Source organism: Chanos chanos, chromosome 2, assembly GCF_902362185.1.
Source record: "Chanos chanos chromosome 2, fChaCha1.1, whole genome shotgun sequence".
Taxonomy (NCBI): domain Eukaryota; kingdom Metazoa; phylum Chordata; class Actinopteri; order Gonorynchiformes; family Chanidae; genus Chanos; species Chanos chanos.
In genome coordinates this window covers 28,447,906-28,518,396 of record NC_044496.1, presented here as the reverse complement: position 1 = coordinate 28,518,396, position 70,491 = coordinate 28,447,906, and the positions used below count along the sequence as shown (strand labels likewise).

The 70,491-nt window shown below is 42.6% G+C and overlaps 7 protein-coding genes across 8 annotated transcripts in view; 3 read left to right on the top strand and 4 right to left on the bottom strand.

The window, feature by feature from the left end:
* Positions 1-2,321, bottom strand: part of abcc5 (ATP-binding cassette, sub-family C (CFTR/MRP), member 5) — a 26,725-nt gene extending 24,404 nt beyond the window's left edge. The window contains exons 1-2 of the mRNA XM_030794286.1: positions 2,295-2,321; positions 624-798 (exon numbers count right to left, since the gene is read on the bottom strand). Coding sequence (XP_030650146.1) covers positions 624-743 — 120 coding nt within the window. The 5' untranslated portion in view covers positions 744-798; positions 2,295-2,321. The remainder of the gene's footprint in view (positions 1-623; positions 799-2,294) is intronic.
* Positions 2,322-3,538: 1,217 nt separating this feature from the next.
* On the bottom strand, positions 3,539-6,436 carry rpl35a (ribosomal protein L35a). Its single transcript, XM_030764792.1, has 5 exons — positions 6,413-6,436; positions 5,732-5,776; positions 5,358-5,510; positions 4,911-5,055; positions 3,539-3,608 (listed from the first exon to the last, which is right to left on the bottom strand). The coding sequence occupies exons 2-5, from the start codon at positions 5,740-5,742 to the stop codon at positions 3,585-3,587; spliced, it is 333 nt and encodes a 110-aa protein (XP_030620652.1). The 5' UTR covers positions 5,743-5,776; positions 6,413-6,436; the 3' UTR covers positions 3,539-3,584.
* Positions 6,437-10,201: 3,765 nt separating this feature from the next.
* drc9 (dynein regulatory complex subunit 9) lies at positions 10,202-14,466 on the top strand. Its single transcript, XM_030766930.1, has 9 exons — positions 10,202-10,330; positions 10,620-10,822; positions 10,981-11,109; positions 11,288-11,369; positions 12,036-12,197; positions 12,364-12,438; positions 13,608-13,739; positions 13,956-14,057; positions 14,356-14,466. The coding sequence occupies exons 1-9, from the start codon at positions 10,202-10,204 to the stop codon at positions 14,464-14,466; spliced, it is 1,125 nt and encodes a 374-aa protein (XP_030622790.1).
* A 2,640-nt stretch (positions 14,467-17,106) lies between these two features.
* lrch3 (leucine-rich repeats and calponin homology (CH) domain containing 3) lies at positions 17,107-41,959 on the bottom strand. Its single transcript, XM_030764802.1, has 19 exons — positions 41,716-41,959; positions 35,775-35,919; positions 34,698-34,824; positions 34,168-34,273; positions 32,841-32,977; positions 30,868-30,977; positions 30,314-30,407; positions 29,770-29,893; positions 29,399-29,541; positions 28,992-29,068; positions 28,781-28,847; positions 26,228-26,380; positions 25,934-25,978; positions 25,702-25,755; positions 23,849-23,876; positions 21,945-22,045; positions 21,361-21,498; positions 21,175-21,252; positions 17,107-17,573 (listed from the first exon to the last, which is right to left on the bottom strand). Exons 1-19 carry the CDS (start codon positions 41,957-41,959, stop codon positions 17,418-17,420), a joined length of 2,127 nt encoding a protein of 708 aa, XP_030620662.1. The 3' UTR covers positions 17,107-17,417.
* Positions 41,960-43,341: 1,382 nt separating this feature from the next.
* gmeb2 (glucocorticoid modulatory element binding protein 2) lies at positions 43,342-50,514 on the top strand. The gene is made up of 9 exons (XM_030766085.1): positions 43,342-43,472; positions 43,683-43,756; positions 44,627-44,751; positions 45,043-45,146; positions 46,541-46,698; positions 46,911-46,970; positions 47,350-47,487; positions 48,263-48,385; positions 49,650-50,514. The coding sequence occupies exons 1-9, from the start codon at positions 43,342-43,344 to the stop codon at positions 50,231-50,233; spliced, it is 1,497 nt and encodes a 498-aa protein (XP_030621945.1). The 3' UTR covers positions 50,234-50,514.
* A 2,823-nt stretch (positions 50,515-53,337) lies between these two features.
* LOC115804718 (cation channel sperm-associated protein 2-like) lies at positions 53,338-56,796 on the top strand. The gene is made up of 9 exons (XM_030765225.1): positions 53,338-53,452; positions 53,815-53,883; positions 54,046-54,218; positions 54,494-54,655; positions 54,789-54,913; positions 55,156-55,334; positions 55,424-55,523; positions 56,102-56,349; positions 56,777-56,796. Exons 1-9 carry the CDS (start codon positions 53,338-53,340, stop codon positions 56,794-56,796), a joined length of 1,191 nt encoding a protein of 396 aa, XP_030621085.1.
* Positions 56,797-58,907: 2,111 nt separating this feature from the next.
* Positions 58,908-70,491, bottom strand: part of LOC115830213 (rho guanine nucleotide exchange factor 26) — a 35,758-nt gene continuing 24,174 nt past the window's right edge. For both annotated transcript variants that reach the window (XM_030794301.1, XM_030794299.1), the window contains 4 exons: positions 67,832-68,041; positions 61,139-61,206; positions 60,625-60,729; positions 58,908-59,852 (listed from right to left, as the gene is read on the bottom strand). In XM_030794301.1, coding sequence (XP_030650161.1) covers positions 59,710-59,852; positions 60,625-60,729; positions 61,139-61,206; positions 67,832-68,041 — 526 coding nt within the window. In that variant the 3' untranslated portion in view covers positions 58,908-59,709. The remainder of the gene's footprint in view (positions 59,853-60,624; positions 60,730-61,138; positions 61,207-67,831; positions 68,042-70,491) is intronic.

Sequence of the window (70,491 nt, the reverse complement as noted above, 5' to 3'; positions counted from 1 at the left end):
AGGTACCGATAAACTGACGCGGTCTGGATACACACTGGTTAAGTTCAGTGCAAATCAAATATTGGTTCTTTTTCAAGACATCCCATGCTAATGAGGCCAGTCAAATGGCCGAGATTTCCACCCCCTCATTGCATTATCAGACACTCTGATATTTGTGTGCACTAAGTACTAAGACTCCCCTGCAGAGAGAGAGTCAGAGAGAGAGAGAGAGAGAGAGAGAGAGAGACTTTTCAGCCAACCTAATCTGTGTTAAATGAAATCCACAAGATCATGAAGGTTGATGACATAAGGGTGAATTTTTATTCGGAATGCAGAACTGAGACATTAAATTAGGAACTCAAGTCCATCATTGCAATAATGGTTAGACCCAACCATTTTGAAACATAACACACTGTGAGGTGTTTCACAGCCCTTCAGAAAAAAAGCAGAACATCAAGCCAGCTCCAAATGTAAAAAATACATAATTGCTTGGTATAGGATTATTTTAGAGCTGACACTTTTCTGAGACAACAAATATACTGTGACAACATGTGAAACAGAGCAAAGCTGCCATTTCCTAATGTCAAATATATCCACATCAACCACAACAATACATGTTCTTAAAGCACAGGAGAAGGACTAACCTGCACTTTTGAACGCTGGTAATGGTCAACGACTGTTTTGGGTAAAGTCTCTCTGGTCGGAACAGCCCTGTAAACAGGGCCAGAGGCCAGGCTGTCCTTTCCCAAATCATGCTCTTTCATCTTCTTCAACCAACATAGGACTTCTGGCTGCTGTTTCTGCTACACGGTAACTGGTCTGCAAAAAAACACCCCACAAAGTTTGAAGAACAAACATTAGCCCTGTGAGAAAGTAATGCCGTCTCCGACATAAACTGTTTCATGCATTAAAAGAACGCAAAATAATACTTTGGATTTGAGCATAGTCAACGGTTTTCGTTATAGACTACATATAGAGAAGGCTGGATAAGACTGAGTTATGTCATTGTTATCCAGAGGCGGACGAGTCTTGACTGAAATATCAGGGTACCACTCAATTCGAAATTCTAATTGATCAACGGAGGCTCTTCGTGCTGAGAAAACGACAACCTCGAACAGCTATGACACGTTATTGGTATATTGCTTATTAGCCGTCGTCACTTCTCTGATTTCTTAACAGTACTTCAGTTACCGTGAGTAACATCCCCAGCGAGAGTTTAGGACATTTAACATGTCCATATACCAATGTAAGGGTTGCGCAAGAGCTGCTCAAATTCAGTCGCCATTCAAAGCAGCGCGATTATTTCGTTGAGATGGAAGTCTGTCAGGCTCTCTCTCCACGCACATCCATTACTGTTGCAGTGACATATTCAGAATCCCTATGCGTCCCCTCGCGCACAAAAAAGGACACACAGTTCCGGAAGTATAAATGGATAAATACCAAATTTTTGCGGCGTTTCAGTCAACCTGTGCCTGTCTGACTAAATGGGCTGGCGAATTTGCGTCATCTGCTGAACCCGAATTAATCTAAATTTCTAAGCAGGCTCAATGTGTTAAAATCCAAACTACTCACTTAAACTACTGCCTAAGGTCTTGATAATTATTCGTCAGTAACGAAAAATAAGGCAAGAAGACAAGTCTGTCTTCAAATAATCTTCTGTCTTCAAATAACGCTGATTCAGTCGTCGAGACGCTTTTGGATTCATTTCTACACCACAGGAATTACAATACAGAATACACCTCTACATCACTAAATTCATAATGCTACATTCAGCCTACATGAAACCTTATGCAACTCTTTCAAACGGAGCATCTCCGCCGCGACGACTGACACGGTCTTTTCCACAGAGAGCCTACATAATTATAGTAGCCTCGTTTGCCTTGAAATGATATTAAACTTAATTTTCAGCTTCAGTCTTTAACAGATTGCCTATGTGTTGGTTATGATGCGTATGTAACGGAAGCATCCTCGTCAGTGACTTATCGGAGGATAATTAGCGACATGTACAAAGAGGAGGATGAGAGACGGGATGCCAGTCTTGTTCAAATATTTAGGCTATGGTTATTGGCAGTGCAGTCATGTTATTGTTTACTGAAACGATGCGCATCAAATCCTTTAGAATGACCTGTTTGTTTAAATGTTTATTTTAAGAGACTCTGTCATGCTGCGCCATTACATTTAGATTAATTATATAATTCAATAATTATTAAATTATTAATTTAATTATTAAGTATTAAATACAAATTGATTCACATACTTCAGTCTGTAGTTCAAAACCTATTTTCAAAGCATCGAGTCTCCCTAGCAACAGTTACCTGTGCGTCCTCGACAGCCAGCGGATCCTGAACGGCAACTGTAAGAAAACAACTCGTATTTAAAGCAGCTCTACCCAGTGATGTTCTTTGGGAAATGTAGTTTATTAAAACACGGAGACCCCGACGCAGACCCAGACCGACTCAAAGAATGGGGCAAGATACTACATTTCCCATGTGACATTGCGGCATGAGCTAGAAGATGCGTCAACCATATTTGTGCGTGTTCAGTTGCGTACAGAATTTGAAACGGTGTATGTTGAACACATTTTTAGTAATATGGGGCGTCATGCAAAAAGTGTATATTTCCTTGCGTTTCGTCAAATAACAAGGGAAATACTGGGAATACACTGTAGCCAAGTCGAGACAGCATAAAGACACTGTTGCTATGTCGATCCTATTTTTAGCTACAGAGGTGTTAGTCTGGGTTAAAATACATTACAACTGTATTTAGATTTAGATGCTTTTGGGTGAGCCGGGTAAGGCTTTCTTGTCTTCTATAATGAAGCTTTATCGTAAACCCTGTTTCAGCTGAATTTTCACTCTTGTTCTTCGAAGTGCACAAGGGTTTGAGGTAATTGAACACACGGTTCTGCTGACGTAACTGTACCACAAGACTGAGCAGTTTTCGAGCGCTCTCTAGTGATCCAAGCGCCTCTCTTCAACGGAAAATGTCTGTGTCGTTTAACATAAACCTACAAAGTGCATTTAACGAGCTTGCTTGTCTTGTTTCATACGCGTATCAAAGCAATGTGATATTGCACACGCTTAAACAGCCAAGTCCATATGTATACGGCGTAAATTTAACGGGCTGGGGAACTAATGCTTCGTGCGAGGATAATTTGATTTTGTATTATACTGGGCAGATATGATCTAAACAAATATATAATATTCAGAGAAATAAAGGTGTGAACTCAAGGCGAGATGTCATTTTCATGCGACTACTTCACACCCCTCAGTGATGTTTTATTTGGAGCATCTCGCATGTTCCCATTCGCCCTTACCATGTCCCAGCAGATCTGCCACTACGCTACAAGAATTATACCTTCATATTCTTGGTCTAATATCGTTTATCACTGTGTTCTTCAAAATAAACAGAGATGAATACCTAGCTCTCATTTACTTCATGAGACCTTAATAGCATTGCTTTAATCTATTCAATATGAAAATTTGCCTACAAGTTTATTAGCTGACAGCAAATGCAGAAAAGGAGCAGCAAAGAAATCACAAACAGGAAGGAGACATGACATTTTTGAAACAGATTTTTTTTTATTTTATGTACACACCACCACATTAGACACGGGATGGGTACAGCATCTGAAAGACAAAAATGGAGAGAAAGCAATAAGAACAATGTTTCTAAAACAATCACCCCTGCCCAAACCCATTCTCTCAAATGTTTCAGTGTTTTTCACTATTAGGCCTAAATGTCACTTCAGAGTTAACACAATGCAAAAAAGAAAGATCATTATCAGATTGACAAAACAGTAAATAGAGAACTTGACACAGCAGTGCCAGATGAAGTGAATTATGAATATTTAGTGGCCTGAGATTTATTTTGCCTCCTTGTCTCTATCACAAATTTAACTGCATGAAAAGTCAAAATACAAGCAGTGGAACAAATGAACTAAACACAAGAAGAAAAACTGAAGTCTAACTTTTCCCCCTGATAGTTAACGCATTTATACACTTTGCATACATTATCCAAAGTGACTTCCAATGACCCCTGACAGGACTGCAGGTCTATGTCTCTTACATTAAAATAGAGAGACAGCACACAAACTACTACTGACTATTTTACCCAGACCCAGGATACATCACTCACAAACATCACTCACTAAACGTGTTGCTATTGATACTCAGTGAGCCAAATTAGTTCTGACAAAGGGCTGTATAAAAAAAGGCTTCTACAACTATTGGATTTCTATTTTTCTTTCTGAAAGGTAATGCAAACCCAAACTACCTCTGTTGGTCAACTGCTGTGTCGACAAATTAAAGTGAGATTATTTAATATCAGGGTTTGTTTTTCCTTGTGAAACCAAAGCCGTTATAAGAGCTGCCTCTACACAAACACTGGGGTGTAAACCATGTGCTTTGGTAGGCAGACACACGACCTCTGTGACCTGAAGATGCACCCAGGTCTGGACCCACCGGGTAAACAGAGTGTGTGTGTGATACACACGGAGTGCATACAGCAGAGCTCAAATACATATATAGTCCACAAACACTCAAACAACTACACCACAACACTATACTATCCAAAACCAGGGGCATTCGACTTAACTCAGAAGCAAGTTCATAAGGTCCCCGGGCCACAGAATAGGTACTTAACACACACAAGCCAACATAGGTGATTTTAATGCTTACGGTACCTGGCTGTGTCAAACTCTTTCACTGTGGCCAACAAACAATAATTATACTGACAGGACGTTTACTGATAAAGTCTTCACACCCCCAGACATGATAAATACGTAAATGCATCTATTTAATCTCTGTGCCAGTTGACCATCCAGACCAGTGCAAGACAGTGAGGAATCCTGTCTGCTCTTATCTGGAGGTCAGTAGTTCTGGATGAGACCACAGCCTGGCTGCAGCATCCAGGAGTATGGAGGTACTCACCACTCGCACCCTGTGGCCAATAGCCTTTGCGGGCAGGTTGCTGCTGAACTTGGCGCGCACCATTCCGCTGCTGCCGTGAGCGCGTGTCACTTTCCCCCAAATGACTCTCGTCTTGTTAGGCTTGCCACCAGGCGTCACTGTGTTCCTTAGCAATACAAAACAGAGACACACAGTAAGACACCAAAGACACTGATCAGTGATCAAAAACACAGCTCCCAGTGGAGGAGTTTTCCATATGACATGAGGTCAGACAAAGTATTACTGGTAGTAACTAGTTTAAGAAGATAGGACACAAGGACAGGTGAATCTGATCCAACTGCTTCATTAAAGTATACTTTACTTATACTGTGTTTGAATTGTTGAGATGGTTCTACTCATGCAGCAGGTAAAGAGACACACAAGTAATTTTCAGTGTTCTAAGAAAATCCTTAAAATTAACCAACTTACTTCTTTGCCTTGTAAACGTAAGCACAGCGTTTGCCCAAGTAGAAGTCGACCTCCTCACGGGTGTACACTCCCTCTACTTTCAGCAGAGCTGTGTGCTCACGCTGGTTCCTCAGGCCGCGTTTGTAGCCGGCAAAGATAGCCTTGCACCACAATCTGCAGCATAGCGGTTAACGTAGATTGTAAAGAGTCACTCAAATTCAAAAGCTTGAACAACAGGGTCGAGCAACTAAGTTTAACTCCACGTGCACGCCCTAACAGAACAAGCACTTACGTTTAACGCCCCAAAACCTTCAAATATTAACACTTTTCAAAACTGGATCAGCACATCAGCTCATATGTACATCTACGGGTACATCACCAAGATGTGGACTCACCTTCCTGGCATTGTGATCGTCTTCTGTCCAGGCTCAGTAAAAAACCTTTAATAAACAAAAAAAGCGTCGTTATAAACTTGACCAAGATGCAATGACACTATCAAAATGGCAAAACGTCGGCAAGTTAGCGATTCTGGTCATTTCGTCCGTGCAGCTCCACCTTGCTCATTAGCCTGGCAATTTAAACGCGACCACTTCCAAACTAACTGAATTACCAACGCTCGAACATCCTGAGATAATAATGCACAAGACTTGTTACTGAAACGGCCAAGACTTCAGTAATGTGGGTATACAGTTTGGCAATGTCCTCCGATCTGCCACTGGGCTATGCTAAGCTGCGATTTATCTGAATGAACAGGACTCTTTTGTCATTTATATCTGAGCTTCCGAAAATATCAGTTCATCTGTCCGCAATGACTGCAGCTGGAAATAAACACGTTGGAATACACGCTTGACTACAGGTGGTATGAACAGCTTCGGGTTTATAGCTAAAAGCTAGCCTGTTAGCTTGAGCTTAACATCCACATTAAATCTTAACAATCTCAAGCCATCTGTATCACAAAACACATTCTTGGTAATGCCTGTGTATCTTATTTCACACTGTAATGTTCATTTTGTCTATAATATTGTACAAAACGTCGGAAAATTGGCATTTTAAAAACCAGTTCTTTCACTACTTGCCTGTCACAAGCGGAAAATGGACGAAAAAGGAAGTTGAAAGGGAATGCTGGGTAATTGACATTAAAGACGTCCGCGAAAACGCCTGATCAAAATTGGGCCACTCTTCGCGTATCGAAGATACACATTTAATGTATGAATTTAGCATGAATTAAATTGAATAATAAAATGCATTGATACGATAGGTATGGCAATTACAATATAACATGAAGATTAACGATTATAGACGCACCTCTCAAAAGCATCTCCGTAAATAAACTAGTGCCGTTAAAAACTTAACGTATTTAAACTGATATACCGGTACTAACTTCATAACGTAACGACATCATGTGACATTAACTATTAAGCTATGTTCTTGTAAAAATCAGATCAGACAGATCGCTTGATGGGACTGTTACTTTATACCTTATACTTTATGCCTTATTTGTTTATTTATTACAACTCACAGCGTGAGCCTGAGGGGAAAAAAAGAAAAGAAATTGTCCTAATTCTCATGACGAACACCATACGCTTCAGTACGAGCGATTTGGTTGTGGGGTGAAGACACGGGGTTGTATGACTCACGGGTATGTCTGAGACTGTTGCGTACTCACCCTACAATCGGTCAGTCTCATTCACGAGGGCCTAACATGAGAACTTGAATAGTTTATGACAATATAAAGGACACTGCGTAACTGGGATAAGAGCAAATTATTTTTGTGTTTTTTCCCCCTCTTCATTGCATGGTGTATGTCACCTCCAGCTTCGACTTTCACCCTTGTACTTGTCAGTCAACCCCCTCTCACTCTCATCACTTCCACCTACACACTTATCTGTCAGCCCTGAGTTCTGGCATCAACCATGTCACTCATGAGTCACAGCTGATGCCTGATACGTTTAAAGTGGATAATGGTGTTGCCATGATATAAACCCATAATACACAACATCTCAATGAAAACAAACACTTTATGCATAATTAAAGAATTATTGCCCCTCAGCTGGATTCCCTGGACACAGGAGTAAAACAGTGTAAGGAAACCATATTGTTCAAAATATCAGCATTGAATTGTCCTTCATGGGCCTGTAATTTGATGCATGTAGGGCCTAAATCTTTTTTAAGTCTGAATTTCTCATTCATTTACTTTCTATTGAACCTCTTGGGCTTAAACTTCAGTAAGAATAAAAGGTACACATTAACCTGTTTAGTGGTTACTGTCAGTATCTGCTAAACAAACATTGATGTCAGATTGGTCTTAAGAAAAGCAGTCAAGCATCATGGTTGGTTATAAACCTGGTGAAAAGTCTTCAGTGAAAATAAAAATTTTGAAGAACATGCTACTTAAAACTCTGAGGCGTATGTGGGGACAATTTAGTGTTTATATAATTTATCAGTGGACTGAAAAAGTGCATTTGGAAAAAGTTTGCAAATGCACCTACCTATCTATCTATCTATCTATCTATCTATCTATCTATCTATCTATCTATCTATCTATCTATCTATCTACCAGTTTGTTTATTTGTTTGTTTAAACACCAGATAGCAGATATGCCAGCTGAAAAAATGTTTTGATATTCTGTGAGGACCACACTGGTACAGATGGATTGCAATAGCGCACATGGATGTGAATCAGTGTGGAACCGTTTGTAGATAAAGCCAATAACAGTGTGTCCCACATACTGGTCTGTGGAACATTTCCTGTCTATGTCTGCAGCTTGAGATTTAGGCCAGAGTATGTGCTTCCACGGTCAAAAGTGAACTGGAGGGTGCAGATTTTCTACTTTAGAAACTGTATGTAACCATGAATTTCTAGATTTCTACAATGGTTTCACATTCATTCCCACTTGATAACTCATAAATGCAGATTCCTGAGATCACACATATAAGTAATAAAGGCATGATTTCCACTACCTATAGCAGAATTACTGCCAACAAGGATTGGAGACTTGACTCAGCTCTGACTTGAACTCAGAGAACTGATATTTGACTTGAACTTTAAATCAGAGCATTGATGCTTGACTTGCACTGTTACTAAGAGAGTCAATGCTTGACTCGCACTGTTACTAAGAGAGTCTATGGTTGACTTGCACTAAGAGAGTAACTGAGAATTGATCTTGAGTTGGATGAAATGAGTTATGAACATCTCTTTATTACATCTCTGTGTGTATCCAGTTGTAATTATATGTGGAGGAGTGTGTGCTGTAAATGACTAATGACAGTTCCTCTTGTCCTTTTTGTGCAGTGATATGACGTGCAGAGAGTCCACTAGAACTTTCCTGTAGGGATAATTGTATTGATTAATTGATTTTACCCATGTCAGTTCTGTGCTGAACCAGTTTTGTCTGTCCCACATCAAAAAGCCCAGTGCAAAGGGCATCTAGATTTTTCTTCAGAAAATCTTTCATTGTACTGGTCTGGCCATTTTGTTCCAGTTCATGGAGCTTTGACCTGCTATTTGTCCCAGTTGTGGACGCTACACAGTACCACACAATATCACTCTCTCCCTTTTCTGATGTAAAGGAGATACACATGATATTTGTTCAGTAAAGAGTGTAAGAGCAAAGCTTGTGCTACCTTGGGATTGTGAAAATTCATTCTTGTGTGTATAAAACTGTTCTTTGTAGACTGTGTATTCAGCAGAAGTGACTGAAAAGCTGCACAGTGGCGTACAGACTACTGAATGCCTTCACTGTCCTCATCTCCAGGCTTCAGCCTCATTAGGCTGAAGGCATCTGTCACCGAGGGTAAACTAAAGGACCCTTAGGTTCGCTACGGAGAAATGGTCATAGATTCTGCCCCATATATCTGCTGAAAACAGTAGCATGAATATTTCTGACGAAGACACCTTAGAAATGTAGCGACACATTAAATATACACATACACATACATGGGAACATCTCGATTTTAGCGGACAGCAAAGGGGTTACTCAGCTATAAAGGCCTGAAATTGATCATTTAGATATAGGCCTATTAGACAACGGATCAGCTATGTAAAGGCAGAGAAAACATGTCGCATATCACATCTACTGAACGCTGGTATTTTTTCATTGTTTGGTTAATTTTAGCTCAGATCGAACCGGGATATCCTTTTTGACGTCTCGATTCAATTTGACTGCAATCTCGATTATCAACTTCTAAAAAGTAACATGATTATCTCCTCCGTTTGGTCCACATTTACTGCGGTAAACAACATTTTGTTCGACTCTAACAACACATTATTCTGAAATCTTCGCTGGGCATTAGAAAAGTTAAAAAAAAAAAAAAAAAAAAACTACAACCGCAGCTTCTTGTTATTTGATTGCCATGGAAAAACGTTACCTGTAACATATTGGGACGGGCTCGTCAGTGCTCCTCCCACGACACCAGTGGGTTAAATTTGGGTTTGATTCTTCCAGTTTCACTTCAGGTGTGGTTTACCGCTTCAGTGACAACATTCAAACCTGCGTTAGCTTCCATCATTTAACTCTCTTCCAGTCTAACCTCAAGTGTGCCTCAGTACTTCGATGACAAGCTAACTTGGGGCTTTTAGCATTGAATACCGCTGGATATATGAACCGAGCACCCGACATAGTTGCGCGCATATGGGCGGTGTCGGCTCCCTCGAAACGTAGCCACTAAACGTGCTACCATGACTACAGATACAGAAACTGTTTACACCATATCACATTTACACAGTATCGGTATTCCATATCTGTCTTCAAGGCAAAACTCTGGGCGGTAAAGTTTGTTCAGTTAATGTAAGGACAATTTTGCTTAAAACCCTAATGTACCCCTGACTCGATTTTAACCAGTGGATTCTTTTAGAGAAACAGCAGGATGTGCGTCCAGATGTCGAATGTGGAGCTACTCAGCGTGTGTACCGTGCTGCAGGAGTGCATAGACCAACTTTCAATTTTGGGACACATTATGCCTAACTCTTACAAAGGGCGTCCCGAGGCAGACATGGTACGTTATAACGTAGTGTCCTTATATCACCTGGACAATGAAACAAACGTACTTAGCTGTGTTACTGGTAAAGAGAAGATAGGTAACGGTAGTTGAACGCTAGCTTTTTACCGTGTTTATGTCACCCGCAACCTGTTTTCATGCCATGCGAACGTATGCGTAACCTACTCACTGTGCTCTTCAGTACTCTGGCATGTCTCGCATGGCTCTGACAGACCGCCTAGCCTGTTGTTCTTTGTGTTGCAGTCTGAGCTGGTTAGTTTCACACTCTCTGCCCATGTTGTGGTAGGTGTTGTCTGTCGATATTAAGGCCGTGATGGAGCAGCAAAGGGCGGCTGAGCTGAATCTGAAGGTGGCGCGTCGGGGCCAGGTGGGAAAGTCACAGCTGACCGAGGCCACTCAGGAACTCCACAGAACTCAGAAAGAACTGAACTGTACTCTAGAGGAGAACCCGATGTCCCCTGACACCTTGGCCAAAGTGGAGCGAGACAGGTGAGGGATAAACCTCTCACAATTACCTCTTCTCAGTATTCACATTCATACTGAACACTGCTAAGTATGATCAAGCATCCAAAGAGCTTTCTGCTGTTTGTAATCAACGCGTTAATAAAAAATACTGTAACTGAGAGAGGTTGCTAACTATCTGGCAGGCAGTTTTTGGCTCAGGTGTTGACTGAGGTACTAGCAGAGCTGCAGGAGAAAGGCATGTTTCACAGCTTGCTGTTGGCCGTGGAGGAGGAAAAGAAAAAGAAAGCCCAGCTTCTGGACATTATACAAAGGTCAAGCCCACCCCCCCAAAAAAAACACACTAGCCAAGCATTTTACATTAATCTGTTTATGTGACGTTGCAGAGTATAAACATCACATTGAAGCACACTGTGTGCTGAAACAGTGTGTGTATACTCACACCAATGCCCCACTCCTGTGTGTGCGTGTGTGTGTGTGTGTGTGTTGTAGGGAAGAGGAAAGTCGCCTTAGGATCAAAGCCCTGCAGAAACAGCTACTGGACATCGGGAAAAAAAAAACAGTCGATCTGCAAGTCAGTAACAACAGCTCACAGACACTCACACACTTGTGTGGCATTTAATAGAGATCTTTTTTTTAATAGATATTCTGATTTTGAAATTTCAGAGTTTCAAAGCTGCCATGTCGAATTCAGGCACATAATCCGGTTTATTTCATCCTCATATCTGTTAGAGCAGACCTCTCACTCCCTCTTTCTTTTTTCATATTCACCGTAAGTTAATGAGTGTAAACATTATCAGTACATTATCAGTGTGGAAACATGATCAGGACTCATCTTTGGAACAAAGCTTGAGCAATACCACATTTTTTGATCCTATACTGATACTAGTTTGGGCATCCTCTAAGCCTACAGACTGTTGATATATGGACCAATATTTTGTACAAAAAAAAAAAGTCACTGTTACAAGTTTATATTTTTGTACATTTTAAGTTTGACCACAAACTTTCAAATTCTTCCAAATGTTTAAAAAAAAACATTAGAAAGTCTTTTAAGCAATGTGAACCACTTAAGAGACAAAGATCAAAATGCACAAATAAATGGAGATAAAACAGTTTCCTCTTTGGTCAGTTGTCAGACACTGGATGGCCCATAAGTTCTTACTCTAAGCCCAAATAACACCCTGTGGAGTGTCACTGGACCCTGCTCCTGATCCATTACCTGCTCCCCTCTCTCTCTCAGAAGCGTGATGAAATGACAGCATTTCTGAAGGACCAGTCACAGGAGGTAAAGCTCCACACAGCCCTGGAGAGGAAGTACGTCCAGAGCAGTGCAGAGGTCTTAGTCTACCAGGGACGCAAACGCAATTCACAGAAAGAGAGAGAGATGGAGGAGGAAATTAAGGTATGACTGTATAAAATGTCTCTTATTATCAAACTCCATTTGCTGTCCTCCTGTACAGGTTTTAAACACCTCGAAACAAGATGGCTCTTGAGAGGTTTCAGATACAGTCATTGGGCCTCAGTGTGCATTCAGATTAGTGATGTTTTTCTTATGCTTCCACCTTCAGCATCTACAAGACGCACTGGAGGAAGAGAGACGTGTTCACGCGGAGATGACGTCTTTTCTTAAGAAGCAGCAGACAGTGAGTGTGAACAGGTTCAACCAAATTCTTGAATGTGTATTGTGTGATTTACTGATGTAGTTCCATTCAAATTACTGGTTTTGCTGGGTCCCAGAATGAGGCCACCACAGACTGCATGATTCAGAGGCAGTCTACATTTATCTCTGGTGCTACTTGGCATATACTCCAAAAAGAAAAAAATGAAGACAAGACAACTTTTTACATATCAAAATACTTTCAAGTTCAGTGCAGGTCAGCTGTAGTACTGTTGCTGTTGCACTTCTGTCAGTGCTCTGATTGGTCGAGTCATTTGGAATGTGGACACTTCCTGTATTGATGGGCAATGAGTCTTGCCTTGTCTCTAGCTTACACCCCAATGTAGTCTTGTCTCTAGCTTACACCCCACTGAACTAAACCTCTAGTCCAGCTGTAGCAACAACAAATAACTATCAAATTTATTAATTTACTGCTTCCTTAAATGATATATAGTTCGGTATACAAGAACAGCGATGTACAATTGAGTACAGAAGACTGGTCCCTTTAAAATGACTCACACCCTTGGTAGAGATTAATAACAGAATAATAGAAAGAACATCTGATAAGTATATTCATAGTGATTTAATTTATTCAACTCAACTTTTAAAGGACACATTTACATCCAAAATAAGTCACAAATATTGACAAATATTGTTTTCAGTATTTTGTTCATCTTTGCTCTCCTGAACACTCTCACTGATCAGTCTTCCACAGATCCTTTTCATCTGGTCCTGAAGGGCTGTGGTCCTACTGAGTTTTCTTCTCCACTTCTAACTGGAGCTTGGTTTTTCCTAGGGGAGACGAACTTGTGTGCTTTCCATTCAAAGACCACATTTGCCATTCAGCAGGACTGCAGGACCCCAGGCCTGGATTTCAGAACCTCCGATTAAGCACATGAATAGATAGATAGATACAGTACAGGCCTCAGAGAAACCTGATCTTTGGCTTTCATTTAAGTGACTGTCCTCTACAGTCCAATGGCCTGCCACCTAAAGAGTCTGTGTGAAATATCATGAGGTATCCTAGGAAAATGCTTGTTTGGTATTTCAGTTTCATCAGTTCAGTTTCATTTCTCCATCTGCTGGTCTTCTCTGTTAGGGTTAATATCCCAAAGTACAGTCCTCCACCAATGGGTGTGTGTGTTTGATTTAAAGATTTTAGGGGAGAAGCTGGAGGTTTGGATGGAGCGATATGAGAGAGATATGGAGGACAAACAGCAAGAACTCAGCAATATGAGAAACACAAAAGCCATTAACCTCTTACAGCTGCAGGAGCTGGCCAAAAAGGTAAATACACCCTCACACAAAAATATATTATTCCTTGCAGCACTGAAAAGAACTGGAAACTCAAATGTGATGCTATCACAGTTCTCAAGTTCTGATCCAATCACATCTGCACCCTATTAAAATGTTGGCCAAAGTTGCTCGCACAAGCCCCTCTTAGTTTAATATAAAGATGAAAAAGAGAAAGTCATGAGCTGTTCTTTCCTTCTCATGGTTCAGTACAGGGAGAGTGAGCAGGTGATCATTGAAGACCGAGTGAGGAAAGAAGATCTACGCAAACAGATGGAGAGAGAGCAGCTGGAGATGGATGCGGCAACCATGGTAACCCATTACAGTAAACTCCCACTGTCAGCACAGGAAGGAAACATCAGTGACTTTTATACTTCATTCAAAACATCATAGGTCACACAGTACTCTCTCTCTCTCTCTGGAGTTCTCTCCTGCCCTGGTTTCTAAGTTCATTGTTTGTGGTGATGTGCTGTCTGGGTATCAGCTAAACCAATATGTTCCTTCCAAGCTGTGCTAAGGAAAGTCTTCAGAATGGCCCTAGTACCTTGTAAAACCACAGATAAGATAAGAACGATTGTTTATGCAATCAGTCCTAATCTCTTCCCAACAGATCCAGTCCTGGTGGAGGGGAACCATGGTGCGTAAAGGGTTGGGTCCATACAAGAAGAGCAAGAAACCAAAGGCCAAGGAAGGGAAGAAAGGCAAAAAGAAGAAGAAGTAAAAAATGTTACCTAAGAGGAACTGACTCAGGTCACGCTGGTCACATTTTGTTTGTGTGGAAACACCAAATATACTGTGTTTTCTCTCACTACCGTAAAGCTATAAAATCAGAGATATTTCTTTGTCACTAAGCTTTTACAGAACTATATTGATACGTGTTTGGAAACACTGTTATATATCCAAAACAGTCACACAAACAAACAAACAGGTCATCACTGAAATGTGACTTTTATTAATGCATTTTTAAAATAAATTCATTCCAGAAAGTACTTCCATCTGTAATTTAAATCTACACCGTTTGGGGTTTAGGGGGCACATATGTTCAGAAAACGTTGCATAAAGGTTATGTAAAAACATGAAAAAGGGGGATAAAGTTTAGTCTGTAATAAACGACAGGTCCTCTTGGGTGTGTATAGTGGGAAGTACAAACCTGTTTAACATATGGAATGTGTTTTTGTAATGTGCAGACAGGCGGGGGGCCAAACCCTCCCTTGTGTGAGGGTCACATGATCTTTACTAAAGAAATACTCAAACCAAAATTAAAAAAAAAAAAGAAAAACAAAAACAACAAAAATAATACAAAAAAGAAACACATATAATAATATTTCAAATCACTTTTAACTTCCCTTTTCAAAACTCAAGGGTCTATAAAAAAGCAAGTTAAAATGATAAATAATAAAAAAGTCATACTTTTTTGTATGCATATTTTCATCTAAAACATATTCTCTTTCTGTTTTTTTTTTTCTTTTCTCTTGTCTATTTTCTGAGTAACAACCAAACAAGAAAAAACATATCTGAGGCCCTGTAATGCCAGCCCAGCATTAGTATACCATTACCACACTGTGACTGTGCGTGGGAGGGAGGAGGACTGACTGTCACAGGGAGATGCCCACATTTTCACTGACTAGCTTAGCATGTAGCATCTCTCTCAACCCACTTGGGTGCATGCGCATTCAGCATCCAAAGTTCTGTCGCCAGGCTTATACTCCATCACAATCTGCCGTCCGGCTTATTTAGGCTTCAGTGGTGTCTGTCTCAAACAGCCGGTGACACATGCATGCATGTTTGGTCTCACCGAGTTCTAACTATAGTGCTCCCAGACTAGCACACAGAGGCTACAGGGAGCAAAAAAGAAGTGTGAAACTAGGCTTCGACCACTGAAGTGTGTTAGCCTACTTCATTATCAGTTAACAGTATTAGAGTTTGTATTTGCCAGGACATCTGTCTTTGCACACCCTTTCTCCTTTTGGAAAAAAAAAATGCAAACGTGCCTGACTATTTTACACACACACACACACACACACACACACAATTATAAAGCAATGGTCACTTCTCCTGCACTTTGCCTGAGGAGAACTTGTGGCGATGGTTCTACTTTCTGTCAGTGAGAAGCCAGTCTGTGTTCGGAGCAGAGGCAGACTGTCTAACAAGGCCAGAAGAGATTAGTAGTGTCTGATATTTTACAGTATCTTTCTCTTCAGGCCTTTCTTTCAAAACCAAAAAACCTCAAATCAAAAAGCCCTTTCATTAAAACTTTGACGGCTGAGTTACAGCCGTGAGCTCAGGAAATTTCATCTTCCCTGTGTTCCTTAGAGAAATAAACATCATATACACCCAGGTGATTATTTAAAAAAATATTCTGATGAAGATTTTAATTTCCTCTTTACTATCCACAGATATGCCACAGCTTTCAAAAATGTTTTTTTTGTTTGTTTATTTGTTTTCTTTTTTCAAAGTGTCCTGTAAACTTGGCTCATTCTCCACTGGGTCTGGAGACACCACACTGACCTGACTTCTGTCACACTGACATTACCGTTTCACTGTGCTAATAAAAAAAAAAATAAAACCATATAACTCTTTAAACATGAACAGTTAAAGTGGGAGGATATGTCCATTCAGTAACCTGGGGGAGCTCAGTACACTAGACAGAGATGACAAAGACTTTGCACTTTAAAAACATCAAAGCGTAAAGTAGATGTTCATTTCCAGCGTTTAGAGTTACTGTGAGGTCAAAGACTCATCCAAAGACAAAGAGTTGATTAAAGAGAAATAAAGTGATTCCAGATGGAAAACCACACAGACTAAATAACAGGAGAAAATCCACTGAACTAAAGACATTTAGAAAAAGCTGCTCATCTCTGCACTGCCTGACAGCAGTGTAGGATTGTTGAAGATGAATAAAATTAAAAAAGAAAAAGAGCTTGGACCTTCACCCCCCTGCACTGAACTCGAGCATTTTTGGTTTATTCAACTTGTTTGTTTTTAGAAATAAATATTTAGTGTAATTCTGTCAAATTGGTGTTGTGATCACTATAGCAACCAACAACTCCTGTAACCAGTAAGTTCAAAGAAACAGCTGTTCAAACACTGCTGAATAAACCAATTAACTAATGAAAAGCTTATTAATAATAATAATAATAATAATAATAAGTATGTTGATAAAAATGTGGTGCAAAAGAAAGACCCCTAATGAAGAGAGGACAAGCAAAAGAACAACAGTGGGAAAATAAGTGTTTTAAGAAAGAGAAAAAGAAAGCAAAGAAAGACAGGATAAAACTAGCCCTCTTCCTCTGGTGAGTTTGTGTCCTGTTTGATGTTATGTGTTCAGGCACCAGTGTGGGTTCACTTTCTCCTTTTTTTTTTTTTTTTTTTTTTGTTTTTTTTGTCATCTCTGTCCTCTTTGGAGCTGAAGTGCGTGTCTCAGTATGTGTACATGTGTGTGTGTTTGCGTGTTGGTGCGCGCATGTGTGGTGTGTCCTTAGGAGTCCCACAGAGAAGGGTGTGTTGGTGGAGACTGTTGAGTGTCGGAGCATTCTGAAGTCAGTCTGTCTGCGTCTGCAACTGCGTCATCTGCATCTGCTGTGTCCTGAGGGTGAATGATGAAGAGGAAGATGAGGACATAGAAGATCCTTTAAGTCCGTCCGTCCTGGCGTCCGCGTGTCCATGTGTGCCTTACATGGCGAGGGGGGCTGTAGCAGGGCTTGGTGGAGCAGCGGTAGAGGAGGGGCCGTGTTTGGCGGGGGCCAGTTCCAGGAGAGCACGCACTGTCCCAGCCACCTGGGCTAAACCCCGCTCCTCTAGGATATGGAGAGGTAGGCACAGCTGGCTCTGTGGTTCACACACACACACACGCACACGCGCACGCAATGAAGGGAAAGGAACAAACAAAATAGGAGAGATAAAAAGGGGAAAAAAACATCAATGGATGAACAAATATTAACAAAAAAAAATAAACAAACAAACAATAACAACTTAAAGTAATAATGAAATGTCAACTTAAAAATGAGCATATGTTTAAATCAGGCAAAATATGAGGGAGAGATGATACACATAAAATTGGCATGGAAGTGGGGAAGGGGGTGGGGACAGGGGGCTGGCACAGGGCGGGTCACTGGTCTGGCCTTATTTGGAAGGCCAGTTAAAACCACTCAACATCTTCTCCTGGGGGAAAAAAGTTTCCCATAACAGCAGGACAGTAAACTGATATTCTGGATGAAAACAGACAGAAGCCAAAAGTGATCTTTCTGAGGACTTTATTGTGAAAGACTTTTGGGCAGAGTCATAAGGTAAACAGAGAACTGGAGATAGGCACATTGTACACACACACACAGAGGGCAGATCAACACACTCGGTGTACTATTTCCCAGTAAGTCCACACACACACACACACACACACACACACACACACACACACTTCCTCCCTAAGATGGTGAACACTCCTTAGATCAGCACTATGTGGACAGATTCTGAGGCTTAACTGGGTTAGCCAGGCCTTTTTGGTACCGAACATCTCCGGGGTAAGAAAAGTGTGTGTTTGGTACGCTGGTGTGACTCTTGTAGACAAGTCTAGTGTAGTCACTAGTGTTTGGTGGATGTTGGCACTCTGCATCGGATTCAAAACAGCAAGTATGTGACAAGCTCCTGTTCTAAGCCTCAGTTCTCACACCGTAGAACCGCTGTGGGCAGTAGTGAAGGCAGATCACTTGCTCCACTTGCATAAATCAAAGAACACGGCAGGGCAGCTGGGGTTAGACCCAGTCTCTCAGTTGTGCGTTAGCATCGGTCGAACAGACTACAGCTCAGAGCACCTTTAAAAGGACTAAAACCCTCAGTTTTATTCCTGCAGCTGTACATGCTGATCCCAGAACAGTCCTGTGTGCATGTCTCTTCCTCGTGCACATAACAGCAGCAGGAGGAGAAAAGTCTAATCATCTGCAGTGACCAGCACTGTGGTGTTTCTTACTGAACTACAGACAAACTACAAATGCTTTCTCTGTGCTTGTAAAACCACTGATCAGGGGTGTTGTGGAGAGTTAAGTATATTTTGAGGTGTGTGACCATGGCGATTAACTGGGGGAGTTGTCTTTAATGAGTGTGAGTATAAAACCCATCCTCATTAAGGCAGGGGAGGACAGACCTAGCAGACCTGGGGCATGCTGACTGTAAGGCACAGGCATGGGGTTGGACAGAGAGACACAGCCAGCGAAAGACAGGTCAGTCTCCAAAGCTTCTCCTGTCTCTCTCTCAAAGGGCTGGAGGATTTCATCTTCCTTTACTGGCTATTAAGGTCTGTAATCCCTCATAAACATCCAGTAAACAGCAATTTGAAAAAACAAAAAAAAAAACAAAACAGGCTTCTGAAACACAGCCCTGGACTCACATCTGCTGTGGTATAAGTCACAGCGGGCGGAGCCTGTCATTCAGAAATAAACAGTGAATACTCATGTGGACGGTTTCACCAACATGTGCCCATGTGTGTGAGCCAGGCCTGTAATGTACATGTGTTTGTACCATGTGTAACCATGTGTGGTACACAGACCATGGTCTGGTTAAGAAACTGATAACCTCTCACTACTCACACACAGTCAGTGACCAATCCAGAGCCCCACACAGAGAGTAAACATAAAGCCTAACTAATCTAAGCCCTTCATCGTTTGAAACCAGCAGCCGAACAGAGAAGTCTGAATCAGTGAGAAGGACAGATCCAGCACTGTTCAAAACAAGGTTGGAGATTTCCTTTTTCCTTTTGAATGAAACCCTGGAATGCGGAGTCATTTATTTTTTAGCACAGACTAACATGTTTTGCCAAATAAACGAAAGTGAAAATCACTGTTGTCCTTTCATTGCTATAGGAATAAAAAGCTGTAAGCTTAAGATAGATGTGGTTACTGAAGTATAAGTTTGGTAAGTTACAAGATTAGTGCCATTAAACAGATAAACACAAACACACACACACACTCTTGGAGGCTATGATGCGTCCAGCTCCATGTGCATGTGCGTGACACTGTAGTTCATGAGAGGGGCACCAGGTGGCAGTAGAGAGCACAGAGGAGGGACATGAGGGAGAGGTAGAAGAGTGCAAAGCCAGCCAGGTGGGCTTCAGAAGAGGAGGGCAGGAGAGGAGGTGCAAACGACAGCAAGGCCTCCACCATCCTGAACACAGCTCCTCCTTTTCCCTCCAGCACCTCCGTCACAGAGCAGAGTCTCCCCTGGCCCAGAGCAAGCGCAACATGCAGACGATGGCACAAAGGCAGGGAGATAGAGGGAGTCATCAGACAGACAGACAGGTGAACATGATGGGAGGGAGTCGTGAGACAGACAGACAGGTGAACATGATGGGAGGGAGTCGTCAGGCAGACAGACAGGTGAACATGATGGGAGGGAGTCGTCAGGCAGACAGACAGGTGAACATGATGGGAGGGAGTCGTCAGACAGACAGACAGGTGAACATGATGGGAGGGAGTCGTCAGGCAGACAGACAGGTGAACATGATGGGAGGGAGTCATCAGGCAGACAGACGGGTGAATGTGATGGGAGGGAGATGGAGGGAGATGGAGGGAGTCGTCAGGCAGACAGACGGGTGAATGTGATGGGAGGGAGATGGAGGGAGTCGTCAGGCAGACAGACGGGTGAATGTGATGGGAGGGAGATGGAGGGAGTCGTCAGGCAGACAGACAGGTGAACATGATGGGAGGGAGTCGTCAGGCAGACAGACAGGTGAACATGATGGGAGGGAGTCGTCAGGCAGACAGACAGGTGAACATGATGGGAGGGAGTCGTCAGACAGACAGACAGGTGAACATGATGGGAGGGAGATGGAGGGAGTCATCAGGCAGACAGACGGGTGAATGTGATGGGAGGGAGATGGAGGGAGTCGTCAGGCAGACAGACGGGTGAATGTGATGGGAGGGAGATGGAGGGAGTCATCAGGCAGACAGACGGGTGAATGTGATGGGAGGGTTTGTGGTCAGAGAAAAGGACAGAAATGACAGGGTGTGAGGAACAAGCATCATGGTGCAAGGCACAGAGCAAAATGAAGGGATGGGGGAGGGAAAGAGAGAGAGAGAAAGAGAGAGGGAGAGAGAGAGAATATTTAGTAACACAGTGTTAAAAGCTCAGCTAGAAGAGTTTTAAGTGCAAAGATAAGCAGGCAGAAAGGAATCCGTTGGCATGCTGGACATCACAGTCTGAGTATAGGGCTGTACTCTCTCCACACCGCTCCCCACACCAGAGCACTGGAGAGTCTGTACACATCTGTGTATTCATAAAGACTGGGACAAAACTTACCTGTTACAAAGCAAATTCATTTTCTGACCAAGGGCACAAAGGACTGTGGACAAATTGTGTGTATGCCAAAAGAATTTTCTTATATGCAAATCTTTCATACCAACAAAGCACAGGCAGGGACAAGAAAGAAATCTGGTCCTACCTGTGGGACGCCAATTTTGCGGCATGCCTCCAGGAAGTTCTCCACGTTCCGCCGGCACTTGGCCATCGTCAGTTTCGGCTATAGAGAAAGAGAGAGAGAAGAGAAGAGAAATGGATGACCCAGTTTCTCATTCATCTGTTAGACAGGACTGCACAGACATACTCACACACACACACACACACTTACCACAGCAGGTGAGGGCACATGGATGCTGGGTACGGAGCGCGGACGCACATGATTGGCTAGATGGCATAGCACCACCCCATCAGTGAGTGCTGCCCCCAGGTCACTGGGCAAAGTCACTTTGAGTCGGGACTCAATGTTCTGCAGGAGGGACACCAGAGAGAGAGGACACCAGAGAGAAGTGAACAGTGTCATAATGTCATCGGTCTTAAAGAGAACAGTGTAATGATGTCATCGGCCTTCAAGAGAACAGTGTAATGATGTCATCAGTCCTCAAGAGAACAGTGTAATGATGTCATCAGTCCTCAAGAGAACAGTGTAATGATGTCATCAGTCTTAAAGAGAACAGTGTAATGATGTAATCGGTCTTAAACAGTGTCATAATGTCATTGGTCTTCAAGAGAACAGTGTCATGATGTCATCAGTCTTAAAGAGAACAGTCTCATAATGTCATTGGTCTTAAAGAGAACAGTCTAATAACGTCATCGGTCTTAAGCAAACATTGTAATGATGTAATCTGTCTCAAGAGAACAGCATAAGAATGTAATCGGTCTTAGGAGGAGGGTGTAGCGTACGGTGAAACAAACCTTCCGTAACTGCTCCACCAGTTCAGCCTCTTCCCCAACAGGACCCTGGGATGGAGCAGGTGTCCCTGCCTTAGGCTCTGTTCTCTGGACCCCTGACTCTCCTGCACACACGCACACAGGAGAGAGGAAGATGAAACATTCTATTTAAAACACTAACGCACATGTAGACATGTATGGGTGTAAGTCTTTTCATTAGTGGGTATTTCTCCCTGTTCTGTCTCCCACTGGAATGACAGTTATGTCACAGCAGGACGGTTGGAGGGGGGCCTGGTTCATGCCTCCTCCCTGAATACAGATGTCAGCATCTCTTCACACCCAGTGAGCTGCACTGTTCACTCAAACCTCCGCAAAACTATAATACCTGCCCTCTAGTGGCTGAAAGGAGAATGACCACTGTTATCCCACCCACCCAGAGGAGCAGAGATGTCCATTCACACACAGCTGAGACTCTCAGAGCCAAAAATAACATCCAAAAAACATCTTCAATCAATTCTGCTTCAGAACAGCATATCCAGTTTAGGTAAAATTAAGATTAGAATATTAACAGGCTTGTCATAATCAGGGGAGAATATCTGCGCAGTTCTCTAACAGAGCTGTGTTTTTCAGAGATGTAACTTCAAGTACACACAAATTTCTGGTCAATTTTATACCAACTAAGCAAAAAAAAAAAAACCCCTCAAAAAACAAAACCCATGACTGACTTCTGTTTCAGCTGTAATTAGGTGCAATGTCAAATGAAATCATTTATAGATATTGATTTCCTGCATGTGTGTTTCCTGTGGCTGGTGTGTGGTGTGGTGTTGATCTGTGAGGGTAAACAGCACACTGACAGAGCAGAAGCAAAAGCCTGGCCTGGCCTGGGGTGGAGCCACAGCCAGAGTCCAGAGTCTTCCCGCACTCTGTCTGTGACACCCCCCCCCCCCCAAAAAAGCTGTGGCCTACTGTACCTCTCTTCTTCTCCTCTCTCTGGCTTAGGCGGAACAGGAAGCTCTCGGGACGTGGGGCAGGGCCACGGCAGGTGGGCGGAGCTACAGGGCCAGGGAGAGAGGGTGACTGGAGTGCTGCAGATGACACAGGGAAGTTTGGCAATGCGGGAATGTAGTGTGAGCGAGTGTGACTGGGAAAACCGCCACAGATGGGCAGAGGGCGGGATTGTGCATACGTGTGTGTGTGTGAGAACAGCACAGGTAATAGTGCGAGGTAGTGTTATGTAAGGCAGCCTCACAGGGCCAGCTCCTATACAGCACTTCACCTGAAGAGGGAAATGACTTTCTGATTTTAGAGTGCTTTAATGAGTGAGTCAGGATGAGGAGGCAGTTGAAAATTAGTAAAGGAAATTAGAGAAAGCCGAGGTCACTGAGGTTAATGGCCCTACTCTACGTCAGATGAGGCACAGAACACAGAATCTCAGAGTGAAAGACCATGTCATGCAACACACCAGTACTGTCCCATTCACTCCAGTATGGACCAGTACAGACCTACACATACACCAACAGAGTGACCCTAAATCACAACATCTGATGTTTCAAACACACATCTACGCCCTAGAGAGTTACTGATGGACAGAAGGAGAAGGAGAGAAGGAGGGAGCTGTCAGAGCAGGCAGGAGTCACAGTCACAGGTGAAGAACAGGAGCCCAGAGAGCTCAGACCACTACAGTGTCACAGCGCCATAGAACCATCAGAGCCGACACAGCCCGCGGTTACTATGACAACATTAGCATAACGACCGACAGGACCCACAGCAAGGGATTTTCTAGAACAGCCCGATAACTTGTGTGAGACAGGAGAGGGTTTTTGTTTTTTTTTTGTTTTTTTTACACTGGTTAATTTTTTCTTGTTTGTTTTTTTTGGAGTGATGAAACACAACCATATAGAGACACAAAACATGAGAACATAACTTACCAGTATGAGAGAGAGAGTCTTCTCCTTGCTGAGTTTGGACAGGAGCGCAGAGGAAAACACAGAGAGAGAGAGAGAGAGGAAAATATGTGACTGACTCAGGTTAAACACTCTGACAAATAAAACAAGCACACACACGTTACAAAGTGAAAAAGATCAACACCAGCACTGTGGATCAATCTGTTACTGCTGCTGTGAAAGTCTACTGTTAGACATCTTTACATAGACTAATCTATTCAGTGTTTATTGCAGGAGAGACTTCAGCTGATAACCACTGAATGGAGCCAGTTACAGTGCCATACAGGATGCAATACCTGCAGAGGACAGGAGGGGGCAGTGTCTGAGCCCTGAGAGACACACCCATTCACTGCCAGCCCAGAGAGGGACTATCAGAGCCAGGAGAGGGAGAGAGAGAAAAGAAAAAGAAAATGAAAAAGGGCACTCTACAGAGAGAAAGAGAAAGAGACAGGCAATAGTTTTGAAGTAAGTATGACAGATGAGAGAAAGACATTTAAAAGGCTGTAGAAGAGGAAGGAGGAAAGGGGACCAAGCACTAAAAAAATCCCACAGCAAACAGACATAAAAGTAAAGAAACAAACAAACAAAAAAATTAAGATGAGGAAATAAAAAGAAACAAGATGTTGAAAAAAAAAGTGTTCATGTGTTTCATTCATTTCACCTGTTTCTTTATTACCACAGACAAATATTTGTTTTGACACATGTCGCTCCATAGAACATGCAGCACAGACCCAAACCAGCAGAGAAAAACATGCACAGATGGACTAGTGTGGTCTGTGATCCACTGTAAACGTGACCGAGAGAGTATCTGCATGTGTCTGTGTAAGCAATAGACTGAGTGTGTGCGTGCGTGCGTGCGTGCGAGAGAGAGAGAGAGAGAGAGAGAGAGAGAGAGAGAGAGAGAGAGCAGAGGAAAATCATTAGTTAGACTGTGGTGTGAAAACTGGTTAACATGAAATAAAGATCTTCATTTAAACACCTCTCTCATCAGCTTCTCTTCATACTGAAGTCAGTATGTCTGTTTGTATGTGTGTGTGTGTGTGTGTGTGTCTAAGACAGCTCCATTCATGCAATCCAAGTGCAGATGGCGAGATACATCATCTCAAACATAAAGTCTGACTAGCAAGACTCAGATGACCTGGTTTCCTTCTTCACAAAGGAAAACATCCATACACAACACATGGATATAGAAAACATCCATCCAGGACAAAAAGAGCAGAGAGAGAGAGTGTGGGAAACGGGGTCAGAATGTGTCACCTGCTTGTGAGTGCCTGGTCTCCTCTTTATAGTGTTGGTGTGTGAGTCTATCTCAAAAACCATGACCGCCTGGTCACTCTGACGCAGGGAGACGGGTCAGAGAGAGAGACAGGCAAACAGACAGACAGACAGGAAAGGGAATAGAGACAGAGCAGAAGATAGAGAGAGCAGAAGGGAAGATGTATGGGGCAGGCGTGTTAAAAAACGGAAGAAAGAGGATGAGGCTGTTGATCAATAGCAGGTTAGTAAGAGAAAGATCCAGAAGAAGAGAACGATTAGGTTTCCTAACGGATACAAGTGGAAAGCAGCTAAAACCTGACGAACTTTTAACTGAATGAGTTAACACATACCTCACAAACGCAAACTGTTTGATTAGTATAAAACACAAAACAATCTGAGTAAAGGGACAAACAGGACAACATTAGCAAGGACTAGAAAAAGGATCCATCTGCTAGTGAGACTGGCCAGCATGAGTGCAGAGTCCATTAGAGGTGGACGGAGCAAGGCGCTGTTGGGTTGCTGAGGCTAATTTGATTGACAGGCCAAAGAGGAGGGACAGTTTTGTATAAAGAGGCTTTTACCATGAAGAGACCAGAGTCATCTGTGTGAGTGGAGCGCCTAGAGGGGCAAACGGCCTGACAGCAGAAAAGATGCAGTATAAGTAAACACACCCACATATACACAGGCAAATACGCTCACTGATGTTTCGATAAAATCATCTCTTTATCACGGCCACTGAGGATCAACACCTCGTATGTAACACTATAGACCATAAATCAAACAACCGTCAGCAGAGTATGTGTGTGCACTCACCTCATTAGATGTAGGACTAAGCTTGGTTGGGCTCTGAGCTGATTTCTGTTGGAGCAAAAACACACATCCATAGTTTGATCGATCCATCAACAGAAACAGCTTCAAAGAATTGTTCAGAGTATGTAAAGGTGTATAAAACATGCGTACGTTACTGTGCATCACGGGGGTGGTTCAACACCGACCAGTCCCTGTAAGTGACCTATACCTTTGTGATAGCCACACTAAGAGACATCAGTGCGTGTGTGTGTGTGTGTGTGTGTGTGGTGAAGGGTACAGGTGCACGTGACCTCTTACCTTGGCGTAACTCATGACAGTGTCTCTCTGCATGCTGCGAGATTTCTGTCTCTCCTCGTCGTACCGCTGGGCCATCCACTGGGCCTCCCGTCTCATGCGTTCCACACCGGTGACAGCGCCGCTACCGGACCCTGCAGCACCCGCCGTGCTTCTCTGGAGACGGAGAGGAGAGAGGAAGTCCAGTCAACAAACCAGACACACACACTCACAGTCAAAGATACATACACTCCCACTCACTGACACAGACACTGACACAGCGACACTAACAGTTATACTATCTGACACAGACACTCAGTCACAGACACAGACGCAGACGCAGTCGCAGTCACAGATGCAGACGCAGAGACACTAACAGTTATACTATCTGACAGATATTCACAGTCACAAACACAGTCACATACGCAGACGCAGACACAGACACAGACACAGCAACACTAACGGTTATACTATCCTACACAGACAGACACTGACAACGTCACCCACACAGTGACACTAACAGTCATACTACCTGATACAGACAATCACAGTCTCTGACACAGACACAGTAACGAACAGTCATACTATCTGACACAGACACTCAGTCACTGATACAGTCACAGATACAGTAACTGACAGTCATACTATCTGACACAGACACTCAGTCACTGATACAGTCACAGATACAGTAACTGACAGTCATACTATCTGACACAGACATTCACAGTCACTGATACAGTCACAGATATAGTAACTGACAGTCATACTATCTGACACAGACACTCAGTCACTGATACAGTCACAGATACAGTAACTGACAGTCATACTATCTGACACAGACACTCAGTCACTGATACAGTCACAGACACAGTAACGAACAGTCATACTATCTGACACAGACATTCACAGTCACTGATACAGTCACAGATACAGTAACTGACAGTCATACTATCTGACACAGACATTCACAGTCACTGATACAGTCACAGATACAGTAACTGACAGTCATACTATCTGACAGACACTCAGTCACTGATACAGTCACAGACACAGTAACGAACAGTCATACTATCTGACACAGACACTCAGTCACTGATACAGTCACAGATACAGTAACGAACAGTCATACTATCTGACACAGACACTCAGTCACTGATACAGTCACAGATACAGTAACGAACAGTCATACTATCTGACACAGACACTCAGTCACTGATACAGTCACAGATACAGTAACTGACAGTCATACTATCTGACACAGACATTCACAGTCACTGATACAGTCACAGATACAGTAACGGACAGTCATACTATCTGACACAGACATTCACAGTCACTGATACAGTCACAGACACAGTAATTGACAGTCATACTATCTGACACAGACACTCAGTCACTGACACAGTCACAGACACAGTAACAGTCATACTATCTGACAAAGTCACAGATATGGCAACTGACAGTCATACTATCTGACACAGACACTCACAGTCACTGACAGTCACAGACACAGTCACTGAAACAGTATCGAACAGTCATACTATCCGACACAGACACTCATAGTCACTGACACAGTCACTTAGCCTCTGAACTTCACACAGGCTGTGAAACCCATGCTTGTTTCTCTAACTTGACCACACATCTTAACTGGTACTTTTAAATTATATGTGGGAACGTGTCAGTCCTTCACTCTGAAGCAGTGTATTTTTTTTTTTGAAATCACCTGCAGGGCATAATGGAGTGCATGAGCAGTTAGAAGGATCATATAAAAGGAGGTGTATGGTCTGGTAGAGGAGTGCCAGAAAACAGCAGCGTGAGGACAAGTCTTCTCTTGCCTGATGCTTCAGCATTTACCTGTTAGCCCAGATACCTCAGCATTACTGGAGCCTCACTGACCTGCCTGTCACATTACAGCTGCTGCACTCATGACGTGCGCGCGCACAAACACACACATAAATACATCACTACTGCACTCATCCATTATGTGCACACACACGCGCGCGCGCAGACACACACACACACATACACACACACTTATGTTAGGTTGGTTTCCAATCATTAGGATGAGGAAAGTTGATTGACTGATTGTTGATGTGTTTTAATATTTTATTTGCGTACACCTGACTAATCTAATCTGTCACCTCTCAGTCTTGATTACAAATGTCTCTCAAATCACATTATCTCCAAATCCATCCCTGCCAGCCAGCCCCTTCCCAAACATTTATTTCTTTTCCTGCATAAATATTTCTGATTGGGCTCATTTCCTCATTCCTGATTTCAGTTTGTGATCAGAATTCTGTGACTGAATGATTACGGTGGGGTTTTTTTTTGTTCATTTAATGGTTTATACATTGATTGCTGATTTCTGTGACAGGATGATTCGAGTGGTTTGGGGGTTTTATGTTGATTTCTAACTTCTGTGATTGGATGATTAGGGTGGTTCTCATGGTTTATTTCATGGTTTTTACGCTGACTGCTGACAGAGATACCTGTGTGGTGTATGTAAGAGTGTGGAGCTGCAGTGCACACAGGAGGCTGTGGAAACGACACAGTCTTGTGACCCAAAGGGACCAGTACCTGGCCGTGTGCGGACGACAGCGAGGACAGCGATGAAGAGGAGCTCCCGTCTCCGGCACTCCTGGGGCTGGGGAGGGGTTTGACAGAGAAAAGGAAAGAGAAATCATTTATGTTATGGAAAGCATTCGTGGCAGAGTGGCTTGTAGCAGCACGTAGACACGTTTACATGTATCTGCTGCAGTGTGGGAGAGGTGTGTGTCAGTGCAGATACCTGTTATGGAGAACAGCGTGTCGCCTTGGGTCATCCGTTCTCGTGTCTCTGAGTGAACTGGACTTTACCGGTGAACCCTGAAATGTACGAGCCACAAATCAAACAAGATTTAACCCAGCAAGGTTAAAAAGGGAGGCTCCATGCCAACAAACAAAACGGTCTGAAAATAGTTTTGTTTTTTTTTAAGTTATGTGAGTTAGGGTTACTGTCAATTGTAAAACATCCTGACAATACATTGTGCTATGACTTCCTTCAAAAACAGCTACATATGTACACATTTCTGCTGTACACTGAATATTAAACACATCTAACACACACACACAAACACACACACACCTACATCTGTCAATCATTCAGATGCAGACACACTCAGTCACACTGCACAGAGTAAACGGTGAAAAACGCACCTCTCTGGTGATTCGTCGTTCGATATAGGCCATGAACTGGGAACTGAGACTGACTGACTCCGCCCTTCGGCCCCGCCCATCCTCCTCCTCTTCTTCCCCTGTACAGCTGTCTATAAAGTCTATCTGCTCGAGCTCTGATTCCACTACACATTAACACACACACACCACAACACACACACACACACACACACACAAAACACAAACAGTGAAGTTGGAAGACAAAGTGAGAAACAAACCAACGAAGAAGAAAAATATCACAAACATAAACACAAACACACACACACACAGAAATTCTCTTACTATCAAATCACATAAACCATGAAGTATTACAACACACAATCTCTCCCTCTCTTTTTTTCTTCTCCTCTTACTTGTGCCATTGGCCATGATGGAGCCCGTCTTCTCCTCCCTGTCTCTCTCTCTGTCTCTGCGATGGCGCTGTTCCTTGGTGATCTCTGCCACTCTCAGCGGCAGGTCCGACAACTCGTCCGCTGGCTGTACAGACACATGTCAGAGACAAAAAGGCTGACAAAGTAAGAGGTAAAGACAAAGAAGAATAACAGTCCACTGAACTGGGTAAACAAAATGACAAAAGTGATAAACAAGGGAGTCCAGATACTAGAGAGTACAGTTGGCCGTACCAAACAACACTAACCATAACAGTTTTTGATTGTGGTAGGTCAGGAGAAACATCCTCTCAAAAATGCGATTTTAATTTTAAACAAAACAGCTAATGGTAAAAAAATGCAGGATTTAACCCACTGCCATGTGTGTAGTTTAAATGAATCTTAGAAAACCAACAAAGGATTCAATTATCTGTCTGCAACAAGAGGAGTGGAACTGAGGCCTGCTGCTGCTGGACGTGTGAATACATATATATACGTGTGTGTGTGAGTGTGTGTGTGTGTGACCTACCTCATTGCCTGACCATCTCTTGTCTCCACTGTCAACGCTGTTGAAGCCAGAGTCCAGCGCCCCGTACGGCCTTCCAGGATACAGCTCCTCCACGCTGGACCAGAAAACGACATGAGTCAGAGAGAGTCTGTGTGTGTACCACTGAACTGAGTGTGTTGACTGGGAAATGTGTGTCTATTTACCTAACAATTTCCCAAATGACTCCTCAAGTAAGATCCCATCCCTGTTTGTCTCTGGACCATCCAGTTAGACCATTAGACTTTATACATCCCTGCCTGTCCCTGGACCATCCAGTTAGACCATTAGACTTTATACATCCCTGCCTGTCCCTGGACCATCCAGTTAGACCATTAGACTTCATACATCCCTGTCTGTCTCTGGACCATCCAGTTAGACCATTAGACTTTATACATCCCTGTCTGTCTCTGGACCATCCGGTTAAGGCTTGTATTGTGTGGTGCAGTTCTCTGAGGGTCTAACAGAACAGAGCAGAGTAAACTCACTGTGTGTGTGTGCTAAGTGCCAGTAAAACAAAACCAGTTTGCTTTTCTCACCAGGACCCAAATCCCAGCGGCCTCCTTTCGTAGTCGGGAAGATCAGGTGCTGTCTTACACGCCTCCATGTTCAGATACTTAAATATGTGGATTTTCCCCTTTATACAGATCTACAGACAGATAGAGAGCAAGACACATGTGGGACATTCCTGAGGGGGGAAAAAAGCTTCATGGAAAAGTTTCTGAACATGAAAACAGCCCCTCAGAGTCAGATCTGGACACAATATGGCTGAGTGAAAAACCAAACCTTACACACGCCAGTAAACCACAAACACCATTCATCTTCTGATTCTAAACACACAGCTCACTGAAGCTATTTACTCTTATTGCAGACCGAACAAAAGCATAACGCAGTCTTGTAATTCTCTGATTCTAAACATTCAGCTTTCTAAAGTTATTTACCGTTATTTCATACCAAACAAAAGCATAAAGCAGTCTTGTCATTCGCTTTGTTGCTGTAAAGAGAAGGGTTATCTGAACAGGTTCAAAGAGAAAAGAAGGCGCAAAGTAGCTAAGGAGAAAAGCAGTGGAAGATGGCGGTGAATTCTCTATACAGCCACCTTAAACAAATACCTGGCACTCAGACTCTAACAAACACAGTCTAACATGAACATGCATTTGTTCAGTCTAGCTTATGGGTAAACATATTTCAGACAGTCTTGTCCAGTAAAGACCAGTTAAAGTCACTGGGGCAGAGCTGGCTGAGAACTGGTAGCAGAGTCTTGTTGAGCTCAGTGGTGCGGCTGAAAATGAAAGGTTTCAACTCTATCACGCTGCTCTGAATCAGGCATGGTGAGGAGGGCAAAAGAACCTTTCTAAACACTATTTTTCTCAAAAACTATACGTCCATAATTTCAGGTTTGAGCCTTGAGTGAGGCGAGCAGGGTGACACAGGAAATGGTTAAATGAAGGCTGAAAAACCATCTGTAATGCAAAGGAAATTTATTCATATCATATTTAAAAAAAGAAAAAGTCTGACGTCAGGAACCGTACCAGTTTTTTCCACATCAAAGGCCTTACAGCCACCTAAACTCCAGTTATTTGCATATTGTGCCTGATCCCTAGTGCACACATGGGGGGATGTGTGCCTGTCTGCCTGTGTGTGTATGCGCACTTATATGTGTGTGTGTGTATGTCTGTGTCTGAGCGTGTGCATGTCTGTATGTGTCTGTGTGTATGTCTTTATGTCTGTATGTGTGCGTCTGAGTGTGTGTATGCCTGTGTGTGTATGTGTATGTGTATATGTGTGTGTGTGTTACCTGTGCAGGGGGGCTCTGGAGGGGGTTATTTTGTGTGTATGTGTGTGTTACCTGTGCGGGGGGGCTCTGGAGGGGGTTATTTTGTGTGTATGTGTGTGTTACCTGTGCAGGGGGGCTCTGGAGGGGGTTATTTTGTGTGTATGTGTGTGTTACCTGTGCGGGGGAGCTCTGGAGGGGGTTATTTTGTGTGTATGTGTGTGTTACCTGTGCAGGGGGGCTCTGGAGGGGGTTATTTTGTGTGTATGTGTGTGTTACCTGTGCGGGGGGGCTCTGGAGGGGGTTATTTTGTGTGTATGTGTGTGTTACCTGTGCGGGGGGGCTCTGGAGGGGGTTATTTTGTGTGTATGTGTGTGTTACCTGTGCGGGGGGGCTCTGGAGGGGGTTATTTTGTGTGTATGTGTGTGTTACCTGTGCAGGGGGGCTCTGGAGGGGGTTATTTTGTGTGTATGTGTGTGTTACCTGTGCAGGGGGGCTCTGGAGGGGGTTATTTTGTGTGTATGTGTGTGTTACCTGTGCGGGGGGGCTCTGGAGGGGGTTATTTTGTGTGTATGTGTGTGTTACCTGTGCGGGGGGGCTCTGGAGGGGGTTATTTTGTGTGTATGTGTGTGTTACCTGTGCAGGGGGGCTCTGGAGGGGGTTATTTTGTGTGTATGTGTGTGTTACCTGTGCGGGGGGGCTCTGGAGGGGGTTATTTTGTGTGTATGTGTGTGTTACCTGTGCGGGGGGGCTCTGGAGGGGGTTATTGTCCAGTATGATGCTCTGCAGGTGTCTTAGTTTGCGATAACACACAGGGATGGACGTCACCTTGTTACAGGAAAAATCCAGAGAAACCAGAGGCAACTCTGCCAGCTCTGAAGGATTAAAACAAATAAAAAACAACAATAAAAACAACATTAATTCATTAAGAAAACATTTACCACACTGTCCTGAGTCTACATTCTGAGAACCCACTGCCTGCCAGATGGGTTCCCCTTTCAAGTCTTTGTTCCTCTACAGGCTTCTCTCTATTTCAGTCCAAGGGAGTTTTCATTGCCACTGTGGCCCTATTTTTGCTCTCGCTGGGGGTCTAAGTCCTGGTAACCTGTAAGGTTGCTTTGTGACACTGTCCATTGTAAAGAGTGCTACACAAGTATATTTGTGTTGAATTGAGACTGAGGACACATTCAGGCTGAAAGTGTGTCAGTAACTATCTCTACACATCACTACTCTTCTGTGCTCTCCCACTGATGCTAAACAGGAAGCTCAACTATTTACTCATGAAAATATATTTCTTTTCTATTTGAGCTTCGACTTTTTCAAATCCACTTTTGTTTTGACATTTCTACAACATTTCTCACCTGTCTGACAGGGGCTGCTAAGAGCAGTGTGTGTGTGTGTGTGTGTGTGAGAGAGAGAGAGAGAGAGAGAGAGAGAATTTTGTGCTTTGAATAGCATTAGAAATCTTCAGACAATTCAAATCTTGAAGCACCAGTCCTGTTCTATTCTCACACCCAACACACTGCCAGTGTGTATTGACCCCCCCCCCCCAATCCAACTAGACTCTCAGGTTTTACACAATGCTGTTTGTTTTCAGCTGTCTGAGACTGTTTACTTTAGTGTGGTGCATCATTGGCTGTTTCATAAACTGTTTTGTGTTTCTGAAATATGACCAAGCCCTGTTTGCCATTCAGAGGGAGATGATGCTGCATGTAAACATGACTGTACAAATAACCCAACACCTTCCTTTCTAAAGAGGATGACTTCATGGTAAAACACTGAAGGATCACTTGGCAGAGCTGATGATTTTGATCGTCACGACTATGCAGTGGGCAGAGTCCAACAGACATACAGCATTTGGCACTGAAGTCAGTCAGATGTGTGTGTCTGTGTCTGTGTGTGTGGTGTGTGTGTGTGTGCGCGGAGAGTGTGAGTGTGAGTGCATGTGTGAAATGTGGCTATGTGTTGTGTGTTGAATGTGTGTGTGCATGCTGTGTGTGGAGTGTGTGCATGTGTGTATGTGGAATGTGTGTGAGTGTGCATGTGCAGAGGGGCAGACTCTGACCGACAGGCAGCCGGACTAGATGGTTCCTCCTGATGTTGAGGTCCCGTAGCGACTCCAGCTGGCCAATCTGAGGAGGCAGGGTCTGGATCTCATTACAGCTCACGTCCTGCAGGGGGCAGGGACAGAGAAGAGAATGGTGAAACTGATACAGTACTGCAAACAACCAGTGCTTCTGATATCAAAGCAATGAACTCCATACAAAATAACTGACAGTGTCTCTTGAATGAGATGAGAATGTCTAGTGCGTGTGTGTGTGTGCAAGTGCATAATATTTTTCAATAGAAAGCAGCACTGGACAGTAATAATGCAGACTTTGGCAAAGGTAACAGATCCCACCAAAGGTTTTCATTGGTAATTTGGGTTTCCTATGTTTGTAGCAATGGTAACAACGATTTCAACAAACTCTTCAACTAAAATCCGTTTCCACTTCTCCATTCTCAGCAGGTTCACACTCCAAACAGATTATAATCTATAAAAACCAGTAGCCTAAACACAGATGGAGGCGACACTGCAGACAAATCTCCACTGACCAGTTCAGTAAGCTGCCTTAACTGGCCCAGTTCCTCGGGTAGGGAGACCAGTTTGTTGTTGCATGCGATGAGGACTTTAAGAGGAAGACTGCACACTGAAACCGGAAGAGTGGACAGCTGGTTCCGACTGCAGACAGGAGGGAAGAAAAAAAAACAACAGGAAAGAAAAAATGAAAGACTTTGTGTTGTTTTAGAGGAGTAACAATCTGGGATGTAGCCAGCTGTAACACTACATCATATTTCTTTTCTGACAATCATGACTGGCCAAAACATGTCATTAACAAAAGAGAAGTGTGTGTTAACTGCCGTTCTGGTAGAACATATTGATAAACCTGAGCATCAACATTACTAGACTGTATCTCGGATAAAACAGAGCAGATTAATTACTCACTGTTTAGACGAGTGTTAGAGTTTAAGGGAGGTTTGTTAAGTAGACAAAGGTGGGGTGTGTTAGTGATAGTCTGTGGGTACTTCTGTACGTGTGTGTGTGTGTGAGTGTGTGTTTGTGTCCCTGTGAGTGACTGTATGTGTGTCTGTTCCTCTGAGTGATCGTATGTGTGTTAATGCATGTGAGCAATAGCATGTCTGCACTTCTGTGTGTGTGTTTATGCATGTGAGTGATAGCATGTCTGTACTTCTGCATGTGCGTGTGTGTGTGTGTGTATGCATGTGAGCGAGAGCGAGTGTGTACTTCTGTGTGTGCGTGCGTGTGCGTGTTTATGCATGTGAGTGGTAGTGTGCATGTATGTATGCATGTGAGCGAGAGCGTGTGTGTACTTCTGTGTGTGTGTTTATGCATGTGAGTGATAGAGAGTGTGCGTGTGCGTGTGTGTGTGTGTATGCATGTGAGTGATAGTGTGTGTGTGTGCGTGTATGCAAGTGGGTGATAGTATGTCTGCACTTCTGCGTGTGTGTGTTTATGCATGTGAGTGATAGTGTGTGTGTACTTCTGTGTGTGTGCGTGTATGATTATGCATGTGTGTGTGCATTTATGCATATGAGTGATTGTGTGTGTGTACTTTGTGTGTGTGCCTGGCTATAAGTGGCCATATGTGTGTATTTCGGTGTATGCGTTACCTGACGTTAAGGTAGGTAAGGGCCTGTAGATTGATCAGACTGTCGGGTAAAGACCGTAGGCAGTTCTGATACAGGTTCAGATGCTCCAGCGACACAAATACACACACCTCCAAAGGCAACTCCGACAAACGGTTACGGGACAGGTCTACACAAACAGTTACACAAGGGAGACAGAGAGGAGACACAGAGAGAGAGAGAGAAAAGAGAGTTAGATTAGATAAAGGACATGGATTACATAAGAGTGTTAAGCAGAACAGCGGGTCCAGTTCCATGGTTGTCAGAAGAAAAAACTGACTCAGAGCTGTAGAGAACGAGTTGGACTCCTCTCTCGTTTTTGGCTGTCAATGATCGTCTCTCATCTGCAGGTGGGCAGAAGAGGAGAGAGCAGCTGTCCAGCATATGTTACTACAAACCAGGGGTCTCACAGTCTCAACCGTCAAAGAGAGAGACAGCTCTAAACCCTCAAAGAGCCGCTGCATATATATATATATATATATATATATATATATAAAAAGAGAGAAAGAGAGAGAGAGAGAGAGAGAGAGAGAGAACTGTCTGTGATCCACTGTAAATGTGACTGAGAGAGTATCTGTGTGTATGTATGTGTGTGTAAGAGAGAAGCAGGAGACTGAAAGTGTGTGTGTGGGCCTGTGTGTGCATGTGTGAGAGAGAGAGAGAAAGAGAAAGAGAGAGAGAGAGCTGAGAAAAACCTTGAATTAGATTGTGGTGTGAAAACTGGTTAAGATGAAATAAAGATCTTCATTTAACCACCTCTCTCATCAGCTTCTCATTTTTTGAAGCATTCGAGAAGAAAAACCAAGAAAAAAGAAAAGAAAAAGAAAGTCTTTGGGAGTGGTGAAAGTGGCTGTATCTAATTTTAGCCAGCAGTCTACATTAGAAGCACCTGAGACAGTTCTCCAGTCCAACTTTTCACTGACCCCTCCACTGAACTGTCAGTCTGTTCACACCATCAAAAACCATCATCACTCACAGCTTTCACTGCCTACTGACAATGGCCTGGCATGTCTTCAGCTTCAGATAACACTTTTTATAGACCCACTCTCTGTCCCTCTCACACACACACACACACGCACACACACGCACACACACAGACAGTGACAGCTGGAAATAGACACCACAAGCTGACAGAGAGATAAAAACAGATGTTTTGGTCTTGAGCATTCTCAGAGAGCAGTTGTAATCATATCTAGTCAGATAGCAAGAGCACGCTGAGACAGAGTTGGAATATTCCTCCTCTCTGTGTATGAACTGTCCAATCACAAGCCTCTGGCCTCCATGTGCTACACACACAAGCAGTCTGTGCGTGTAATCGTCCTGTCAGGAAGACTACACGGGGATTTTGTGTAGTTACCAAAACTTCGCTCTTTAATATGGACTGATGTGTTGCAAAAGGAATGTGTTTGTTCAGAGTAATCTGAATGTCTTTCCCGTTCAGACGTGGCAAAAAAAAAGAACGCTGTAATCGACTTGCTCAGACATCACACTTATGCCTGTAATTACAGGAATTCACACTTTATTTGAAATTTGTTTTTGTTTGTAATGTTTGTCATATCATGTTATTCTATAGTTACAGCTGGAATGAACTAATGGATTTCCCATCTCCGTGTCTATATTTATCGGAGTGCAGCTGTGTGCGGGATGCAGAGTTTTTTTAGATACAGGAAAACATGGCCGACTGCACCATCTGCTTCTCACATTCAGCTCCTCTTCTCCACAGGATGACGTCCAAACATTATCACACAGATTGATAAGACATCACACCAAACTCAAACGACTTACAGACCAATAAACTCCACATACAAACACACGCACATACATACACACTCGACACGCACACACACTCACAATTTCAGAGGGCCCATCAAAAACAATGTGTGACAGCTGAATGACTGTAAAAATCAAAGTCAGATTGACTGTATCTGTATCTGTAAGAACTTTAACAAGGCTCTAGTTACAGGCACAGGCACAGGAGTTTTCTCATAAATCAGTGGACACCCAGGGAGTTAATGTTAATGACTCAAACACATCATGAAGGAAAACAACAACAACAACATCAACATCATCATCATCATCATCATCATCATCAACGTAAGCAGTGGCTGGAAAGGTCACGAAAAAGGTCGTGAAATGTGATTTGTTTGAGTGGGAGGCAAAGTCTACAGCTGAGAGACATTCGTTTCTCCCAGTGTCACAGTTACATCCATCTATCACAGCAGTGCTGGGCTGACTGTTTAAAAACATTACTGACATGCTGCTGTCTATGAAAAAAACCCCAAAAACGATATCGGCTCGTCACACTCATCCCGAGTCTTCCGTCTGTATCTGATATAGCTTCTGAATAATGAAAACGATCATTCAATTATTCAAAAACAGTCTGGGAAGCACATTGTGATGAGAACTCAAGTGGGATTGTGCCGTGTTGAGATTTGTCAAAGTGTATGTGATAATCATGACAAGTTTTTCAATGCCCTAGAACATTCTAGGCCTGTTGATTTGAGTGGAAATATCTCTTGGTGCTGAGGAGACAGAAGAAATTTACAACACATCTGTATCAAATCCTGTTTGAAATCACAGTTAGACGGAATGACAAGTAAAACTGCATATCGCTGACATGTGACATTACAGCACATCTCAGTGTCTGGAGAGACTGCAAAACTTTTCTATGTGCTGGGAATATTTTACTTTTTAATTCAAATATGAATATTACTGTTTACAGATATGTAACATTATTTCATATTTGTCAATTTTCAATGCCTTTGTTTTCAAAAAAGTTTTTCAAAATCTGCTAGGTTAATAAAAGGACACAGTCATGTAACATCAGCCTGCTTAAACTGACTGACTTCATCCTCAATTTAAAAACACCATATTAACAAAGGATACTAACGGCTAAGCAGAAATGAGACGACCAGCTGCTAAAGTAAACAGGCTTGTCTCCTGCATGTTTATGCTCCTTGTATTACATAATCTTGATGTGACTCGCAAACTAATTTGTCCTGCTCTGGATAATTAAAGTAATATGGTCTGTTTTCTCACTCACTCACAGTCATAATATATCATCTGTGGATGCAGATGAGGAGGAATACATGTGACTAATTTACGATTTTAATGTTTTATTTGTGCTTGTGGTTTTAATGTTGTACTTCAGTGGTCAAGTAAGGAGTAATATACAGCCTGTGACTTCATCAAACACTCTTTAATATCAGTCAGATCAAGACGGAATGATTTTCTGACACAGCAGCCCTCAAACACATAAATCACACTACTCATGGCTGTGCTTTTACTATTACTGTGATTTCTATCCAAATATACAGAGAGTTTAGACGGCACAAGTCTAGAGGACACATTCGACAGCTCGATGGGCAACAAGGTGTATACTTTTTCACTTTCTTCTGTCTCTTCCTTCCTCATCTCACTTCCTGTTTGTCCTTTATAAAGTCCTGACACTGAACTAGGCATAACCCACACACACACACACACAGACAAACACACACACACAAAAAGAATAACCATGCGCTCCAATTCCTCAACGTACAGCACACACAAACAACATTGACGTTTGGAGCCCTGGGCTGGCTGCTCATTGAAATATACATAACCTATCATTTCTCTCACATAAAGGACTCTGTCACACACTCACACACACACACACACACACACACACAAACATAGAGCAAACACTATGACACAGTGTTCCAAATCAAAGAATGGATGTGACTCATATAAAACATACAACATACTAGTAGGTTCACAGAAACAACAAACAATTCATTTACAGTGATGGGTCATTCCCCCTCCCAGCCCGTAACAGGTGTGTCACTCTGCAGAGAGCTGTAATTGTTTAGAGAAGAGAATAGGCCATCGGCATTTTTATCTCATTGGTTTGGGGGTTCGAGCAGGGTTAGTATCTGTCCTATTAAATGCCTTCTGGCTGTTAAGTGTTGACAAGATTAAGTGTTCTCTTCATATGACACTCAGCAGACATCAAAACAAAAGTGTGTGTGTGAGAGGCCTGTGTTTGTGGAGGAACATGAGCTCACCCCCCCCCCCCCCCCAACTTCCTCCTAATCATTACACTGTTCATCAAAATGGCCATTCATCTTATTTCAACTTCAATAATCTACCATTCACAGTCCTCACAATGCAAAAATAACCATCAAACCCCAATGCAGACAGATTACTGCTGTCAAACAACCATCAGCCCAGCTCCAGGCCCAATCAAATCTTCCTATTCAGACCCACAGCTCTCCTGTCTCAAAGTAGCCCTGTTACAGCCACACAAAATGAGGCCCAGTTCAGTTATCTGACTCTGGAGAACTTCTGCACAGAAATATGCCTGTCACTCCGACACAACAAAAGGAAGCTGGCTTTGATTTGATCAGCTGTGGCATCTTAAAACGACCACACCCTATGCCCCATTACAAAACAAAACAAAACAAAACTTCTTAACCCAAGCACACGACACATAGTCTGTTACCACATTTAGAACATATACAAGCAGAGCATTTAAGTGTCAAATTCGGAGGCTAATTTTACCCCTGACCTGTGATGGACCCACACTGAAGCTGCAAGGGTGCCCTGACAGGGTCATAGCAACGCAGACAATCAATACCGACCCAGATCCACACAGACACCCTGTACACAACAGCCTACGACTCCAAAGGGAATCAGGGTTTTCTGCTATACAAAACGTTTTGTACCGAAGAGTCTGTAATTGCTATTTTCAGAAGGAATCCATGTCTCCTCAGTAAAACGCTCAAATTAGGCTGGAAAATGCTGGCATGCCCGAAATAACCAGTGAAGGAATGAGACAGACAAACAGGAAGAGCAAACAGACTGTGTAAGCGAGAGCGAGAGAGAGAAGGACGGGGGAAAGAGAGGAAGATAGAGAGATGGTCTGATGGTCTGAGTGTGTTGGTTGGCCTTGTTAAACTGTCCAGCGGCTTTTAGTAACACTTCGGAGAAGGTCCAACTCGTTGTCTGCCACAATCACACATACACTGTAACTAACATAACGGGACTGTATCGGATGAACTGTGAGCGACAATACACTACAAAAATAAACCGAACAGAAAGAGTGAATCCCATTGTCCAGCAACCAGCTACATTATGACAAAATCTGAAAGACCTCATAAGCGGAAATAATGGAGCCACAGACGTATAAACATTCCCCAGACGCTCCAGTCTTTAGCAATGCATATCATTTGCGTCACTAGTTAATTGTCCGTGTGAACGCACTTGACAGCAAACATGAATGACTAACTGTAAAAAGTTTGTTTATGACTTTTCACGTGCTGATCGTCTACCGAAAATAAAGATGGGAGCATTTGCTTAACCCCTTGTTACGAAATATCACTGCACCCTGAGCTATTTTAAGTTTACTATAAATGTACAGATTTGAGAGGCAGTAACTGATAAACGAGTCGCCGTAGCCCTACACAACTTGTGTTCATAGCTGAACAAATCAGCGAGCTAGCCGCCTAGCTAAATAAAACTTTTCAAAACTCAGGATACGATACAATGTCACTTAGACGAGCTTCAAACGTAAAACGACATTCTTTTTAAGCTTGCCGATTTAACCGAATTCTGTGACTTTACTGAAGCTGTCTACCAGAGGTGCAAAAACAAAATCCGCTCTACCCACACACCCATGTATTCCAACTCGTGCCAGTGCTCCGCTGGCTAGTGTTAACATTAGCAAATCTTACAAATTTGTTAAACCATGATGATATTGTGTTCCTACAGTTTATTTGCAACGTTAAATATCCAATAGAGCATCAGTGTGCCTTGGGAAGTCTCAAATAATTGGATTGACACGGGAACACCAAGAAAACAATAAGTCCGCGACTCTGTAAAACCTGAGAAGCACGAAGAGTTGGGACACATTCTCGGCCCAGGCTCCCCTCGCTTGCGGGATACATACCGGCCCGAGTCGTGTCTGATAGGTCGTGGTTGGCGGCGCTCCTAGGGAACTCCTTTAGTTTCCTGCCGCTTAGATTGAGGCAACCAGTCGCCGTGGCTTCGTCCAAAGCCCGGTCTAGTGAGCGGTTCCATGGCACATGCCCTGGTGCAGTTACTCCATTACCAGGGGCTCCAACCGTTCCGGGATTGCCAACAGCAAAACTGGGTACGGTACTCTCCGCAGAGAGCAATACCGAGGCCGCCATTACACTGCTAACTCCCACTAATCCTCACTGTCCCACAGGCGCAACATTGTAACTACGCAAGCGCAGCTACTGTGAGCGAAGGCCAAACGGTCTATGCTCCTAGTCCTCTAGCGCCACTCAGTGCCAGAAACTTTTCCAAGATGATCAGCATGAGTGCAAACTACACTATCCCCCTGGACTCATTTTAACTACTGGATGGTAAAGTTACGTCTTCGAATCGTAACAGATGTGAAATCCACAGACCTGCACCGTGTCAACGACAAACTGATTATTTATCTGTTTTCTTAGAGCCCTACTAAAAGATCCGAAACTAAATGTGTTTGAAACAAAGGTGAGCAATAAGACGAGCAGTCTTATTAGTCACAGGAGAACAAGAGCAGCAGATGTTAAATAAAATCAATAGTTTGAATAAAACTGGAACTTTCAAGACCACTTTCACACTTGTTTATGTGAGTTTGAAATGAATGACCACAACAATTCCCAGGACTGTGATTGTCCAATCAGAAAATCTCAGATGGAAAACAGTTCGGCTGTCCAATCAGAGAGCTCGTATTTGACTTCCACGCATCCCTGGTTAGCTTCTAGCTTCGAGTGATCCGTACTTGCCTATACTGTGAATACAGCGACGCCAGTTAGCTAACGATCAACTGCACTTGCCGAATATAACGCAAGAACTTCATGTATAGAGTTCACACAGTAAGGCAAAAGGCCAGACGGCATCTATCCACAGAATATGTGCTTCCTGGCTGACATAAGTACCTTAAAGCTGAAAGCTACTGCTTCTGTGAGTCCTTCGATTTAATAGCTAAGCTAATATTGATGTCCTAGCAAAGCTATTTCTTACTTTAGACAAAGTGTACTTGACGCCAACGCATACACAGCAAAATGTTGTGAATACATTTATATTACATCTGTTTCTCGCATAAACTTGAATCTTTAGGGAACTCAAACGGAGCAACGACTTGCCTAACAGTTGTTCGTGGATGAAAAACACTGGAAAGTAATGGTAAAAATATCACGTGCTTTCGGTGTTAACCTCTGCTTGTGTCCACTGCTTGATATTCTCTGCATTGATTAGTCTCTGCACCTCACACAGTTAACTGGAGATGATACTCTAGAGCTGTTTTTAATATCAAATAAGTTAAGAAAAATATCATCACCGCAGTGCGTCACAGTATTTTACATGGAACACTTTTAATCCGCTCACACGTTTTCATGATTTATTATCTAACGAGAGCTGAGAGCTATAACGCGGATCATGTATCATTTAAACTGACTCTGTATATTTTGTTTTTAAAGAAAGTACTTGGTAACTGCGAGAGACCTGTTCACTAAGAGATTTACGCTGTGTCATTTTAACGTGACTGGCAACTGTAAGTCCCATGGCATCCTCAGAGGTCAGTGTACACGTCGAGGAGGTGGTGGTTGTGACCACCCCAGACAGCCTGGACCATGGGCCTGTGGAGGAGGAAATGAAGACAGTACTGGTCACCACAGACCTGGCCCAACCTGAGTGAGTTCTCTTTTTCCTCCATCACGTAAAACACACCTGCACAATTCTAACGTTGTCGACAGCTGTATTGCGGTAGATGCTGTGGTATTACTATTAAAACGATAGGTATTACTGTAACTTGTTGCCATGGAAACACTATAGTATAACCATTTTTGATAAGGCTTAATTCCTCTGTTGCTGTTAATGAACTGTTTTTCTACTGTTTCCCAGGGAGGATATGATTGAGCAGAGCCTGGATTCTGAGACAAATGCGGCCATTTCACTGCCAAAGGAGGCAGTTTTAGGTAGACTTCATTTGTAATACCTTACCTTTTGTGTCCTAGTACAAACCTTTATTTTTTGTCCTGCTACTCTTTGAATAAATGGGGTTGCAACTGACATAAAATAATGTCCCATAAAATCAGAACATAAACAGCGTTAGTCATACAGATGGTATGGAGTTTTCTGTGATGCACTGCATCCACCGGTTCATGAGTTTCACACATTTGTGCCTCACATACTAATGTATACGTTACTAAATTCACCCTTTACATAGGGTTTTTTTTTTCATATGATTTAAAAATAGATTTGAACTGCTGTGAACTGATTGAACTGTCGAGCTGAAAAACACTGACTCTAAATTCCCACATACTGTCAGTGCTGTTGAATTGTGGAGACAGATCTTACGATGTCCATTCACACACAAGGCCACTGTCCCAAAGCCATAAGCACACAGAGCTCCTCAGAGTTACCTCACTCTAATGTGTGTCACATGAGTGCTGTAAATCGCTCTAGTCTGAATTATCTGCCATCTTATTCAGGTCTTTACACTAAAATAAATCATGTATGTGCCCTGGTGGAAGAGGATAGACCATTTCTGCTGTTTATAAAACACAAGCCTTGTTGAGGCCTTTGGTTACATTCTCAAACTTACAGTTGCCAACTCAATAGCTGCCACACAAGTTTTTATTTCAAAAAGTTGACTTGTCACTTCTCTCTGTGCTGCACAGTCTTTTTGAACACATTAGATAGCTGTGTGGTAAGACAGTGGTAGAAGCTGTGCATTTAGTTTTGGGAGAAAGCAGACTTACAGAGTGCTTGTCGTGGGAACTTCCTGTTGGAAGACGGAAAAGGTGATTTTTTTTTTTTTTGTTCTGTTTGACATGTTTAATTAGTGAAGTTTTCAGATGAGGTGGATGTGGAGGCTGATTTGGTCTACCCAATAACCTGTGGGGACAGCAAGGCCACCCTGATATGGAAGAAGTTTGTCTGCCCAGGAATCAATATCAAGTGTGTGCAGGTGAGTATTTAATGCACGCATTTACATGGTCCAGTCTTGTCTCGCGTGAGACTCAACTGTAATTACTCTATGTTTTATTACAGCCTTTGAATCACATGCATTCTCCTTATACAAGTGTGCACTTGTAACATGCTGTTTCATACCACTGCTGTTCCATTGTCCTGAGCTCTATGAAATTAATTCTGCTTAAATTTCAGCTTGTTCAGATCAACGTGCAGGTGATTAATTCAGAGTTAAACATGGTTTATGCCTGATTCCTGTTCCAGACATTTATGCTCCGTTGTGTTTCAGTTCCACGATCATCTGATCAGCCCGAAGGAGTTTGTTTATCTTGCTGGAAAATCGACGCTGAAAGACTGGAAGAGGGCAATTCGCTTAAATGGAACAATGCTGAGGTCTGTTAAGAGTTGAAGACCTGATCTATTGTTGGGTATATTTTCAAAGTGTTTGTAATATTTTTCCACTGTTTTTGTATAGTCACCATTTTTCTCATGTGTCCCAGTTATGTAATCATCCATTCTGTCCATTCTGTCAGGGGTAAAAAAAGATTTTAAAATCCTCTGAATTATTGTTATTTTAACTTCACTGTCGCGAAATTTTATTTGTAGAAGAGTTTTTTGATGCACAGTGGATATTTATATCATCAGGTTTAGAAATATTTTTTTAATAGCTGACCAAACCATGTTCCTGGAAAAGATACTGTGTGTTTGGATCATATGTATTGTTCTGGCTTGCAGTTGAATTTGCATTGTAACTAAAAATATCTTTCAACAGGAACATGATTAAGACTGTTTATAGGCAAATCAGTCCCTCAGTTTGTCTGAGTTACAAAGCTCTCCACAAAGCTAAAACCACTAAAATCACAATGACATTTTGGAGGCGAGCATTAGCTTCCGGCTGTGTTAACTGATGAAAATGGCATACTTCAGTCAAAGAGTTACTGCTGTGTGAGTGCCACCCAGTGTCACCCAGCTCACAGTGGTACATTAGATTCATTTTTCATCTCTTTGCTAAACGCTAGCCCCTGACAGTACTTTCCACTGTAGAGACAGCCATTAACCACTTTCTACAGCGTCTTTTAAATCATTACAAGAAGAAAATTCAAAGAAAGGCATGATGTTTCACCAAAAAAAAAAGGTTGACAATTTGACAATCAGTTTTGACTAGTGACTATGCTCATGGCGTAGCAGGACACCAGTGTAATGAGTCAAAGTGCAGAATGTCAGACAACTCCTACAGTCAAACTTTCTCCCCACCCTTTCTTTGGCCTGCACTCTTAAAGAGACACGTTTAGTGATTTAAAAAAAGGAAACGATTGTTAAGGATCGTCTCGTCTCGTCTCGGCGTCATTTGGCCCTGCTTTTCTCATTATTGTACAGGTACTGCCCAAGGATTTAAGTGAACAATTCATTTATGTATGCAGTTCTCCCACACACAGTTTATCAATACATTCTGGGTTGAGTAAGTCTGTCCATTAACCTTTTCCTACCCATGGCATTTACAGTATATCCTTACACCACTGAGCAGACTTCATATTGCTCATCTTCAGTAATAAACTTTAGGCAAAAGGTCAGTATTGTATAGACTGGAGTGGTTTAGTCGTGTGGTTTAGTGAAGTAGTAGTAGTTGTGTGGAGTAGTTTTAATGATTGAGAGACTGTGGAATTATCAGACTATCAGAAGGATGGCCAAAGAGGCTTTTTTTTTTCTATCGCTGTCAACAATCAGGAGTTTCTAAACTTTCAGCCATTGTCACTGTCATAAAACCCAGCCGACGCTTGTGTTTGTAGGAAAATCATGGACTCTGGCGAACTGGACTTCTATCAGCATTCCAAACTCTGCTCCAACACCTGCCGCAGCACTAAAATCGACCTGATTGGGAGTCGGGCGTCTCTCAGCAGTCAGCAGTCCACTGAGCTTGCCTCTGGGACGCCATCCTCAGCCGACAGTAAAGCTTTCACCAAATCTGATTTAACTGGTTTGAGCTAGCTCTGTGTTAATTCTCTGCTGCTGTTTTTACAATACATACTGTCCCAAAACATCTTTAATAGATCAAAACAAAAGCAATCAAAACTGTATGTATGATGCAGGAATTGTGCAAAGTAGTGTGAGTTGACAGAAAGATAAGATGTCACATTTCCCTTCAAATGTCTTTTCAAGTGAACGGCTCTCAGGCGGATGTATCAGAGGACAGTACTGAGTGGGTTACGGCGATTGGGGGTGAGTCTGACAGTGTTTCATGTCAGTAATTCACAGAATCAGTCATGTTCTCTTTAACAGGAATAAAACACTGCATAAAACCACACCGTTTTTAGAAATGTATAATATTGTTAAATCTATAACAGGAGTTAGAATGCCTCAGAGGAAGAAACACTGCAAGAGCGATTCAAAATATGAAAATCTTTGTAAGATGTTTGACAACATTTTAAAACAATGAGGGTGAAAAAACAGCTGGAGCAGTTAGAGGCTGGAGAAAAAACAGACTGTAATTGTAGTTTCAGACATGAGGCAATAATGTGTTTGTATGTGCTGCGTAAATGCTCATTTGAGGTTGACTGACCCTAAGGTTGTAGCTGATAGGTAACGTTTGTGTCACCAGAGGACAGTATGATGTTTTGGCGGGAGTTGAGAGACGCCGGCGTGCTGGATGACATCATGCAGGACTTCCAGCAGGAGATCCAGGAGACCCTGAAAGGCCTTCAGGATCGTATTCAGGAACCTCCACTTCAAGTCACTGGTAGCTGTTTCTTCAGTGTCCTCGCTTACTAAGTCTCTCTCCTTACCTTTCAGTCCTTATATAATAACACACATGACAGTTATTTCAGTCGAATGTGTGAAAGCCTGACTGAGTCATAATGTCATTCAGTCGACATGTTAAAAGTGTGCAGGGAAAAGGCGTGTCTCCCACAGTGAAGAAAAGGGGACATTAAAGATTAGTTTCCTAATGTTTTGAAACTTTAGGGACATAATGAAAGAGTGAAGTTATTCTTTATCAAAGTCTCAAAGTTTTCCTGAGCAGTTATTAAATGGAGCTCGTTAATTCTTTTGGTCTTCATATATGGACTCTTCCTCACTTTTATCATAATTCATTTTGGAAGTGCCCTGTATATCTTATATGTTTTTGTAAACATCCCAAAAACATTTTAAGCTTCTTATGTTTTGATTTCCATACATGATGTTGTTTTTTGGGGTAATATAATATTTTCACATCAATCTGAGCAAAGTAAGTGATTGAAGTGCACATGGATCAATGCCATTGTTTTACTCATTAAGTAAAAATAAACAACTTCACTAGGCCTGTAATTAGGTCTAAATGAATGAGTTAATTTAAATGACTGAAGCAGGTCTAAATGAATGAATTAATTTAAATGACTGAAGCAGGTCTAAATGAATGAATTAATTTAAATGACTGAAGCAGGTCTAAATGACTGTACTGACCAGTTTTTCTGCTCTGTTCATCATATCTGTCATCAGTCTATTTTAACTCTGTTTTGTTTGTCTCTGCAATACAGACGCGGTGCTTCTCAACAACATCGTGCAGAACTTTGGAATGCTGGACCTGGTGAAGAAGGTCCTGGCCAGCCACAAAAGCCAAATGGACCGGTGCCGAGAGCAGTACACTCGAAGCCTAGTGGGTGGGTAGTGTTATCAGCCCTGTCCAAAAGAGGCTGGAATGTACGAGATCTCTCTACAGCCTGACATCTGTCACTCATCTTAGTGTTCACGTGTAGTGTCCAATAAGATTTGACCTCTCATCTCTGATGTTCCAGCCCTACATACCTGTTAGTTTTCAACTTCGAAGGCTTAACAGATGTTTCACAGATGCTGATCTGTTCGCATACAGAGGTGTTCTAATCATTAGCATATTGATTGGCTCACTCGAATGTCAATCAGAGCACTGACATGCATGACAGGATTGTACTGAGTTGTACTCTGGGAGAGCATTGCTATCCATGAACGGTACTACTGCCATTCGACTTAATGTATCTCAGCAGACCTGCACTGCCGTTTGGTGTCAGATAATGGATGTTTTCATCTCCTTTATCAAAAGCCATGATGTGGGGTGTGATTCCACACAACACTTATAACCTGGCTTGCTTAATAAAATTGCTAATGTCAGCTGGAATATAACTTGAATATAAGCAAGAATCATTTTTTTCTTTGCTAATAAATGTGTTTCAGATGTTTCAGTATTAACAACTGGGATGTTCCCTCTGTTCGAGCTTCCAGATTTAACCACAAAGATTGTTCAGAGCTAGAGAGAGATGAGCATTCATTTTATCATATTTTGTAAATTGTTATTTGATTTGGGTGACTGCATGCAAAGTAGATGTTGCGATTTTGTAAGAATAACCAAATATTCAGTAAAAATAGTTCCCATGTTCCAATCTATCCCAAAGACCTCCCTGACAATGACTGAGAGAAAAGGAGTCCAGATGAATGGCCAGACTTCACCCCTGGACCTTAAGACCCCAGCCCAGGCCCACTGCAACGTGCAGTTTGCAAAATCAGCTTTTTGTGAAGTTTTGGTTCAGGATATTGATTTCTCAGCCTTTATAATGTGTTCTCATAGATGGTGATCATCTCTCCCCATTGAGGCTTATTACCTTGTAATACTGTGATAATACCATTTCTGACCATTGCTGAGAAAACGTGAAAGACAAAAAAATCCCCAAAATGCTTTTAAAGCTTTCCCTTCAAGAATCAAGTATGAAAAAGTACAGAAAATTTGTTCGGAATTTTACCTCTGTCAGCTAGCAAAGTGACATTTCAAAGAAACAGTTAAGTTCTCACCTCAAACCACGCCCAAATTATAGTGAAAGATTTAGATTTTGCTCTGTTGGATCTTGAACATTCCTGTTGTGTTTATATGTTTTTCTTTCTCCTCTGGTCTTTTAGCCCTGGAGCAGCAGTGCGATGAGCATCGGAAACGAGCCAAGGAGCTGAAAAGCAAATCGCAGCACCTCAACAACGTCCTCATGACCCTGACCCCAGTGGCGACGCCCCCCCAGACCAAACGCCAACGTCTCACCCGTGCTATCTCAGGCCCGGGCAGTGTGGCAACCGTGACTGCACAGGCCACACACATCACCCTGCCAGTTACCTCGTTAGCCAGCTTCCCGCTGGATAAGATGCTCACTGCCTCAGCACAGCCCTCCCTGTTAGGGGGTTACACGTTGCTGGCGTCCCCCGGGGGTACGGAGCTCCAGCCGGACGCCTCAAACCTGACGGTGCTGAGCTCTGCCGCCGTGCAGGACGGGACGGCGGGAGCCACGATCGTCAAAGTCGTCAGCCCCTTTCAGCTTGTCACGCTTCCCGCTCTCGGCACCGGCATTCAGCACCTGCCAGCAGGGGGCACCACAGCCGGTACAGTGGTGGCAGTGCCTGTCAGCGGTGGCATGGCAACATTAGAGACTGTAGGCTCACAGGCAGAAAGCACCCCTCAGACTGAACCCAAAGCTGAGCAGACAAGAGAAAAATAAACCACTTTCTCTTCTGACAGAAAGTGGAAAACCTGTAGTTCTTCTTTAAGTGTCAAAAACCCCCAGAATGTCATTCAGTGATGGACATAATGTACCAGCTCTGCAGTAAATGTGGAACACACAGGAGTTCTCAGATGGGTGGTTTGTCTGTTTTGTTTAGTGTGTCCAATTGGTGCAATAGAAGAGTAAAAATATACAGAGCACCATTTTCAGTATGCCCTCCCTCACAAAAATACCATTTCTAAGATATTGTATTATGATATTGGTAAAGATATCGCATAAATTTTACATAAGAGGTTAAGAACAGGTGGAACTTGGCAAATTAAAAACATTTAAAACAGTTAAAAGCAGTAAATCATGATCATGTATGTGACGGTATCCGTCTGATAAAATTAATTAAACAGTGCTATTAAGAGAGGCGGCATGGTGGCACAGGTGTGGCTGTCGCCTCACCGCAAGAAGGTCTTGGGTTCGTTTCCCGGCTGGGCAGCCAGGGTCCTTTCTGTGTGGAGTTTGCATGTTCTCCCCATGTCTGTGTGGGTTTCCTCCGGGAGCTCCGTTTTCCTCCCACAGTCAAATGACATACAGGTTAGGCATATTGGAGACACTAAGTTGCCCCTAGGTATGAATGTGTGTATGAGTGTGTTTCTCTGTGTGTCTGCCCTGCGATGCACTGGCAACCTGTCCAGGGTGTTTCCCCACCTTTCGCCCTATGAGCGCTGGGATAGGACCCCCAGCGACCCTAATTAGAATAAGCAGATTAGATCGTGAGTGAGTGCTATTAGACACATGCGAAGATTCAAATCATTAAAAAAAAAAAATTAAAGCAGTATCATAGAATCACTGTGTGTTGCTCAATACACAACAGTAAAAGGTAAGTTCTTGATTCAGGCAGCCTGTTCCACAGATGAGAGCCAAAATGAGTGTTCTCCCATTGTCCCATGTAATGCATGGAGCAGCCAAAAGGCTCTGGAACCCAGATTTGAGGAAGGATACAGATGTATGAGGAGAGAGCAGGTCCAGTGGGCATGTCTGAACTGTGGAGCAGTGATGCGTCTGTTCACAAGAAGATTAATTCAGTACTCTCTCTTGTACTTGACACCTGTGTAATGAAGATAGAGCCAGAGTGAAGCATGTGGTTTGTGAGAACAGCACACCGCAGCACAATTTTGAACGTACTGTGTCATCTATGAATAGATATAACCGAGAGACTGACAAATAGAGCATTACATTAAAATAAAGTATATTACCTCATAGTTAATGTAGAGTGGAAATGTAGCATATTTGTTGACGCTTACCACCAGGTGCATTTAGCAGTGGGCTATTTGATGCGCGAACGAACAAGATTGGTTCAGCACAGAACTGACAGGTGTAATTAGTTGATCAGTTTTAATTAATTAGGATTATATGTGATCCCTATTATCTGTACTTCTGTCGGGAAATGGATTTTGTTGTTAGGGTAGAGAGGTGTATTGGTAATACTTGCGAGTTATTATTTGTAAGTGAATGTGAAATCATACTGTTTCTTTTCTCAAGTTTGTAGACTCGCGTTTATATGGTTTCCGATTAAAAAGCGCTAAGTGTAGCCTAAAGCCGTAGGCATAGACACAGGACGTTCTATGGTATGATAATGGAAAGGTTATGATCGGCTTTATTGCTAAAGGTTTCCTCGATTTACGTTTTTAAACACGCTATAATTTCGTGCTTCTTACTAGGGTACTGTTAATGTATAGGCTACAGTAACAGTATCATTTCCAATCGCTGTGCAATTGCGTAAAAATCTAACGTGAACGCTTAGCATAGTCAGCACAGTAATTGTTCGACATTCTGGTAAAGTAAGTGCTAACAGAAACTTGTCCTCCTTTCGGTACTGGTTAGATGTGAAGGTTGATCATTAAGAAAGCAAGACCGCACGCAAGACAGTCACGGAACAGTGACGCCATAACAGTTCTTCGTTTCATAATGATGATGCTAAAACAACCGATCAATCGAACAGTTAACGGTTCGGTCTGTCGCTCTGTTTGAAAGAGCAGTAACTGCACTCTGAGAAGACATGGAGACTCAGGCATGTTCAAAACTGACATAAACCTCAACCACACTTTTAGAAAATGACGATAAGAAGTCTTGTAAACTGTAAAAATATAATCCAAAATTGTCTATGTAGGGGAGACTGTATTGATTCAGACTATACTAGTTATTTTTGGACTGCTATGTTGTATATTGTCTCTCCTCACTGAATGTGTCGTTAAATATATCTTTGCATTTTTTGTCACCTCTTCTAATGATTGTACTTTGACTACATTTTAATTACAAATATATTTCAACTCTGGGTCCGTCCTAGGTTTTGGTGTCCTGAGCATAATGATTGTCTTGTAATTTAGTGTTACAACTGCTCCTGTCAGAAAAATTGAGATCGCAGAAATCTCCACTTTCGTTATTTTGCCGACACACTGACTGTACTTCTCATCAGCTGAGCTGTGTGAATGAATAAGTGTGAAAACATATAAACTGGCGCCGTTGTAAGTAAAATCTCACGCACTTGCAGGACCCTGCAGTAATTGAACATGACTATTCTAAGCATGATCGTTTTCTTCAACGTGAAGAGCTGATCCGCAGCAAACTCATCCAGACCTTCCGTCTTGCCAGTTGTCAACTACGAGGAGAGCACTGCGCAGTGCCACAATATCACATCAAAGATGCACTAGGTGCGGTTCGGCTGAGTTGGATGCAACGGTCTTTAGGGCAATGAATAGGAGTGACTTGGGAAATATTGTTACTGTAAAAAAAAAAAAAACTATAAAAACTCTTTAAGAAAACCTTAAAAATGCAAAATGTTAATATCTTTCCAAAGCGTTCCGTGCAAATAGTTCTTCGGTTGTGACACGGATTGATTTACTCCAATGTAAGTGTGTTATTGTGCATGACTGTGTTAAAATATGTCATCACATCAGACAAAAGCACAGTAGTTCTGCCGTTGGGTGTTCATGTCATATCTTTTATGTTCTGTTTTATGTGTGTGTGTGTGTGTGTGTGTGTGTGTGTCAGACTACGATACATATATCAGTAAGAAGGGGAGGAATTCTCACCACCTGGTCCAGTTTGAGATGTCTCCCCAGAGGGAAGGTATTATCACAGAGGAAGACCGCAGACTGGGCCGGCTACGGAACCGCCACAACCGTTATCCACCCCTCAATATGTTCGCCCACTGGATTCTGGAGTGTATCCTCTTTGGTCGAATGGAAAGACCAGCAGACCAGAGCAGAGTACACACTGGTTATAGAATATATTGTTAGTAATATTCCCAAATTTATACTGTGTAAAGGTAAGAGTTCCAGTAGGATCTCCTCTCTCATAATACTTTTGTTTCCACTGTAATGTAAACCGTGAGGTTTCTCTATATGCTATTTTTGTTTTTCATTGTGAATATATGATATATAGATTTAAGTTCTGGTGTTTTTGTTTTTTAATTTTTTCTCAAATATGGAATAATATGGTGTCTACACGTATATAGAAAATACGATGGTAGATTTACTTGATGTAAGATGCAGAATTTTACTCCACCTTAACTGAGTTCTCCACAGACACCTGGTTTTCATATATCATTGTCTTCCTCATATTTCTGAACACAGTTGTGTTGGGCATCCAAACAGGTAAGGAATATGAAATGCTTTCCTTGAATGTAGACTCCACCTTTCAGAACAGCCATTTTTGTTGTGAAGTCACAATTCATTTAAAGATTACAAGAATTATAAACATACATTTGCATAACCTGATCTGTTCTCTTCTTGATGGTGCTCAATTCTGCCCCACAGAAATCACAGACAACATGGACCCAGACTTGGAGGTCCTGAAACTGGTTCTGGACACGCTGGATGCATTTACATTAGTTGTTTTTCTTTTGGAGATTTTACTCAAATGGGTAGACGACTTTACCGGGTTTTGGAAAAGCGCCTGGAACATCTTTGATTTGGTAGTAACCGTTTTGGTAAGATTTGGTAACTTTTTTTTTCATCCTCACAAATGCAATAGTCCCGGTTTTGTTACTTATAAAGTCTAGAAGGAGGGAAGGTGAGGTAGTAGTCGCACTCCCCTAGAGCTATACTGTAGTTAGAATCTTACTCTAACCCCACTCGACAGTCTTTTTGAAGAAAGTCCTCCAGCTTGGAGTATATTTTTGATTTGAATGGTTGGTTGAACTTCAGAACAAGTTAATGACATTTCCATGCTAAAAAAATGTAAAAAATGAATATTGTTTTTCAGTCCTTCCTGTCTGAGATCTTGCAGGCCTTCCAAGGTACAGACCCAGGGACCCTGGAGGTTGTTGGTTTCTTGCGCAAGTTTCGTTTCCTCCGCAGTCTGAAGATGGTTTCCAAATTTAGACAGCTTCAAATTCTGTTCTTGACTGTGTCCAAAGCATTTAAGGTATATAATCAAATGTTTTGTAACTTATTAACAAATTGTTCACATGCCTTAATTGAGAGTGTCTTCTTTTTTGTTTCTGCACCGTCAATAAACCACAGATCTCTAACCATACTCACAACGCCAATTCTTTCAGGCTATGACCTTCGTCTTCCTGCTTCTCCTGGTGTTGTTCTTCATTTTTGCCCTGATGGGCGTTCACATATTCCACAGTTATTATCACTCCAAGGTGGAGGGGCTGGTCTACAGAGGAAGTTTCAAGTAAGCATTTCGGTCAAATTGCTGTATTTTCTGTGAAATTTCATTTTTTATCTTTTTTCAAGGTGGTGGGTAAAAAAAAAAGTTCCTGACATGTTATTGGAACCTATCAGACAAAATATGCAGACCTCACAGATAAAAAATTTGAGTATTGAATATTCAAATGAAGCAGTTCATGATATTCAGTGATAATTCAATGAAACCATTTTTGTATTTCGTAGTCATCTTGAGCCTTCTTTTTTCAGAGACATGACATCTGCCTTCATCACCCTCTTCATCCTCTTTACGGCAGATCACTGGTATCCACTATTGGCTGAGACATGGAAAGTTCCAGAACTGAACCAAGCGATCTGCAGCATTTTCATTGTCGTCTGGCTGCTCATTGGCGCCTTTATCTTTCGCAACATTTTTATTGGCATTTTGGGTATGCATTGCAAAATGTATATTAAATTAAATGTTTTAGCAACTGAAATGGAGCAATGGAGCAAAACCATGTTTGTTTTCTATCCAAAGTGAACAACTTCCAGGCCATTAGGGGCAGTATTTCCAAGTTAAGGCATCAGCGAGAAATTGAGACAAAAGCTCGCATCTTTAAAGCAGAAATCGAGCACAAGTATGTTCATTCTTAATTCAGGTTGTTATTATAATGTATGCTCTACTGTATTCATTTAAATATTTTATTCAGACTGGTTCTACTTAGCACTTTTTGTGGTACTTATTGCTGATAGTTTATATTATGGGGGCTACTGACCCACTTGTTTTTTTCACTCTCTTATTTTCCTTCAACATTCCTGCATTTGTATTTGGTCTAACACTGAATGTAGCGGTGGCACTTATGCAACAGACAGTTCCTCAGTGGCTATTGCTTTATTTGAATTTTCCCTGTTTTACAAGTTGCTTTGGATGAAAGCATCTGCTAAATGAATAAGTGTAATGTAAATGTAGATATGTGCCTCATGTTTCTTTTTTTTCTGTCTTTTTGGGGGGGGGTTTTAGGAGATTAAGCCATTCAAAGTTGACGGGGTGAGTTACATGCAGCAAGCATACAAGACGCAGAATAGCCTCTAGTAAATTTTGTCAGTCTGAAAAGAGTAGAAAATTGTACAAGTAGTTTGCGTGTCTTTGTTATCAGGTATCACATAATCATTTCACTCTCATAAGTGTGAATGTGTAATGTGATTGTTTGAGCAGTCACACCTCCTGTCTATCTGAGCATGACCTGGAGGAAGATTGCCCAGTGTCCAGTTCCTTCAGCAGTCACCTGATGAGAGGAGAGGTGGACTGGGAGACGTATGTGGAGGAGAATTTGCGGGTGATACGAGAAAAAGAGGAGACTGAAAGAGTGAGTTGGCCTAAAGACTCACTCTTCAGATACTTTGAGGTGCTTGAAATGCTTCAGCGTAACCTGGGGGAGAGGAATCAGCTGCAGAATTTAACAGGTAAACCTCAGAGAGCCACTGGTACTAATGGTTTGACTGGTCAGTCTGTTCACATTGATTACTGTGTACAAACCACACTTACACTTAACACTTACTCTGTGTACTTCACTGTGTTGATAGGAAGTGTTCAGGATATTGCAGGAGTATCTTCGCTTACTGTTCTCTCTCTCTCTCTCTCTCTCTCTCTCTCTCTCTCTCTCTCCCAAAACAGTTCAGACTTTCCTCAGTCTGCAGGACTCCTAAAATCTTCATTTCTCCTTCAGTCAGCTGAATGGCTCAGTCACCTCTGTGGTCCTCACATCATGGCACCCCATCTATTTTTCATCTGCTGATTAAATAAATAAATAAGTAAATGTGATATATGTGTGATTTTGGTGTTTCTTAATCTCTGAGCTGCTTGCCATCTGTGTGCCATCTGTATGTGCAGTCATGTGTCAGTCATCCTGATCAGTTTTACTGAGAAAGTTACGGCACATCAATGCCAGTCAGTTTCCATTGAAACAATATTTTTATAAAGTGGTGGAAAAATTGTGATGATGTTTCTTTAAAACAGTTAAAACTTTTCTTGCGTAGGGTTTTCTGTACATTTATAGTACGTCTTAGCACAACCTCATCTGGACATTCCAGAAATGTTTTCAAACAGCCTTTTTGCAGTTATTTTTGTTTGTTTGTTTATATAAAATATAAATTTGTATATAGTTTTAACACAGCTGTTTCTTTGTGCAGTTTTCTGGACATTTACAATATGCTCTCTGGCAAAGCCTGTTCTGCATATTCTGGCCATGTCTGGCATAGCACCACTCTGCAGCATGGCCCTAGACTGGATCCTCAGGACAGAGAGATGTTAAAAATGTTTGTCTGTAGGGTTTCCTGAATGTGTGCAGGACATCCCAACACAACCTGTTGAGGACATTCTAGTAATGATTTCAGAGTGTTCTTATAGAGCATTTAGATATATTTAATTTTTATATATTTATACTTATATTTATTTCAGCTCAGTTTTGAGCTTCAATTCCATACTGCCAACCTGTTTTACAAAGAAAACATGCATTTCCACTTTATTTATTTATTCAAAAACAAAGAAATGCAATGTCAAATATTTTTCATCATTAACAATCACTCATTAAGAGGGCAAGACTGAAAAAAAATGACATAAAACTATAACAAAACAAGAAACAAGAAATTCATTAAAGTCTCTGTTTTCATTTGTTAGCAGTGCAGTCTGTAATATCAGAGAAGGCGCAGTTATTGAATTGGCCAGTCATGTCAAAGTTAAATCAAACTAAATCAAATCAAATTAAGGGCTTGACTCAAGGCAACAAATTAAACCTAATGTTATTCTTGGAAAGGCTGCATGCATTCACTTAACACACAGAGGTGCCGTTTGTCCAGTGCTGGTATTGTAGGCCTTTTCATGCCAATTTCTGCTCCCTTTTGAGGGCTAGTCTAATCACTCACTCACCATGGCAAGTCTCCATCTGTGGTGCTCTTCTCAGAATCAGGAGAGAAAAACGTCATTCGACTGTTGTGATGACTGGATGATTGTCTACTTTGATCATATTGGTTGCAACTTTTGTCAGTGACCTTTTTTCACATCATATGAGGGTTTCCAAAACAGTTTGAATGGATACATTCAATGTAGTAGTTAAATTTATGTGCATTCTTTAAACCAATGTGATATAAACTGGTGATGAAACTTGTTGAAAGTAATGCAGTCATTCTGATCACCCCATTTCTGAAGTGTGTGTAGTAATATTTATGGCAAATTTGACAATCAATAGAAGTCTCTTCTGACAAATTTTCATCTTGAATTGTGATTGTTTTGAAATTGATCTGAAGTGATGTTGGTACATTTTTACCATCTGCGGAAATAACCAGAATAAACACTTAGGCAAGAAATCCTACAAAACGCCATGTTCAAGAACCATAAACGATAAGGAAATGTTAGAGCAAAATAAGCCATTTATTTTCATGTACGATCAATAAAACAGCTGAAATAGTCATGTACATATTTTAATAGCATTATATGACATATGAATGTACATATTTCAATAGAATGAACAATATAAATCTACATGAGGACTCATTACAGGTTTAAAATGTGTGGTAATTTGATACATATTTACATTTAGCAAGATTTACAATGATTATGTCTCCATTTTCCCTGAGAGCCAGCGCTAGTGTGAACTGCATGTCTGAGCTTAGAGAAGGTTGAAGAGCAGGGGGAGGATCCAGGGGCGTGGCTAAAAAGGGCGGGGTTTAGGGTTAATTCTAACACACTAAAGGCATGTTCTCTGTGACTGATGTTGGCAAGTCAGACAGGTGAGAGCCGCAACCTCAGTGGCCTTTCATTTTCCTCCAAACTCTCACACACACACACACACACACACACACTGACCATGCCAGAGTGCTTGGTGCTCATTTGTCCTTCATATTAGGCCTGGAAGAAACTCCATTACAGTTCTATCTTTATAATCTGAAATAATCTGAACAAGTCATAATCATGGCTTCATAATCTGAAAGAATATTATGAAGTTATATTATATAAAATATCTCCTTATATTAATTAATTTAAGAAGATATTTTACTTTACTTACAGCTGTGATTCCATGTATCTCCTTTTTTTCCAGTTTAGGTTGGTTTGACTTGTTTTGTTTCTTTTTTTGGTTAACAAAAGAGTCTTTGTGACAAGATCAAATCTGTGAAGCAGTTCAACACTAACAGCACATGTCTATCTCATTAACCTCCTCACAGACACACCTGACTCCTTCAGTGAGGTGTAAACACTTTCTCAGGTCTCTCTCGTCCTAACAAACATCACAGGATTACTCTACTGTAGTGTTTCTGTCTCACTGTACACATATTCATCAATCAAAACCATATTCAACAATAAACACATCACAAAAATAATACCAATAGAGAAAACTCCATCTGATGCTGTTCAGCAGACAGTCTGTTACACTGGTCCCACTCTTTAAAAAAGGAAACAGCCTTTGGGTGTCCACATCATGAGACCTCAGGGCTCTAGCATACAGTGTACTTGGGTCTGTGTATTCTCCAAAGCATACTCTACAGCTTGTCTTTTACTGTGATAGTAAGGACTCCTCCTCGCTGTTCTTCATTGCCTCTTGCCCTGTGGAGGAGTGGGTGAGGGAATCTTGTGGACGAAGGCTGGACAGAGCAGCTGTCACTCAAAATAAATGACACAGGTAAAAATGTGCTGCCAAGTCCTGTCAGTGTTCACCTGTACAGAGAGAAAGTCACTGAGGGAGCTGCTCTTGCCCTGTGGGTGGAAGCATTAAATGTTCTGCACAGATTCTTTACGCTCCCATTGGCTGTCCACCCGTGGGTGTGTCCTGCTCAGACATTGGTCTCCAGGCCTTTGAGACGATCCATTCTTTGCATGTTCCTCTCGATGGTGGCAGGGCAGGTGATCTGCTGGGCACACTCTGCCAGGAACCAGCCTCTCTCCCCGTCCCGCAAACGCTCACCCTCATACCAGCCTGTCGGGCAAGAGAACGACATGTTTCACTTTGAAAGTATGCCCACATGTAAACAAAATACTCCTCAAACTGGGGCAGTGTGAGGGAGTGTGTCAATGTCTAAAAAACAAACAAAAAATGAACAAAACAAAAAAACTTCTGGATCAGAAAACAAATAATACATTTTGGTAAAAAGAAAATTTGCAATTTGAAGCCCTCAAAAAATCATTTTTGCATTGTTTTGAGAAAATAGTTCTGTTTAATAATATTTCTGTTTATGTTTCCTGTTTGGGAACAAAAGAAAATAATGTTTTTTTCAGGCTAAGGAGGAAATGAAAGAAAACAACATTTTCCCGCCCTCTTAACTCTAACAACCACGTGGAAGCTCCTACTTTAATAATCCTCTATTTACTTAACACCCGTTCACACAGTATACTTTACATCCTATACTCACTTAACATCGTTCACTCAACATACTTCATGCACTGTATTTAATCAACATACTGTGCATTCTATATTTAACAAACATACTGTGCAGTCAACATTTACTCAACATACGCTGTGTCCCATATTTCCTATATGTACATCCTGTACTCACTCATGAATCTTATCATCATTTTCACTATATGACCAACTACAGACAGCATCAAAAAGATCATTTCAGTGGACAGATAACAGGATAAGATATGGCGGGTTGTGAATTGGGTGGAGCATGGGCGGAGTTGTAAGAGGAACAGAAGTGAGAAACTTGATAGAGAAACGGGCTGAAAGAGAGGGATGGAGGAGTACTGACCGTCCTCCACTGTCTGGGACACCAGTACCACATCCGCCACCTGTAAGGAGAGTTCGTCTGGCTGCCTGGCCGTGTACGTCCGCGTCACCTCCACCTGCATCATGTCTGTGGTGGAGAGAGAAAATATATCAGTTTACCTGCAGTATGCAGCTGCACGTTGTCATTGACACACCACAATCAACACACCAGGAAAGATGAAATCACACAGCCACACACAGCTGAAAACTAACTTTCTTTATCAAGCTAACCCATTAGTGAGTCATATTTCTATCTCTGAACAGATATAACACTTACTAACTTCAACGCCTTAAACCAATATGTTTTAATGATTAAGCTGTTAATTTGGTGCTTTTTTTTTTAAAAAAACAAAGTATCATCACAATTCCTCAAAATTACTGCAGTAAGAATTGAATGACTTATAAACAACTTCTGTGAATGTGTAAGATTCCCAGCCATGTCAGAGGATGTGTGTTTTCTAACATCACCAGCAGGTGGTGCTGTTTTATCAACTCACTGGCTCTGTCTGTGTTCTTGTCGCTCTTGGTCTGGTCCAATGAGCTGATCCACCGAGCACGCTCATTACTGTGAAGAAAGAAAGAAAGAAAGAAAGAGAAAGAGAGAGAGAGAGAGAGAGTTTTTTCACTTTTGATTCCACTGAATCTCTCCGTCTTTGCGATGTATGTTTCAGTAGCATTCTTCAGTTAAGATGAATGTTTTTCACATCAGTAGTTATTTTGCACCTTCATCTAAATCTATATCTCCATACCAGCACTGACATGGATATGGTTTAATAACAGAGTGTTATTAACACGCAATATGAGTATGTCACAACGGTGAAGTTATTTTGTCTCAGTTACACCTAACACCTGAGGTAGTGCTCTCTGTAGAGTAGAGCAGAGCTACTCACTGCAGCACTTCAGTGTTTACCAGAGGATTTTGGACGAATACCACATACAACAAACCATAATACCACCTCACAAATCACTCTGCACTTTCTTGTCTTTTTTATGCATACACACATATATTACACACACACATACACACCAGACTTCATATGCAGGGACACTGTAACACCCTGTCATGTTATTTTTTTTTTTAATTTTTAAACTGATCACACAGGTATTATTATTAGTTCTGATCCTTTGTATTCGTAAGATGAAGGACACGTCTCACCGCCCTGATTTGACTGAGTTTCTGTGTAACTGGTGGCAGGGAATAGAGCAGGTAGAGTTACAACAGGAAAACTGACTCGTGTAACAAAAACCCGTGGACGGGAGTGAAAGCAAAAGAAGCTCTGTTCTTTTCTCTGAATTCCCCTTTGTCTCTGTTCTCTACTCTTCTGAGAACACCTCACCATTCTCCCCAAAGAGGACAGGAGAACGAGGGGGGGGGGGCAGGGAAGGAGGAGAGAAAGTAAAGGAGGGGTGGACAGAGGGGGAAACTCACTGAGAAACATAACCTTATTTCATCGATTCTGACGGACAATACAGATCCAAAGATCCAGGAGTCACGTTGTCTGTCTGAAGAAAATAAACGGTCTGTCAAGTGAAACCTGCAAAACTCAACAGTGAGTTTCTGTGGGTCACGCAAAACACCAACTGGGATAATTCAACAATACTGTTAAAGAAATGATCTCCACTGAAACTAGTTCTACTTCAAATGCCAGTGAACACACACATACAGATTCACTGCCGAAAATGATCTGAGTCTGTGTGAAACGAAGAGGCCTAGAATGTGGCTGTCTTCATCTGTCTCTTAATACAACTGTCCCCAGCATGTGGCGATGAACAAGACCTGACTCTCTCTGAGAGCAGAGAGACAGGGAAAAGGGGGAGAGAGGGAGAGAGAACGAGGGAGAGAGAGAGAGAGAGGTCTCTGTACAGTGACTCAGCTACTCTGTCACACACACACACACACACACACACACACACACACACACACACACACACACACACACGCACAGAGATGCCAGCCCAGTTGTGCCTCTTTAAACAGCCTGTGTCCAAAATCCTAACAAAGTGCCACAGTTTCAGAGAGGATCTCTATGACTCACACCTCTTCATCAGATCCAGTTCAGACCAGACCAGAACAGGCCCCCGTGCTCCACAGCAGCAGGTGTGACAACCGTTATCAATGAGTTATGACTTCATCTTTCACTAATGAGGACTTAATTACCCAAGATTAATTGTTTGTTTGATTGGCAGGTGTCTCTGTTTAGGCTGTCAGTATTCATTATGAAAACGTAATGTAAACTGCACTATTTAAAGAGATTCTAAACACAGCCCTGTAATTACACGCTCACTACTCTTCATCGCTCCATATTTTATGCACCCACGCTCACACGACTTTTGACTCTGTGTTTTTTTTGTCTTGCAGCTGTAATGCCAGACATGACGCACAGTGCACAGACGCTGTTGGAATGGCCTGGAATATCTGCTGATGAGAGTTGGGTCAGATGTCTTGGCCAAAGATCAGCCCGTCTCGATAAGAGCTTGGCTATGTCACGCAATCTGACTGTGATTTAACACATCTCTGTTTCAGCGCTTTCAAAAAAGAAGACCGCTGCGAAGAGGAGGCAAAAGAGGGCTATTACTGCAGTTTCATCTGCAGAGAATTCATTTACTAGGAATTAAAAGTCACATTAAATAATCTCAAAAATTATTTAAACTGAATAGTTAAATACAAAAACAGCATCACAAGCTTTCACGACAAAGACTCTTAAATACAGAAACCCTATAAAAGGCAACACAAGAACAAATAAGGTTTGTGTGTGTGTGTGTGTGTGTGTGTGTGTGTGTGTGTGTGTGTGTGTGTGTGTGTGTGAGTGTGCGCGTGAAAGAATTAAACAAAGAATTAAATCCCGTTCTGTCTGTGTGTCTCTTTGTCTGTGTGTCTGCCCTGCGATGGACTGGCGACCTGTCCAGGGTGTTTCCCCACCTTTCACCCCATGACTGCTGGGATAGGCTCCACCCCCTGTGACCCTAATTAGGATAAGCAGCTTAAATAATGAGTGAGTGAGTGAGAGTGAAATACCATTACATATGACCTGAAATATCATTACATATGCCCTGAAAGATCATTACCTATGACCTGAAATACCATTACAGATGACCTGAAATATCATTACATATGTCCTGAAAGATCATTACATATGCCCTAAAAGATCATTACCTATGACCTGAAATATCATTACATATGACCTGAAATATCATCACATATGACCTGAAATATCATTACATATGACCTGAAAGATCATTACCTATGACCTGAAATACCAGCTTGTCCTCAAGAATGGTCAGGCCAGAGACATAGACAGAGAGAGAGAGAGCGAGTGAGTGTCTGAGATACAAACAGACAGGCTGGAAGATACAGGTGCCTCCCTTCTGCCATGCCTCTCAACACCCTTAATCTCTACCTGCACCCCACCCACACCCACACACGATATAGGGTACTGAATGTTTTGTTTGAGGATAAGCCTCTGTAAGTGCATGGCTCCTCCCTCTGATAAAATGTTCATGTTTCTGTCCGGTCAGTCTATAGAGAATATTAATCTTTTAAGAAACCAAATCTTTTCATTGGATTAGCTGCAAGCCCTGGATTTATGGGAATTTAAAGCAGATTTTTCAGAAGGAAAAACTAAACATAACCTGTAAGGTTTTATTTTATTCCTGCCCTGACTCCGTGGTCTCCCAGTTCACAGGCTAGAGACAGTCTCTGTGTGTTATATGCCAACCTTTTCAAACTGGACCTCACTTCATTTTGGCCTTACTTAATTACCCAGCATTTCCACATCCACATACAGGCTAACTCTTTATGGTACACGCACAAGGTTTCATTTCCACATCTACATACAGCCTAACTCTGTACGGTACACACACGAGGTTTCATTTCCACATCCAGGTACAGCCTAACTCTTACTTTACTGTACACGCACGAGGTTTCATTTCCACATCTACATACAGCCTAACTCTGTACGGTACACACACGAGGTTTCATTTCCACATCCAGGTACAGCCTAACTCTTTACGGTACACGCACGAGGTTTCATTTCCACATCTACATACAGCCTAACTCTTACTTTACTGTACATGCATGAGGTTTCATTTCCACATCCAGGTACAGCCTAACTCTTTACTGTACACACACAAGGTTTTATGTTAGTTTCAAAGACACTGATAATCATGACCAAGAGCTTCCCTGAACTTTCTCCCAGGATCTCACACAATCTCGCTCAACCTCACTGTGTAAGTGTCACCTCCCTGCACCCTTCCCTCCCCTTCATCCCATTTCCGGCCCCTCCACATCACAGTCCAGCAGAGATGGTAACAATAACCTGTCGGATTCTCACAGTGTTAAACTCCTTCAGGGCTTTCATTTTACCATCAGCAATGCAGGGAGGTTCTCTCTCTGTCTCTCACACACACACACACACACACAGCTCTCCCTCAGGTAGCTCCAAGACTGTCCAGTTTCCCAGATCATCACATCAGCTGTGACAGACAGGTCACATGACTGCACAGGGATCCCAGCAGCCTGAGGTAAAAAATTCCAAGAATATCACTGCCTCTCTCTGTGTGTCACATTTAAAGCAGCCCTGCAGTGCACAGGCACAGAAGACCAGCTAAGGCTGTGTGTGTGTGTGAACGTGTGTGAAGCAGAGCCAGAAGCAACCTCCTCATTTCTGCCTGGCTAACGGGGAGAGATTAGCACTGTCTCAAGTTTGACTGATTTAAGATTCAAGACAAGTTTGTAAGTAAGAGCCAGCATGTGAGCTCACACTTAACGGCCCTATCCCAGAGTCTGCTGAGAAATGATAAGTTTCAGATGGTTATTAATGGTCTCTGAACATTTGAGGTTATGGGATATTACCCTCAGGCCCAGAAACATTACTGTAACATCCTGAGAAGACAAACATGAGGAGGCGGGAACAGAACAGAGAGGAGAACAGTGTGGGAATTACAAAGACTTCCCACCAATAGCAGCTGCTACTGAACAACCACTGTAACAATGCCAATGCTGCTGCCTAGCAACCACTGTGACAATGCCACTGCTGCTGCCTAGCAACCACTGTGACAATGCCAATGCTGCTGCCCAGCGACCACTGCAACAATGTCACTCCTGCTGCAAAACACAAACTGTTCCCGACAAGCAGTGGTCCAGTGTCTGGTCTGTTCTGGACTGGGATCCAGACTGTCTGAGATAAGGGAAACCCAGGGGTTTTCCCACATTAGCTAAACCCTTTCTCCCCACTCTTTTAGTGAGAAGAACTTCAGTGGAAGAGGTGCCACTTGCCTGAATGAATGGTTTTGGATGTGCCTCATTTGGAATGATCAGATTTTGAGCTGTGTGGTATTTGACCGGGAGCAGACAAAGAGCTGGGTCATAACTACTGTAAGTGAAAGGAAAAAGAAGAAGAAAATTAACAATGCAGGAGAACCTGTCTGTTCATGTTCCTCACGTGGCCTTCCCCTGCTGCACAGAAACCAGAGAAAAATGCTAATCTCCCGCCACAAAACTGACAGGGATGAGGAGACAGGAGATTCCCTCTGACTCTCCTGTGCACACAGGATTTCACTTCCAGCCAGGGTTTCACCTCCTGCCGCAGAGCAGAGCCTGCCCCATACCTCTGTCTGAACCTACAGAATCTCAGCCGCACTAACACCGCAGCCATGTTTCCTTTCAGCACTCAGAGGAGAGATCACACAAGTCTGGAGGCTTTCAACTCAAATTCTCCAGGGGCCGAAGCCGGGGCCCCTCCGCACACACGCCCCTCCTCTGCAGCGCCCCACTCCTCTGAAAAACAGCAGAGTTGGGCGGCGTTGGGCTCAGGAGTGTTTTGGCTGCAGAGAGAACTCAGTGTTCTGCCCTGGGCTGAGCTGAGAGTCTCATAAATGTTCATGTTTATTTGTGACAGGAATACAGAGGGTCCTTTTAGTCTCCCTCACACTCATAACAATTAGCTCTCCTCTCACAGACCCAGACAGAGACAGAGACAGAGGGAAAAAATGTTTCTAAATGAGTCAGAAACTTCAGTAAGAGAGAGAGAGCGAGAGAGAGAGAGAGAGAGAGAGAGAGAGAGAGAGATGGCAGGATAATTGTTTTGCTGGGTTGAGGAATTTGACTAATGGGCAGCTGTTATTGTGTGGCTGTGGAAAAGCTGTTCTCAGTGAGAGAGAGAGATAAAGAGAGAGAGAGAGAGAGAGAGACAGAAATGCACTTTCATTTCTTCTCTTCTCATACTTCTGTCTTCTTCATTCTGACTGCGATCAGTTCTCTCAGACAGTCAAACACTCAGCACAGAAAAATAATCACTCAGCTCACCAAGCAACATACTCCTTGTTTACTTGCAGTGTATAACTAGACCAGCAGGGCCTAAGTATTACAGCAGTGGTAACAAATGAAAAATAAAGCTATTGACATGTGCCCTGAAACCATCCCTTAAATTCTCCACTACTTACTCAACTGGTTTCTAATAAGTAATTTGTGCCAGAGCTGTTCTGAAGAAGAAGGGTGTGGAGACAGTGTCAACAGTCTTCAGCATTGGGTGAAGTTTTACAGTCGGTCGTATTTCAACTATTGGCCAGAGCACGAGGAGGAATTTTGAACTGTGTGATAAGGGGACCGGGCAGACCCGCCCCCAGGACACTCCCCCCAAAACAAGCTTTTAGAAACTCATCAGAGAAACTTATCTAAGCCAAACACCCTAATCCTTCACATTACTTTACCTATCCAGTAAACACTCATACTTCTGCCAGAGCACTGTTCACTAACCATTACACCTGTAAGACCAATGTGAGTGGTCACCCAAAAAAACATAAATGTATTAAATGTAACAAGTATCTCTGGATATTAACAGTTCCTGTCCTGACTGTGTATCAGAGTGTCTGTGTATCAGAGCGACTGTGTATCAGAGTGACTGTGACTGTGTATCAGAGTGACCGTGACTGTGTATCAGAGTGACTGTGTATCAGAGTGACTGTGACTGTGTATCAGAGTGACCGTGACTGTGTATCAGAGTGACTGTGTATCAGAGTGACCGTGACTGTGTATCAGAGTGACTGTGTATCAGAGTGACTGTGTATCAGAGTGACCGTGACTGTGTATCAGAGTGACTGTGTATCAGAGTGACTGTGACTGTGTATCAGAGTGACTGTGTATCAGAGTGACTGTGACTGTGTACTGTGTATCAGAGTGACTGTGTACTCACAGCAGGTCTGTCGCCAGGACCATGCACACTTTTTCTCTGGAGTGATTGCTGCGGAACTCCAGGCGGAATGGCGGGCTTGACCCGCCCTGCCGTGATGTCAGCATGCCCGCCGTGGTCCGGACCGGAGAGAGGCTCAGTTCCTCTGGCTGGCATTGGCCCACCCAGATCTGGTCTCTCAGAGCGTAGTCTATGACTGTATAACTCTCCTCACTGATAGACGACACAGGGGGAGAGAGAGAGAGAGAGAGAGAGAGAGAGAGAGAAGCTGTTATAAATTCTTTTCAGTACAGTGGTGCTAGGATTGAACATTAAATTTGGACCATTTGAAAACTTGTCCTCAATGTGAGCCGTAACCAACTTTCTTGAAAACAACATCAGGCCATAGTACATGTGCCTACATATCCCATAAGCATCTGGGCCAAATTACATGTTCTCTCATCTGCCACTCTGAGCCAGGCGACTGTAGCCATCTGGAAGTCATTTAAGACAGGTTCACTTCTGCTCCACCACAAGGGTGGATACAACACCACCTCAACTATAACCGCGCGCGCACACACACACACACACACTCACATACACACAAACACACACTTTTTTTCTATCTCTCAGTCTAGTCCTCTCTCTGTCTCTCTCTCTCTCTCACACACACACACACACACACACACACACACACACACACACACACACACACACACGTACGTACACATGCATGGTGCCTCTCTGTCAGTGCTCGACACAGTAGGGGGAACAGGGAGTTGTGAGGAGTTAGAGAACAGCTCAGCTGGTACACATCAGTCATGGCCCAAGTCATTAATCAAACTCTCCACACACTACAGTCTATGCCTGCCCTCACCTCACACACACACACACGCACACACACACACACACACACACACACACACACACACACACACACACACACACACACACACACACAGTACAGTACAGCACAGCACAGCCTGTCCTCTCCTCACACACACACACACACACATACAAACAGCACAGCACAGCACAGCCTGCCCTCTCCTCACACACACACACACACACACACACACACACACAGCACAGTCCGCCACCTCCTCTCTTTACACACACACAAACACGCACCCGTGCGCACACACACACACAGAGCACAGTCTGCCCTGAAGACACATGAGAGGTTTTGAGTGAATGATTCTCCTGACGTTTCTCATTCATAAGTCTTGGGGGATGCACTGGGAGAACAGCTGTTGACACATCTGGTGTGTGTGTGTGTGTATATGTGTGTGTGTGTGTGTGTGTGAGAGAGAGAGGAGAGGGCAGGCTGTGCTTTGTGTGTGTATGTGTGAGGAGGGGGCAGACTGCTCTGTGTGTGTGTGTTCTTCTCTAAGGGTGTCCTTTAAGACTGTGTTTTCCCTGCACTGGGCTGTAAGGGTGATGCTGAGAGCCTGTGGAGTCGGTGGGACTGCTGTGCAGAGAGAGGCGATGTCAGGGAAACAACGGCAACACAACACCTTCATCACTCTCTCATTCCCAAACCACTCACAGGACACACAACCCCGCACACGCACGGAATTCCACTTCCATTCCACAGCTTTGGGATGAAAGAAGGAAAAGAGAGGGAAAACAGAAGAGAGCTGGGGAAGGGGGGAGGGCTCAGTGAAATAGAGGAGAGTGTTGCATAAATGAAGTTCCTGAACTACTTTAAACTCACAGTTATATCAGTAATATTATGTATAGCATTATTCTCAATTTACTGGAGAAATAAATTAGAATGCAATCAAGACCTCCAACATCTAACCATCATCTGTGTAAACAGTCAACTCTGGATGAACACAACATATACGTGACTGGAGGCATGTGTGTACACATGCTACTGTGTGTGTGTGTGTGTGTGTGTGTGTGTCTGAAGTAATACCCATGATCATACAACCTGAACTCTATTCATTAAAACTAATTCATACCAGCTCTGAAATAAACTACTACTATTAAGCCAATAATTTCACCCTCTGTTTTTTTCCCCTTTATAACTACTTTCTTTTCTCAGCCCAAACTCACTGCTCATGTCTTTCAGCAAAGGGCTACTATCAGAGCATCACTCTGATCTCCCTACCACTACAATCACATCTTCACAAGTAAAAAGATTTTCCAACTTAAACACGTAAACGCATGCACACACACTAACGCACACATGCACTGATGCACGCACACACTAACGCACACACACTGACGCACGCACACACTGACGCATGCACACACAGCTGGGATGAAAATGTGCCATGTGATTAATTCTTCCTCCTGTGTGTTTTTTTTTTTAAAACAGGCACACGGCATGGACCAGGGGTCCAGTGGTGTGAAACTCTAAACTAAAAAGGAGAAAAAGAGAAAGAGAAAAACAGTGAGACCCAGGCAGAGGGGGTGACATGAGGAACAAGAAATGTGAGCAGGAGAGAAAAGGCAGAGCAGGAATGAAAGGAATGGTAGAACAAAAATAAGAGATAGGCCTAAAGAGATGGAGGAACGAGTGATAAGATTTTAGATGTGTTGGTGCTACTGCGGCACTCCCATCGTCCCTCTGTCCTTTACTCAGAGTTTACTCAGAGAGAGAGAGAGAGAGAGAGAGAGAGAGAGAGAGAGAGAGAGAGGGAGGGAGGGAATGAAAGGGGATATAACCTAAGGAA

What these genes read in the sequence shown, in the direction of transcription:
- rpl35a (XM_030764792.1), bottom strand. An exon ending in TACGTTTACAAGGCAAAGAA is followed by an intron (nt 5,056 to 5,357) that starts GTAAGTTGGTTA and finishes TGTATTGCTAAG; the next exon opens with GAACACAGTGACGCCTGGTG. An exon ending in TTGGCCACAGGGTGCGAGTG is followed by an intron (nt 3,609 to 4,910) that starts GTGAGTACCTCC and finishes TTTGTCTTTCAG; the next exon opens with ATGCTGTACCCATCCCGTGT.
- drc9 (XM_030766930.1), top strand. Translation starts at nt 10,202, where the DNA reads ATGTGCGTCCAGATGTCGAATGTGGAGCTACTCAGCGTGTGTACCGTG. An exon ending in GGCGTCCCGAGGCAGACATG is followed by an intron (nt 10,331 to 10,619) that starts GTACGTTATAAC and finishes ATGTTGTGGTAG; the next exon opens with GTGTTGTCTGTCGATATTAA. An exon ending in CTTCTGGACATTATACAAAG is followed by an intron (nt 11,110 to 11,287) that starts GTCAAGCCCACC and finishes TGTGTGTTGTAG; the next exon opens with GGAAGAGGAAAGTCGCCTTA.
- lrch3 (XM_030764802.1), bottom strand. Translation starts at nt 41,959, where the DNA reads ATGGCGGCCTCGGTATTGCTCTCTGCGGAGAGTACCGTACCCAGTTTT. An exon ending in TCTAGTCCGGCTGCCTGTCG is followed by an intron (nt 32,978 to 34,167) that starts GTCAGAGTCTGC and finishes TTAATCCTTCAG; the next exon opens with AGCTGGCAGAGTTGCCTCTG. An exon ending in GCAAAATTGGCGTCCCACAG is followed by an intron (nt 17,574 to 21,174) that starts GTAGGACCAGAT and finishes TGTGAACCACAG; the next exon opens with AGCCAGCTGTGCCTACCTCT.
- gmeb2 (XM_030766085.1), top strand. Translation starts at nt 43,342, where the DNA reads ATGGCATCCTCAGAGGTCAGTGTACACGTCGAGGAGGTGGTGGTTGTG. An exon ending in GACGCCATCCTCAGCCGACA is followed by an intron (nt 46,699 to 46,910) that starts GTAAAGCTTTCA and finishes TGTCTTTTCAAG; the next exon opens with TGAACGGCTCTCAGGCGGAT. An exon ending in GTACACTCGAAGCCTAGTGG is followed by an intron (nt 48,386 to 49,649) that starts GTGGGTAGTGTT and finishes CTGGTCTTTTAG; the next exon opens with CCCTGGAGCAGCAGTGCGAT.
- LOC115804718 (XM_030765225.1), top strand. Translation starts at nt 53,338, where the DNA reads ATGTCTCCCCAGAGGGAAGGTATTATCACAGAGGAAGACCGCAGACTG. An exon ending in ATTTGGTAGTAACCGTTTTG is followed by an intron (nt 54,219 to 54,493) that starts GTAAGATTTGGT and finishes ATTGTTTTTCAG; the next exon opens with TCCTTCCTGTCTGAGATCTT. An exon ending in GTCTACAGAGGAAGTTTCAA is followed by an intron (nt 54,914 to 55,155) that starts GTAAGCATTTCG and finishes TTCTTTTTTCAG; the next exon opens with AGACATGACATCTGCCTTCA.